Source organism: Rhinolophus ferrumequinum, unplaced genomic scaffold (assembly GCF_004115265.2).
Source record: "Rhinolophus ferrumequinum isolate MPI-CBG mRhiFer1 unplaced genomic scaffold, mRhiFer1_v1.p scaffold_87_arrow_ctg1_1, whole genome shotgun sequence".
In the NCBI taxonomy this organism is placed as follows: Eukaryota; Metazoa; Chordata; class Mammalia; order Chiroptera; family Rhinolophidae; genus Rhinolophus; species Rhinolophus ferrumequinum.
Window position 1 is genome coordinate 2,546,514 of NW_022680445.1, and position 72,089 is coordinate 2,618,602.

Here is a 72,089-nt window from a genome sequence, read left to right on the forward strand (position 1 = left end):
TGGAAAGTGGAGAGGGACAGGAAATTCGTTCAGTTGTCAATGACCAATGATTTAATCAATCATACCTATGTAATGAAGCCTCCACAAAAAAACAAAAGTACAGGGTTCAGAGAGCTTTCAGGTTGGTGAACATGCGATTTGGGGAGAGTGGGGAGCTCAGAGAGCATTGAAGCTCTATGTCCTTTCTCACATACATTGCTCTATGTATCTCTCCTGTCTGGCCATTCCTGAGTTATATCTTTTTATAATAAATGGGTAATCTAGTAACTAAAGTATTTCACTGGGTTCTGGGAGCCGCTCCAGCATAGTAATTGAACCCAATGAGGAAGTCATGAGAACCTCAGATGTATACCCAGCTGATAACCTAGATTTGCGATTGATATTTGAAGTGTGTGTGCGTGTGTGTGCATGTGTATGCGTGTGTGTGTGTATGTGTATGACAGTCTTGAGCTCTTAACCTGTGGGAGCTGGCACTATCTCTGGGTAGATAGTGTCAGAATTGAGTTGAACTGTGGGACACCTACCTGGCTAATGTCAGAGAATTGCTTCATGGTGTTAGAAGAAACATATGAAAAAATAAATAAAAAAGAAAAAGAAAAAACACATATGGGAATTGATGTCAGAATCATACCTATCTCATAAAATTTGAGAAATAAATGAGCTGGAGCGTATAAAAACCCTGGGACAATGTCCAGCTAGTAAACATGCAATATTCATTGTTTGGTTTGTTTCATTTTGCTATAAATAATATTATGAGTAAGTGGGTTCATGTTAGTATTAGCAACACAGAGAGTTAATTTGGTCAATGTCAGGTTTAAAAAAGGAATAAAACAGGTTGAGTCCTTGAACCCCATGACAAAGAGAAAAAGGTAGTAAAGGGACCCAGGCCTGAGCCCTAGGAACTTGTCAGAAGATTGAGTGTTAGTCTGAAGCAAAGGAGAACATTTTATTAAACTTGTGCAAACCAGGAAGAAGAGCATTAAAGTATTTCCTAAACCAAGTTGCTCCTTGAATTCTGCTAGAGGCCCTACAGCTTCCTGTGGGAGCATTTTTTCATTTGCAGACTAGTAATGATACAAAGAATCACATTTTCTTTCTATCACCCCGGTTCACCTACTAGTGCAGATAATCTGTGTGGCAAGGAATGGCAAGGACAATACAGTGTCCAACTAGTCCCACAGGATGACCCTTTATGTCCCTGCCATCCGCAGAACATGGGATAGGTACTTTGAAGCATCTGTGAATGGGGGATGGGGTGAGTGAATCCCACGGGGTCCTGTAAAGCCTTAGCCAATGTCTACTCTATAGTGGAAGGATAGGAGACAAGAATAATGCATCTCTGAACCACCTTCACCAAGCTGCGCCCCTTGAAACCTCGGCCCCAGTCTAGGGAGCCTTCGTATACCACCTTTTAGGCAAGTCAGCCCACTTTCCCATTTTCTTTCTTTCAGTGTGCATGGTTCCCCAGTATGACCATGTACAAGGATGATAGAAGGACAAAGACAAGCACGTATCAAATTCTCTACTTCTTCTACAAGGAAATGAAGGAGGGCAGGCAGCATGCCTCCTCATTCACTGCATACGTATTAGCAAAGTGATGAAACTTGTGGGGTGGGATATTCACATGCACTGCCTTGTGCCATGTGGCAGGAGCCAGACAAGAATTCCTAGACCCTTGAGGCTGACAGAGCTGGTTGAACTGTAATGGCTTTGGAAGTCGAAGGTATATAGTTTTCTCTCCCCATCTGAGAGGTTCTTGGAGACAAGAATTATGCAACAAGCTTCTACAGTCTCTCTGGCAATAAATTGCCTTCATTCTTACTTTGCTCTCAGAGATGATCTGTGTCTTGCTTTATCAGATCCACGTATTATCTCAAAGTACCCACCAATTACATAGAACAGTTTTGTCTCCAACTGCTGCTTTACTTGGCTCAAAAATCATTGGTTAATTTGTTCAGTTCCCTGGGAAAGTTCCTGTCAATATTTGGTACAAACAAATATTGCCTAACACTTCTCATACTTAGGTTATAAAAATAACTAGATGATTTCACTGCCTTATTTCCTCCACTTTCAAAAATTCAGAAACAGAAGTCATCTTCTTCTATGGCTTATATTATTCATAGAATGTACCCTTAGAAGCTAAAACAAATGTGCAAGGACATACCCATAAGCTAAAAGAATATTCCTCGTGGAGTTAGTCAAGTATCTTTCTGATAAAAGGGTGTCTAATACAAAATCAGGAATGAAGAAAATTTTGTAGGTAAGAGAAAAGGATGGGGATGGGGAAGGTCAGAGCAGGAGCTTGTCAGTGGAACCACCAGGAAAAGAATTAGGATCTGTGCCTGGGGCAAGAAATAGGGATGAAATAATAGTGCAGGGACACAGGCCTGACAGAGTAGGGGAGAAAGGGATTGGGTGAAAGCTCTAGACATGTTCAATCCTTTACTGGATGGCACCATATGTTTTGGAAAGGGAAGTTACAATAAAGACAGTTAACTGGTGAGGAAAGTAGGAGAAACAGAAAGAAAAATCAAGATCATGTAATACTTCTAAATTTAAATATAAAGAATGCCTCATGTTCTTTCAGTGAGCAAGAAAAACAATATCACAAATCCTGAGGTGGAACAAATTGAAAAAAATTTCTCCCAAACTTTGTTCCCTTGCTCTCCTTGATTCTCTCACCCAAATCTCCCAATGATTACTCGTTGCCCTCCCCACCTCATTGCCCCCACACAGAGCCCAGAACATGAAATTTGAAAGAGAATAGAATTTATGTGCAAGAAGCTAGATAAAGAGACTGTGAAAGGGCTATTCAGCATACTTTATTTGAAAGCATGAAGGAAAATCCAATGACCGGTTAAACAACGTTGCCTTCAGATGCAGTGGACCACTCCATCTCCCCATTTACGAGAAAAAGTACTTACCAACCATTTTGAACTTCCTGGCGAACAACACTGTTGCATAACTAGTGTTTTGGGAAATAATATTACCATGTTCATTTAATTTGTAACGATTACTATACTGCCAATAATTCTGAGGTTTTCCCAAAATATTATCTGTTGAAAGACAATAGATTTGTTATAAAAATCAGTGCTTGCTTTTTAGTTATTTCTAAAATTTTGCTTCAAGGAGAGAGCATTCAGAACAGAGTTCCCACCCAACCTCTCAAGTATGACTTCATTGTCTTCCAAGGACTGTGGGAAACTGGAAGAATTGCCTCAAAGTGCACAGAATGAGAGATTCAATGAAGACTGTAAGAGGAAAATGGCTGACCTTTCCCTGACCTTCCACAAAGAGCTCTAAAGAGAGGGAGGAAAAAAATCTAGGGGCAATTTTATTACCTTATCTCATGTGTTTTGTTTTTCTGTTTTTTTCATGTTCCTTATCACTGTTTTTCCTCTCAGAAATGACTTTCTGGACTTGCTCAAATTGTTCAGGCAAGAACTAGAAATTATGTACATTTTTCCTGTCTGCATGTACCTGGAAAATAAAGTCGTTTTGTTAACTAAAGGGCTAGTCTTGCAGGTCTTCAGACACAGATTGCATAGTTGTAACAGGAACTGTGTAACTTAGGAAACTGGTGGTTATATCTCTAAAACACAGTACAAAGTTCCTAAGGTCAAATGGCCAACTTTTCTGCCTCTTCACCTGACTCTGACCTTCCCACGAGGACTACTTTCTCTAATGGGTGACTTTGGCTCAACAATTGCCCCAACAGAAGGGGATGTCATTAACATTTTGTTAGTTAATATCATGAAATTATGTCTTTTTTCCCTTTTTTCCTATTCTGGAGATAGTGGAGGATAACAGACAGCAATGAATAGGAAAGTTTGGCAAAAAAAAAAAAAAAAAAAAAAAAAAAAAAAAAAAAAAAAAGGGTTCCCCCAACAGCTTTGCTGAAACTTCCTTAGAACTGAACCACAACCTAAGACTTTTCCTACCTAGTCTTTCTTCTCTCCCCCTCTCCTCCATAGGAGTTGATCCTGTGCCATGCTCTGATAGACCCTTCCCTATTTTTCCTTCACAAGCTTGTCCCCCAATAAATCTCTTATGTGCCAAGTGTCTGTTTCTCATCAACAAAGAGAACATTATTCTTCCTTTGTTAGAGTGACCATCATATTGTGATGTACTGTTAAATTCAGATGTGCAAGTATTAGGTTGAATCATTTGAAATTGGAGAGAGAGAGAAAGAGAGAGAGAGACAGAGAGAGAGAGAGAAGAAAGGAAGGAAGGAAAGAAGGAAGGAAGGACAGAGAGAGGAAGGAAGGAAGGGAGGGAGGAAGGAAGGAAAGGGAAGTAAGAAAGGAGAAAGAAAAAGCACTCAAATATCACCAAGACAGCAACTTCAGAATGACTGAAAAAATTACTAAAATTTAGGAGCTGGGAGACAGGACACCTAAATCGGAAACTCCAACCTCTGGCGGAGGGAGCACTGCTAAGCCTGGTTCCTGTCTCCAAGGAGGCCATCATGAGGCTGCCTATGCCCCTGGGAGAAAACAGCAAACTGGGTTCACCTGCTGCTACAAGAAGGAACTGCCACCGCTGGAGGGAGGGAATTTCTCTGGGGCCCCCACTCACATTAGGGAGCAAATCCATGTCCTTCCTCTTGTCACTCAGTCTTCCTGTTGGCAGAGACTCAGAGGAGTCTGCTGGCTGAGCAGAAATGTAAACTGCAGAGTTCCAACCCTTGCATCTGAAAGAAAAATCATAGTGTGGTTGGCTTGGACATGAGAGGCAATGTCTTAAAAACTGGGCAAGGAAATATCTGACCCTTTTTTTATCTCAAAAATGGCGATATATACCTCATGTAAAAAACAAACAAACAAAAAGCTGCAGAAAGATCTAGACTTACCTGTAAGAAATGAAGCAATCAACTATAATATTGTTAGCAAACTCTTCCCCTCTCTGCCCTCTGCTCTGGGATTCCAGGCAGCAGGTCTTCCCTGAGGAGAACCCTGCAGCACATGTGAGGGCTGCCAGAGGAAAGCAGTGCCGGGAAGGGAGGCTGAAGCGGAGAAAAGAGTGTTTCTCAGATCATCGTTAAAATGGTTTGTTTGAAACTAGTGATGAACCCCAATGACCAGCACACCAGTAAATATGCTAGAACAGTAGAGAACATTATGGGCTCTAAAATCACTTTACGGTGACAGGCCCAATCTCCTCGCTTGGGCTGAGTCTATCTTGAGGCTGAGAGAAATGCTGGCAGAGGTGACACCTCGAGAAGCCTGACCCAGAGTGACACAAGCCGGTGCAGGATCCACTCCAAAGTGAGTAAAACTTACCATCCTACTGAGCAGCGACTAAGAGAGATAAAGAAAAGGCTTCCACTCCTCCCACATTGTCAGAATCTCAGATTCAGAAAATGCTTTTGGAAGTCATTCAGACAAATGGTCAAGTGGTTCTTTTGACATCATTAAGCTGTGTCAACTATATATTAGCAAACTGGCAGTTTCTACTCATATGCACACATATCTATGACTGAGCAGTTCAGATTCTAAGCTAACATCTAAGAGAAATGAGTGCATATGTCCACACACAGAAAGAAAGTACAAAAATCTCATAGAAACCTTATTCATAATCATCCCAAACTAGAATCAGCCCATATATCCATCAAAAGAAGAGTAGTTGCAGTGTATTTATTCAGTGATATAGTGTACAGCAGTAGAATAAATAAACTACTGTCACTTGCAACTGTATCCATGAGTGTCAAAAACACTAGGTTGAAAAAAATGAAGCCAGACACAAAGGGGTACGTGATGGTATGAGGCCAATGTATGAAGTTCAAGAATAAGCAATCCTTATTTATGGTAATAAAAGTCAGAATACTGCTTGCCTTGGACAGGTGTTAGTGGTGAGGAATTGACTTTGAAGAGGCAAGAGGAAACTTTCTGAGGTAATGGACATGTTCTGTATCTTGATCTGGGTGCTAGTTACATGGGTGTGCATAGAAGTGAAAATTCATCAAGATGTAAACTTAAGGTTTGTGCATTTAACTGTATGTTAATTACACCTTGATTTAAAAAAGAACTCTTTCTGGTAATAGTCATCAAACATTACAATCTAACCTCACATTTATAGAAAAGAACAGAGCCCTGAGAATTAAGAAACTCTCTAATTCAGCCTTGGGAGTTGGAATGGCATTCCAAGCTGAACTGTCCCAGCTAGTGACATTAACATGTGCCTCTAACACATGACGTGTTAACAGAAGCTCAGTTCTGTTCACTCTGGGGATGGTGTTCCTCCAAATAGCCATGGATGACAGACCTCAGAGCATAGAATCACTAACTCCAGACAAAGAGAGGGAGGACAGAAGGGGGTTCCTGAAAACTTGCTCCAGATATTCCTGCAGTGATGCCTCTCAATTCCCCATCTTTGTGGGTAACCACAGGACCAGGAAATGACCCTCAGAATTGGGGCAGGCCCCTTGGCTGAGCCACCTTCCCACTGTTGTTCCTTCTGGCAGCACCAAGGTGGGGCCGTGCCAAAGCTCTGCCATCAGGAAGTTCTCTTCTGGTACAATGTTAGGATTTTGTGCCAGTTTCACTCAGGTGTATACAGAGCCATGCAAATGACCTCACTTAGTTTGCCTGGGCATATATACCTATAATAAGTGATATAAAATCTGTGTGAACCTAACTTCCATTTACTTTTCACTTTCCCCTGCTGGTGACCAAGACCGAGATGGAGGGAATGGCTAAGGATAAGGTGGAGGAGACAAAGGAGTTGGAATGGGCGTTGATACCCCCAAGAGAAGTTTCCCAAGTAGATGGGGTTTTTCTAGAGAAGAATATGTGTAACAACTGGGATAAAATCTGGAACTTTCAAGCCAAGCCTGATGACCTGCTGATTGCTTCCTATCCCAAAGCAGGTATGTACTCATACATAGACATGAAAAGGAGGAAATGGAAGTCAGAGCATACACCAGCTCCTTTTAGGACAATGCAGGTAAGTTAAAGGGTGGAGGAAAGTAATTTCCTTGTCTGTACATCAAATAGAAAGGCAAAGGATCTGAAATTTTTTTCTATAAAATTAGAAGGTTTTCTTTGGAGGTAGAATAGTTGACTTATTTAAAATACATGACTAGCCAAAATGGATTTTACAGGTCAAAACATCCAGGCTAATCATTTTCTTCTTTCATTCAGTATTAATTTATCAAGAATCTTCTAAACACCAGAGACTCACACCAGGCATAGTAACAGACAAAATGTTCATTATGTTTGCCCTGCTGGCATTTACAGTCCAGTCTGGAGAGAAACACTAAAACCATTAAACAGATCATTACACAGATCTTGGATTACAACTTGTGCTAAAGGCTAAGGAGGAAACATGGTGTGGGTAATAAAAGTATACTGGCAGGTCCTAATTTAGATTAAGGAAAGTATAGTGAAGAAACTCTGAACTACTGTGACTACTATACAAGGAGTGTGTTAGTTTGCTAGTGCTACTCCAACACAGTACCACAAACTGGGTGGCTTAAACAACAGAAATTTATTGTGTCCCAGTGCTGGAGGTTGGAAGCCAGAAATCAAGTCATCGGGGTCGGTTCTTTCTGAGGATTATGAGGAAGGGATCTGTTCCAGGCCTCTCTCCTTGGCTTGCAGACGGTCATCTTCATGTTCACATAGTGTTCCATGTGTATGTGTATCTGTCCCCAATTTCCCCTTTTTATAAGACTACCAGTCATATTGGATTAGGGCCCACACTAATGATGTCACTTTATTACTTCTATAAAGACCCTAATTCTACATAAGATCACATAAGATTCCAGGCTCCCATATGCTACTATCTAAGTCAGCCTGACATAATCCTAAATCATGATTCTCACTCCCAAATCAGCCTCTTTTGTGTCCATGTCAAAGGCTGCGCCCCTCAGGAAGACCCTGAGTGAGAAATAAGTATGTGGGATGTTTACCAGAGAGTGATCTTGGGATCACTTTTCTAGAAGGGAAGGGAGGAAGCAGGATTGAGCAGAGGAGGAGGTTGAGCTTCAACTCAGTCTCAGCAAAAGCCTCACCCAACCCCAATGGTAAGCTCTGAAGCTGAGATGGCCCTTTAGAAAGGGTGCCGTTCCAGTTGGGGTGAGAGGAGTGGGTGTCAGCCAGTCACTGAACACAGGCCGCTTCAGGAAAGGGACATGACTTTGGTCCTGGAGAGAGGTGAATAGCTAAGGGCTGTCTGCCAGCAGTACCCCCAGCAGCTGGGAGAATACACTCTTCCATTTAGAAGGGAAAATTGAGTGGCACATCCTACACCCTTTACAATCCTCCATATGTGGCTCTAGGGCATAACTTTAGCCACAATTTGCCTGAGCCAGGTCATAACTTGCTGAGATTCTGTTCAGGTCAGCATCCATATTGGAGAAGTTGCCAGCTAGCAGAGGGAGTCCACGAAAGGGCAGATATCAGCTTGCACTGGAAGTCAGGCAGTAGTGATGACTCTAGGAGCATGGACTAGTGGATTTCAGCTCTCCTGGGACTAGAGGGGTTAGTTACTGATGAATGTGAATCATGGTGTGAGGTCCCCTGACAACAAGCTACGTAGGTTGCAAGACAAGTCTTGAGTGTGAGCCAAGGAGGCCTGGCAGAAGCACTTGGATGGCCTGGACCAACCCTTGAGGGAGCATGAGTTTCCTGAGATGCTCACAGTATCTGCAACAGCAAAGCCAAATCCAGAGGTGGTGTATGCATGTAGAGGACACTTCCTTTGAGAGGCTTAGGCACCCTCAGAATGCAGGGAAGGAATCAGAGCCAGCCTATGTGAAGAAGGATCTCTCTGCTGCTCCAAAGCAGCCTGGATTGGGCAGAACCAAACATTAAGAAGTTAGGACAATAAATTGACAAGGAGGCAACAAAACTAATCAGGGACAAAGCTAATTCTTATTCTAGGAGGGCAGAAGGAGAAATTGGTTTTAATTCATAGCAGGAACCAACCAGGAACTGAGCAGATTTCATACCAGACTATAGTCTAGAAGACAAGCCATGGGACACCCAGGGACCATCATCAAGGTACTAAGGATAGGGGAACCAGGACCACAGGACACTGGCATGAGGGAACCATGACAAGAATGGCATCTTCCTCCCCAGGGGTTACCTGAGCAAGATGGTCTCACATGTACTGGCTTTGAACCTCCAAGTAAACTAGCACTAACACAGTCAAAAAATTAAAATGTTTCATTTAGCACCTACTGTAAGTAGGATTCTGCCTATTTTCTAATTCTCAGAACACAAGAGAATAATCAATGGTCAGTGGATTTAAATAATCTATCCAAAACCACCCAACTCAGGCTTCACAGACATAGGATTGGAGTCCATCTGATTCCACAATCCCACACACATCCAGCCACCATGCTTCCTTCCAGAGAAGCAAGACCAGGTCGGCCAACTGTTCCAGAAGCCAACAGGGAAAGACTTTCTGGGAGGCTAAACACTATAGAAGCCTAGGTCACTCAGGGCTGAGAAAGACTTCCCCTGCCCTGAGAATCACTAAGGAGATATTAGATGAAGCCATAGAGAGAATGTAGCAAATGTAGCAAAGATTATTTTTCCACTTAAAACCAATTCAGCTTTTTTGTAGACATCATTGTTTTATATTACATTGAGTCTTTCTTTGCCTTTTAAACAGAAATTCTATCTAGATTCTTCCACTTTGTGGATTATTTGCAATTCTTAGTTTTCCTTTTCACATTTTCTTCCTTTTTCATATTGGATTAATTTCTTGGTTCTACAAAAAGTTAACAGAGGAGGGAAACAAGAGTATTTATTAGCAGCAAGGGTTTAATGGTAAAAGTGAGTGATTAGGAATTTCTGTGATTTTTCTCAAATGGCAATATTTTTAACTAGCCCATATTGTTACATGTAATCGTTACATGTAATCATTATTTATATTATAATTATCTAGAAATACCAACGTATATTCATATTTTTAAAAGTACATCATTGGAAGATAAAAATGAATATCACATTTCTTCCCTTAAACTTTCTGGTGAGGAGAAGCTAATCTTAATAGTTGGTTTCAATTCAATTTAGTAAGTGACATAAGTGAAGTGTTGACAGACATGTTAATTCTTTCTGTAGCATGTTTCTGAATTGTAAGTTGCAGAAAATTAATAATCAGTTCCTTAGTTCTTTATTCTACTTTCTTTCAGGAACTACGTGGACACAAGAAATTGTAGATCTGATACAAAACAATGGAGACATTGAGAACAGCAGACGGGCTCCCATTCACCTTCGACACCCTTTCCTGGAGTGGGTAAGAGTGGTAAACTCTGGTAAGTCTCCAGTTTAAAACTCATAATCTTCACATAGAGATGGACAATTTGGGAGTGGAGAGTCTGAATATCTACCACAAACTGAAAAAAAAAAAAAAAAAAAAAAAAAAAACACCACCACCAAAACAAAAAAAATTTCTTTGGTTCCCAATTCTAAATACTGAATGAAAGTTATCTTTTCTTGTGAAAATCTAAGTAGGTTCCTTGACTTAAAAACATAGTTAGCCCTAATTCTTAACAATAGGGATACTATCTCTATATTTAATGAAGTGGCAATGAGTTACAAGTGCCAAGAAATACCTACCTAGTCCTCCCCCAATGAGTTACAAGTGCGAACATCAAAGAAGGCTGGCCCCAAGGACACCAGTGTTCAAAGTTAGAATTCACAATGTACTTTCTATGGAAAAATAATAAATGGTATAGCCACAGCTAAGATTTTTATAGCTCTTATCATATGGCAGGCATTAGTCTAAACACATTCCATGTATTAATGCATTTAGTCTTCACAACACGCTTGTGAGGTAGCTGCTGTTTTATACCCATGTAACAAATGAAGAAGCAGAGACACAGACGGGTTACGATTTGCTCAAGGTCCACAACTAATAGGTAACTGAGTCAGATTTGAACTTGAAAATTCTGTTTCTAAAGTTCATGCTCTTAACAACTAAGATGTGTGTGTGTGTGTGTGTGTGTGTGTGTGTGTGTGTGTGTGTATCCTGTAGGGACGACTCCAGATATAAGGATCTGAGGTATAGGATGGAGTTAAACAGACTGTGGTGGACCAGCATGGGAACCTGGTCCTGTCTAATGACACTATTTCTATAGAAACCCATTCGAATCCAACCAAAAACAACTGTCTTATGAACTCATCTTCGGAAAGTGAATTAACAAATTAATACTCACTGTTTTTTTCTTTCTTTTTTTTTAACTAGTCTAACAGGCACCAGGTTTTCAAAACTGCTCAGTGTCAAACCAGAGAAAAGTGGCAAAAATGAGGGTTAAAAATAACTGGGACCAATATTGAAAAGTGTTCTAGGCTACACACAGTAATTTGGGTTTGATCTGAGAGGCCATCTGTGAACATATCTTTGGGAATCCTCAAGACTTCTACAACAATTTCTTAATTATTATTTTATTTGAATGGCAATTTAGCAATAAAATGTAGGCAGGCTGTGGATCACCTGGGTGATCAATGCATAACCTTTCACGTGGTCTCAGGGTCCTCATTTGTATCTGTGTCGACAACCCCTTATGCTGAGTGGTAGTGCTGTAATTACTGAAGGCTAATGGCATGAGAAGTGGAAAAGGAGACTCAATAGTAAAAAAGACACCAAGTGAAAGCCAGTGTGTCAAAGATTTTAACATACAAAATGAAACATAAAGTACTAAGTACTTAAAGAAAACAAGGAAGAATGTTTTAATCAATCTAAGAGTGAAGAAAAGCTAAACATGACACAAAATCCAAAAGTTTAAGTGAAAAAAAACAACGAAAACAACTGACAAGATCTATTGCATAAAAAATAAAATCTTGGGGCAGCCGGTTAGCTCAGTTGGTTTGAGCTCTTAACAACAAGGTTGCCAGTTCAATCCCCACATGGGCCACTGTGAGCTGCACCCCCTGCAACTAGATTGAAAAATTACTTGACTTGGAGCTGATGGGTCCTGGAAAAACACAAATGAATACAAGTTAAAAATATATATATTCTTTAAAAAAAAATAAAAATAAAAACTTTTAAAGACTGAAGAATAAGCCAGAACAGTTTTTCAGGAATTGATGAGGCTAATGCAATGCCTTCACCGAGGACGCTGAAAACTCATCTTCCCATTCAACTACTGCCTCCATCCTTCTGGGAAAAAAAATGTAAGGTAAGTTGGAAGCAGAAAATATTCAGAAAGGAATTTTTTTCATAAGAATATTGTGTTAGAACCATTGTCCAGTCACCCCCGTGTTGCACCAAGGAATAGAGAGGTCATGGGACCTGAGATCATCTTCCACGTCCCTCATCTCTCATTGATCAGGATGGGCTCAGTACACACCTACACTGAGAAGAGGGAGAGGACCGACGTCTATTAGTCTTGGTTCTGATCATCCTCAGTCCCTCAGTGATGCTACGAGGGGTGCGGTGCAGATAAGCACGTGGTAGCTCACAGATGTTACACGACTTGTCCAGTGATAAACACTGGAAGGTGGAAGAGATGGGCTGCAAATCCAAGTCTTCCTGACCTGAGGGCCCATGATCTTTCCGCTACCCTACGCTGCCCACTCTAAGCCTCCTACAATGATAGCAGCCTTCCTAAGCTTATACAGAGCTGGCCTGCTGCTAGCCTTGAGGTAATGAGTATTTATGGGAGTGATCAGATGATTTCATCTTAGAAACCACGTGCTCCACTATCCTCTCACTTTATTTCCCTTGTAGCTAAACTGCCTCTTTCAAGCATCTAAGTGTGCCTATAAGTTCTAATCCGTCTGAGACCTGATAAAAAACAAATTATTTTGTCCAAACCTTGTAAACATAAAATATTATTTTCCATTTTGAAGCCTATAGGGGTGCAGATGGGTGTTCACACACATCTTGAGTTTGTCACTAAAGAATTCATTTCAACTCGTTCAGAGCCCCAAGAGACCATTTATTGCCTTGTAGTCTAAAGAGGTGCTAACCTACCGGGAGATACTGCAGAGGGGCCCTTGGCACTTAGTTAAAGAAGAGCCTGGCCTTCTATTTCCATGATACAATTTTGTACCTTTTGACAGTCCTGTCAAGATCCACACCTTGTACCATTCCTAGTTCTCTAGAGTGTATCCAAAGCCTTAATCACTCTACCTTGCAGACCTAGCATATCTTCCTTTGTGGATCTTGGTCCAGAGTGAGAAAAATAATGACTAAAGACAAATGTCAATATATTTCTTTTTTTTTTAATTAAAGTTTATTGGGGTGGCAATGCTTAGTACAGTTACATAGGTTTCAAGTGTACAATTCTATTATACATCATGTTGTGTATTCACCATCCAGAGTCAGTTCTCCATCCATCACCATACGTTTGATCCCTTTTACCCTCATCTACCACTCACCTCCCCCTTTACCCTCTGGCAGCCACTAAACTATTGTTTGTGTCTATGAGTTTTTGTTTCTTTATTTGTTTGTCTTGTTCCTTTGTTGCTTTCAGTTTTATATCCCACATATCAGTGAAATCATATGGTTCTCTACTTTTTCTGTCTGACTTATTTCACTTAGCATAATAATCGCAAGATCCATTCATGTTGTCGCAAATAGTACTATTTCATCTTTTCTTATGGCAGAATAGTATTGCATTGTGTATATATACCATTTCTTCTTTATCCAATCATTTATCAAAGGACACTTTGGTTGTTTCCATGTCTTGGCCACCATAAATAAAGCTGTAATAAACATTGGAGCACATATGTCTTTTCGGATAAATGTTTTCTGATTTTTTGGGTAGATGCCCAGGAGAGGGATTGCTGTGTCATATAGTAATTCTATTCTTAATTTTTTGAGGAACCTCCACACTGCCTTCCATAGCAGCTGCACCAATCTGCATTCCCACCAACAATGTATGAGGGTTCATTTTTCTCCACAGCCTCGCCAACACTTGTTATTACTGTGTTTCCCTGAAAATAAGATCTAGCCAGACAATAAACTCTAATGCGTCTTTTGAAGCAAAAATTAATATAAGACCGGGTCTTATATTGTATTATATAAGACCCGGTCTTATATTATAGTAAAATAAGACTGAGTCTTATATTAATTTTTGCTCCAAAAGACGCATTAGAGCTAATTGTCTGGCTAGGTCTTATTTTTGGGGAAACACGGTAACTGTCTTGTTGATGATAGCCATTCTAACTGGTGTGTGAGTTGATATCTCACTGTGGTTTTTATTTGCATTTCTCTGATGATTAGTGATGTTGAGCATCTTTTCATATGTGTATTGGCCATCTGTATGTCCTCTTTGGAGAATTGTCCCTTCAGGTCCTCTGCCCATTTTTTGATTGGATTGTTTTGTTGTTGTTGAGTTGTATACATACCTTATATATATTTTGGGTATTAGCCCCTTATCACAGGCATTTGTAGATAGAGCCAGGCCTGGGTGGGGGGTAACAGTAAAGCACCATAATGCAGAGCTGGGTAAGGTGTTCTCAGAGCAGAGAGGAGAAGTACAAGGAGGGTTACTGGGTGATAGAGGAGTGGGGTCATGAGGAGTAAATAGGAAATTGCTGTTTACCAGAAGAGCAGAAGGCGTGACTCTTATGGTTAAGAAAATACTTGCAAGGCTAGAAATGAAGCCTGGAATATAGGCAGGAGCCAGAAGTGAAGGACCTCATCATCACGCCAAATGTTTGGACTTTATCTTACAGGCTACTTGGGTCCCATAGAGAAATTTAGACAAGGAAGTGAAATGATCCCATTTACATTTTAGAAAAGGTTCCCTGGGGACATGGTGGTGCGGAGGGATGAACAGAACTGGGGCAAGACTGAAAGCAAGATATTAATGAGGAAATGTTGGCAATAGTCCAGCAAAAGAATTAGGAAGACTCAAATTAGGACACAGAGGGCAAAGGGCATCAAATATATGGTGATAGAAGGAGATTAGACTTTGGGTAGTGAGCATACAATAAATTATACAGATGTTGTATTATAAAGTTGTACACCTGAAATTTATATAATGTTATTAACCAATGTTACCCCAAAAAATTTAATTTTAAACGTAAGTTAAAATACTAAAAAAGCAGCAGTGAGGAGATGAATTCCAAATGTACAGAACAGACAGAATCTATAGGACTTGGCCCAGGATTGGTTTGGACGAGGTGGAAAAAGAAGCATCTAGTATGATTTTGTGATTTTAATTGTTTGATGGTGGTACCATTAATGGAAAAAAAGGAATGAAGGAGGAAGAGTAAGTTTATCTGAAGATGAATTGAATTTTGAGCCCGTTGAACGTGAACTGCCTGTAGGTCATTCAGGTAGAGATATATGAGTATACAGCTTAGGACAATAGCATGTATTAGGAACAAATTTGTCACAGATATATAAAATATACAGCAGTGGAAGAAGCTGGCAAAAAACAAAACAGGAAAAGTGAACAAAATGAGAATAAATGTAGGCCCCAGGCAGAGCTCTAAAAAGAGCCAACACTGAAATGAAAGGTTTTAAACTTTTAGTGATCACAAACCCTGTGAGAATCTAAAGGAACTCATGTCTCCAATTCTGGCAAAGTGCACATCTACACACACCTTTGCATATTATTTTATGTAGAGGCACAGTCCTCTTGATGTTCATCAGTTTAAGACCTCCTGATTTATGTGAAGAATGGCAGAACAGGACACACTGAAAAAGGATGGCCAGAAAGGTTAGAGAACCTCAAAATAAAGTGCTACTGCAGAAGGAGGGACAAGTGTGACCTGTAGGCAGGAGCAAGAGGAAACTGAAGAGCTAGTTGAGGGCCAGATCATGCAGGGCCTTGTACACAGGTCGAGAATTTTTAACTTAATCCTGAGAGCAATGTACAGATATTGAAAAGTGTTATACAAGGGAGCCAGCTGATCAGATCTGCATGTTTACAGGATTATACTGGCTGCTGGATGATGACTAGAAGAGAACAAAGACATATCCGTGACCGTTAGGAATCGGTTACTATGGACATAGACAGATGCTGGGTACATTAAATGCCCAATTTCTAAATCCTTTTACCATTTACATTCTGTTTTTTCCATTTCTTCTGACCACTTTAGATAATATATGTGGCAAGGAATGCCAAGGATAACATGGTGTCCTACTACTATTTTCAAACGATGAACAAAGGACTTCCTGACCCAGGAAGCTGGGATGAGTACTTTGAAACATTCATGTCAGGAAAAGGTAAGCCTAATGGAAGGAACCAGTCTTCACCTATGTCTGCAGAGGATAATATTGCCCATAAAATGTTCTTTTCTTTTTATAAATGGAAAAAAATTATTTTTTTTATTTATTTAGTTTTATTATTAATTTCAGGTATACAAAACAACATGATTAGACATTTACACCCCTCACAAAGTGATAACCCCAACAAGTCTACTACCCACCTGACATCATACATAGCTATTACTATACCATTGATTGGTATTCCTATGCTGTACTTCACATCCCATGAATATATATATATATATACATATGTGTTTATATATATATATATATATATATATATATATATATATATATCTCAACAGATAGGGTGAATGCTTAAATTTAAAAAAATAATTACAGTAAAAGACACATTGCCATTAACCCCCCTCAAAATACTCCCTCTCACTTCAAACGCACTTATCCCATCGTTCTTGCCACTTTCTTAAGCAGTTCTGGAAGTCCTCTTTTGTGAGTGTCTTTAGTTGCACTGTCGTGGCTGCCTCGATGTCTTGAATCGATTCAAAACATTTACCTTTCATGGTCATTTTGACTTTGAGGAAGAGCCAGAAGTTGCACGGTGCCAGATCCGGTGAATAAGGTGGATGAGGACACACTGTGATATTTTTATTTGACAGAAATTGCCGTACCAGAAGTGATGTGTGGCATGGAGTGTTGACATTCAATATTATTTTATATTAGTTTCAGGAGTACAGCACAGTGGCCAGGCATCCATACAACTTATTCAGTGATCCCCCATCAAATCCAGCACCCATCTGACACCATATGCAGTTTTACAAAATTTTCACTATGTTCCCCATACTGCACTTCACATCCCTATGACTATTTTGTAACTACCAATTTGTGCTTCCTAATCCTTTTACCTTTCTCACCCATCCTCCAACACCCCTGCCATCTGGCAACCATCAGTTTGTTCTCCGTGTCTATGAATCTATTTCTGATTTGTTTGTTCATTTATTCTGTTCTTTAGATAAAATTTTCCTTTCTAGAAAATTCCCCCCATAAAATTCACCCACAGAATGAGCTCTGATTTTTTTTTGGGGGGGTGGGGCCGGGAGGGGGAGGATAAAAGGTAACATCCCTGAGAGATGTGGCATAGCCCTGGCTACCTGTCATCAGTGCTCAGTGCATCTGCTTCCAATGGCCATATATCTTCTGAAAAAAGTCAACAGAGGGAAACCAGCTATAATACGAGAAGATTCCAACTCTGAGCTTATGCTGTTTTACATGCCTTCACTTGTTAAATCTTTAAAGCATGGTAATAATATCCATAATTGACAAGTGAGGAAATTGAAACTCAGTGCGTTTGAGTAACTTATGGTTACCCTGTTTATAAGAGTAGGGCCTAGATTTTGAATAGCGACAAGTCTAGTTAAGCTCAAATCCCGTGTGCTTGGCTGCCATCCCAAAGTCTTCCCAATTGCCTACATGTTTAACTGGAAAGAAAGGATTTGTGCATGAGAAAGGTTTCCAACCATGACCATCATAAGTTGGTGATATGGTAACCCGTGGTGCTTTGTGATCACAAATTGTCATATGCAGAAATGTATGGCCTTGCAATCATGCTTCCAGTGTCAAAATCAAGTTACCGCAGTTCCTTGAAGTTTTTCCAAATCTCAAATACTACTAGAGCTTTTAATGCACTAACCCTTCTCCTAAAAAGGCCTGAAGAATATTAAAAAGTGACTAAATTGTTCAAGCTGGGTATTGGGTTCATGGAAGTTCATTATACTATCCCCTTTACTTCTGTGTATATCTGAATACTTTCATAAGAAAAAGATTTTTCAAAAGTTAATAAAAGTAATTTAAGCAAACCTTTTCAATGTTACACCTTTTGAGAGGTACAATATAAATATAATCTCACATCGGTTTGCCCTATAAAATTGACTTGGCAGTTTTGCATGATTAAAACCTAAACATTTACACTAAATGATTTGATTATTTAAGTTCACATTTTATCACTGAATCCCTTTTTGCTAATTATTCATATTGTCCTATGGAGAAATACTTGTCCTCTACAGTTCTCCTTTATTTAAGTCCTATTCTTCTAAAATAATTACGAATAAATTTGATAAAGTATTCCTTTCAATTAGTAACAGTCTACCAGTAAAGTATGGAAATATTAGGCTTTTAGTTGCCATTTGATTTTCATAATCCTAAATGACAAAAATTATTATTGCAATTTGCTCCTTATAACATACATTTTGAGAATGATCCATTTGTACACTGGGGTATTTTTACTGCTTTAATGTCTTCAATAAATTTCATTGTGGATATTCTAAAAATGATGTCAGATGGCCTTAGACAAAGAGTAAGCCACAAGGAAGTGACCTAGTTGAACAAATTGAGAGCATGGGGCTTGTGATGGGCTGAAGCATAGATAGATTTTTCTAGAGCTGAGTTTAGTTTCAACTCCTTGTCCTGTGTGAGGTAAGTTGTACCCCCATGAAGAAAGCTTAGAAGTCAAACCCTTCTCTACCCACACCACACACACACACACACACACACACACACACACACACACACAGAGGAAATCTTGACAAAGCAGATTTGGGGCTATCTCAATCATCTTGTGGCTTCAAATGTCATCTACCTGCTGATGACCCCCAGATTTACATTTCTATTCCTGGCCTTGGGCCTGTGCTCTGGGTGCATGGACTTAGCTGCCTCGCTGGCATCTCCACTTGGATGTCTATGCAGCATCTTAGACCTCACATGTCCAAATCCAAGTTCCTGTCTCTCCTTGAAAACCTTCTCCTCCTGGAGGTTTCCACACTTGGGTTAACTGTGGCTCAGTCATTTAAGTTGCTCAGGCCTAAAATCTTAAATCTACCTTGAGCGTCTTTCTCATACACTCCATCCAACCCATCAGCAAATCTGTCTAACTTCAGAATATATCCAGAATCCTACCAATCATCAACACTTTTTCGACCACCCTGGTCCAAGCTACCACCATATCTTCCCTGAATAAATGAATAGTCCCTGCCCTGTCACCCAACTTCTGACCTTGTCAAGCTACAATCTATTCTCAACACAGAAACCAGGGCGATTCTGTTAAAAGGGAAGTCAGACCACCTCGGTCCTCTGCTCGGAGCCCACCAATGGCACCCCATTTCACTCAGAGTGAAAGCCAGAGCCTTCCTGTAACCCAGAAGGCCTGCAGGGTTGGGCCTCCTTACCCCTCACATTTTTGTCCCTGACCTCGGCCCCTCTCCCTCTGTCCTAGTCCCACTGGCCTCCTTGCTATACCTCAAACACCAGACCCTCTTGTACCAGTACGTTACCTTTTGGCTTCCTCTGCCCAGGAATGCACTTTCCTTTTCTTTCTTCAGGGTTTTACTCAACGTTGCCATCTCAAAGACCCCTTCTCTGGCCAGCCTATGAACATTTTAACCTCCAACATAAACCCAACACTTGCCCTCTCCTTCTCTGATTTATTTTTTTCTCCTAAGTAGGTGTTATGATCTAGTATACTACATATTTCATATTTATCTAATTTGTCTCCCCTACCTTATGTACTTCCAGAGTAGGTTTTCTACCTGTTTTGTCCAGTGCTCTATCCCCAGTGCTTGGAACGATGCGGAGCACACAGTAGGCTCTGCGAAATAAAGTAATATATCCTAATATTACCATATGAGGTAGGTACTATTATTGACCCTTTTTCAGAGGTGAGGATTAAGAAAACAAAAACGGAGGCTAAGAGAGGATAACTAAGTGGTCCAGGGTCACACAGCTGTGTCAGAGCTCGGTTTCAAAGCCAGGAGGCTCTAGAGCATGAGAATAGTCTTGCCAGCTTCCAAAAGGAAGAAAAGTCATGCAGAAAGTGGCTATGGAAGGTGTGAAAAGTAAGTCCTCCTTCTCTAGAGTGGCCCTGACCACACCTTCCATTTGTATTCTGAAGAAACCACTCATTTTCTTCTCTGGCTTTTCCTACTCTCATTTCTCATGGCCCAAATCCCTATGTGTCTTCCTTCCAGTGATGTGGGGGTCCTGGTTTGACCATGTGAAAGGCTGGTGGAAGAAGAAAGACAGTCACCCCATTCTCTATCTTTTCTATGAAGAAATGATGAAAGTAAGAAATATACTTGAATCTTGACTTCACAGTATTTTTTTCTCTGAGTTACAGATCCATGATAGAAATGAAAGAAAGTAATATGTAACAGTTTATCTATGCAAAGTATTTTGCATGCCAACTTCAACTTCTCCAACCACCTTACCATGTAGCATACGGAACTCCAAATGTGGTACCAGTACAGTATCTACCTTACTCCACAGGAGGCAGCCTGTCTCTTCCTGCAGGCCTCACTGCACTCTCCAGCCAATGCCCACCTCATCCAGAGACATGGAAGAGGTCTCCTGTTTGAGCTACAAATTTGCTCCATCTTTAGCTCTCCAGGTTCCTCCTTTTAGGATCTCTACCTGTCCCCATCATTTGCTCTGACTTTCAAGGAAAATAATTAGGTCTCTTAACAGGAAAGAACTAGTAAGGAAGAATAGAGCTGCTTTGATTTGTTTGCTTACTTAAAATATTAAAGTCTGTCATTCAAAATAAAAGTTTCCCATTGGTAACATATTTTGCATATTTTGCATGCGTAATCTCTGGTTCAAAGTCTGTCTCATAAATTTATGTGTAAAATAAGTTGATGGCACAGTATACCCCTGGCTGGTCCATGGTTCTCCAAGTCTTGGTTTATGACACGGATCATCAGCTCATATCCTTCATTAACCATGGCCACTCTTTCCTCTTCCCCAGCTGGGTAGACAGAATGCATTGCTTCTGTCCCTCCATCTATTTGGCTGGGGTCCATCCTTGCTCTCTGAAGCTTTCCTAAGCGTCAACAGCCCTCTGCTTCCCACAGCCCTGTGCCTGTTTGAGACAGCCACAGGGAATGGCAGCTGGCTGTGAAGGACATGAAAACTTGATGCAGAGCTGCCAAGGAAAAGAGGGGAGACCTACAAGCAGGGCCCTGGAGACCTTCAAACAGGGCAACTCCCACACCACGTTTAGATGAAGCAGGAACCTATTTCAGGGTGTAAGAGGCTCTCACGAGGTCCACCTGTAAACACGTGTATCCAATATGCCCAGAGTCAAGAAGACGTAAGCCCTTATCCAGAGTCACCAGACATCAAAGCTGAAGCCTGGGGGACGGGGGGGGGGGGGCGGGGGGGGCACACCAGTTCCTCTGTATCATGCCATAGCAAGGTGAACTCCAAATGTTTGTTTCTCCAATCACAAGGAGGAAACATGTCTTGTTTACTTTGAAAGACTGCCACCTGTTCTCCCAAATTGCTTTAGCACAGGATAAAACACAATTGTTTTAAAACAATTGACTTTAAATTGCCATGTTTATTGATTTGACATTCATAAATTTACATATAATAATAATCATAACTGAACAGGTTTTTAAAATGATTTAACCACGCTTAATTCTCTAAGGTTTAACTGTTACATTTTTTCCTTAGATAGAAAATATCTTCTATGTTTCTTCTACTCTTTCCCACAGGACCCAAAACGTGAAATTAGAAAAGTAATGGAATTCCTGGGGAAGAACCTAAAAGAAGAGGTTTTAGACAAAATTGTCAATAACACTTCATTTGCTGTAATGAAAAACAACCCCATGACCAACTACATAAATGACATTGAAATGAATCATAGTCTTTCTCCGTTCATGAGAAAAGGTGATGTATAATGCTCTTTGTCTTTCTTCTGATAATAGAAAAAGAAGCTATTAATTCATAATAGTTTTCTAACATTGCAGCTCAGTGAAGCACTATTTACAGTGTTTCCTGAAGTGAGCTCCTTAAAGCCTCATTCCAAGAGATAGCCCATGTAACACACATTTCACAGAGAAATGTGGGAGCTCTACACACTGTGTCTAGCCCCTTTGAAGATCATGAGCATATTACAGTTTCTGAGAAGAAACTTGTTTAACTTAGAGCTTAACTCAGAGCTCCAAAAATGTACTTGACCAAAATCTCTTTCTCAAATAAAGCCTTTAATCTTCAGGAAGCTAGTATGCAAGCTAGTATTCCTTTCAATACATTCTGGAAGACAGTGGAGAAGGTCACTGGCCTTAAGAGCTGGAAGGGTGGGGCCTTACAGGTCACTTAGTCAATATCCTTCATGTAGGAAAAAAACCAAGGTGGCACAGTAAGCCGTTGGAGCCCGGCCAGAACTGGGACATTCAGCCAACAAAGCAGAGTACATCCTATGCTACCACACTGCTAACTCCTTAATGGAGACAAAATTTGTGAAGTTGTAATTATTCTAGGAAAATGGAAAACAATATTCTAGTACCTTTTGTTTGAAGAAATAAGCAAAAACATATGGCTCAAAGAAGAAATTTTCAAATTTGATCATTGATTAACCTAATTTTCATTTTTTTATTGGAAAAAGTTTGTCTGTTTGACCAGGTGCATATATATTTATATTCACAACAATAAACTATACATGCTCACTTTTCTGAGGTTTTGGGGGTTATTTTTTCCAGCTTTTTTTAAGTGTGATCAACAAATAAAAATTGTATATATTTAAGGTGTACATGATGTTTAGATATGTATATATATTGTGAAATGATTACCAAAATCAAGCTAATTAACTTATTCATCACCCGTATACTGTGTTTCCCTGAAAATAAGACCTAGCGGGACCATCAGCTCTAATGCATCTTTTGGAGCAAAAATTAATATAAGACCCAGTCTTATATTATATTATGTTAGGTAAAATCAGGTTTAATAGTAAAATAAGACGGTCTTACATTAATTTTTGCTCCAAAAGACGCATTAGAGCTGATGGTCTGGCTAGGTCTTATTTTCGGGGAAACACAATAGTTACCCTTTTTGGTGGGGGAGTAAGAACACTTGAGATACACTCTCTTAGCAAATTTCAAATATATAATAAATTATTAATTAAAATCATCATGATATGCATTCAGTCTCCAGAATGCATTCATCTTATAACAAAATCTGTATCCTTTGACAAACATCTCCCCCTGGTAACCACCATTCTTTGTTACTATGAGTTTGACTTTTTTAGATTCAACATATAAGTGAGATCACACAGTATTTGTCTTTTTGTGTCTGGCTTGTTTCACTTAGCATAATGCCTTCCAGTTTCCTCCATGTTGTCACAAATCACAAATGTCAGGATTTCATTCTTTCTTAAGGCTGAATAATATTCTACTATACATACTACATTTTCTTTGTCCATTCATCTGTCAATAGACATTTAGGTTGTTGCCATATTTTGGCTATTGTGAATAATATATTACTGGATATGGGAATGCAAATATCTCTCTGAGACAATGATTTTGTTTCCTTTCGATATAACCCAAAAGTGGGATTGTGGGATCAAGTGGTAGCTCTAGTTTTAATTTTTTGAAGAAACTTTATAATGTTTTCCATAATGAGTGTACCAATTTACACTCCCACCAATAGCAATCAAGGGTTCCTTTTTCTCCACATCATCACTTGTTATCTTTTAACTTTTTAATTAAAATATAGTTGACATACAATATTATGTTAGTTTCAGGTGTACAACATAGTGATTCAACCATTTATATACTTTACAATGTGATCATCATGATAAGTCTAGTAATCATCTGTCAGCATACACGACCATACATCTGTCACCATACACAATACATGATATTATTGACTACATTACATCCGCTTGACTTTATTATAATTGGAAGCTCGTGCCTCCTGTTTCCCCTAAGCTTTTCACCCATTCCTACCACCCGACTCTTACTCCTGTCAAACATTAGCTTCATTCTGTATCAATGAGTCTGTTTCTTGTTTTGTTTTTCTAATTCCACATATTTGTGGAGCTTTTTTTCCAGTTTTCTTCTTGTAATTGATTTCTAGTTTCAAACTGCTGAGGTTGGAAAAGATACTTGATATGATTTCAATTTTCTTGAATTTATTGAGGCTGATTTCATGGCTTAACATGTGATCTACACTGGAAAATGTTCCCTGTGCTCTTAAAAAGAGTATGCATTCTGCAGTTTTTAAATGAAATGTTTTGCATATTTTTATTAAGTTCATCTGGCCTAATTTCTCTCTCATGTAAGGCCAATGTTTCTTTATTGATTTTCTGTCTGGATGAGCTATACATTGATGTAAGTGGGGTATTAAAGTCCCCGACTTTTACTGTATTGCTACCCATTTCTCCCTTTTTGTCTGTTAATGTGTGCTTTATATATTAGGTGCTCCTATGTTGGGTACATAAATATTTATGAATGTTATATCCTTCTCTTAAGTTGATACCTTCATCATTATGTAATGCCCTTCTTTGTCTCTTATTATAGTTTTGTTTGAAAGTCCGTTATGTCAGATATGAGTATTGCTACATCAGATTTTTTTTGTTTCTATTTGCATGGAATATCTTTTTCCATTTCTTCACTTTCAGTCTTTTGATCTGAAATGAGTCTCTTATAGACAGCATATAGATGGGACTTCTTTTTTTATTCAGCCACTCTATGTCTTTTAATTGGAGCATTTAGTCTATTTACATTTAAAGTTAATTATTGATAAGTATGTAATTGTTGCCATTTTATTAATTGCTTTTTGGTTGTTTTTGCAGTTTTTCTTATCCTTTCTTCTTATCACAGTCTCTTCCCTTGTTTGCTAGGTTTTTTAGTGTTATGTTTGGCCTCCGTCTCTTTATTGTTTGTGAATATGTTGTAGGTTTTTAGCTTATAGTATGATTACAATGAAGTTTGCATATATGAATATATATATATCAGTTTATTTTAATCTGATAGGCATTTACATTTAAGCACATTCTAAACGCAGTATATTTTTACTCCCCACTCCTATGCTTTATGTTTTTCATGTCAATTTAAATCTTTTTGTTTTCTGTATCCCCTATTTATTGTAGTTATAGTTGATTTTGCTATTTTTGTCCTTTAACATTCGTGATAGATTTTTAAGTAGCTAACCTACTTCATTTACTGTATATTTGCCTTTACCTATGAGATTTTTTTCTTTCATGTATTTTATTATTTCTGATTATGGCCTAATCTTTTCTGCTTAAAAAAGACTCTTTAACACTTCTTGTAAAACATTTAGTGGTGATAAACTCCTTTAGTTTTTGCTTGTCTAGGAAATTATCTCTCCTTCAATGCTGAATGATAACCTTGTGGAATAGAGTATTGTAGGCCCTTTTCTTTCAGGACTCTAAATATATCCTTCTATTACCTTCTGGCCTGCAAAGTATCTGCTGAGAAATCATCTGATAGCATTATGGGATTGCCTTTGTTTGTGACTAGTTGTTTTCCTCTTGCTGCCTTCAAATTTCTCATTTGTCTTTAGTTTTTGTCATTTTAATTATAATATGTCTTGGTGTGCATCTCTTTGGGTTCATCTTGTATGAGACTCTCTGTGCTTCCTAGACCTGGATGTCTCTTTCCTTCACCACGCTAGGAAAATTTTCAAATAAATTTTCTGCCCCTTTCTCTCTCTTCTTTGAGGGCCCCTATAATGAGAATTGTCACTTAAACTATCTTCATTTAAAAAAAATTTCTTTTTCTTTTTACCATTCTGATTGGGTGATTTCCACTATTTTGTCTTCTAGGTCACCAACCCATTCTTCTGAATTATCTAATCTGCTGTTGATTGTCTCTAGTTTCTTTTTTCCATTTCAGTTACTGTATTCTTCAGCTCAGTTTGTTGTTGGTTTTTCTATATTTTCAAGTTCTTTGTTAAAGTTCTCACTGTGTTCATCTGTTTTTCTAAGTTCAATTAGCATCCTTATGACCACTACTTTATTTCTTTATCACACAAATTACTTATTTCCATTTCATTAAGATTATTTATGTTTTTTCTTATGTGTGTGTGTGCGTGTGTGTGTGTGTACGCACGTGTGTGCTTTCATTTGGAACATATTCCATTGCTCCTGATTTTGTTTGAATTTCTGTATTTGTTTCTATGATTTAGACGAAACAGCTACTTCTCTCCTGATCTGAAAGTAGTGACTATGTGTAGAAGCAAATACTGTGTAGAATGCATGTGACAGATGACTTTGGCAAGCAGGTGGTGCCAGGAGTTACCTGGCAAGCCAGCTGGCTGGAGCTCAAGTGGGCTTGGGCCAACGTGTCTTGGAGTGCATCTCAAGGGTGCCCAAGCATGCTGGCTGGCCAGGTCTAGAACAGGTGTGGGGCAAACTGGCCTGGAGTATGCTGTTGTGGCTTTGCAGGCCAATTAGAGCACTTGATAGAGCTCCTGATCATGCTACCTAGGTAGAGGAGGAACATAAATAATGGCACTGGCTGACTTCCAATCCCAGAGAATTCCCACAGTTCTCCACCTATTTGGCAGGTGCTTTGGGGTTAGTAAATTGATTTTTTTTCACATGTAGTCTAGATGCCCTTTAAATCACTGTTTTATCACTGTGCCCCAAGGCAGGCAAATCTGTGCATAGGCCCCTCAATGATATCTTTCTCTAGTGCTGGTTGCCCTGTTAGAGTGGAATTCCCATGATTACTCTGTCTCCATCTCTCCTGCCCTTCTCTATGTGGTCCCTCTCTCATTTGTTACACAGAAACTGTTCAATCTACCCTCAGTTGTTATTCAGGTGGAATTATTTTATATATATACACACATATATATATTATATTCAGTATATATGTATATTCAATGTGTCCAAAGGAGGAGGTTGTTTCAGGGTCTTCCTACATTACCATTTTGGACCCCAAGTTTATCTTTCAACTTTTTTTATAATAACCATGCCTTTACTTTCTTTTTCTTGCCTAATTGCTCTGTCTATGACTTTAAGAACTATGTTGAGTAGAAGTCAAGTGCAACCTTGACTTCTTCCTGATAGATGAAAAGCTTTCATCTTTTTACCATTGAATATGATGCTAGCTGTGGGCTTGTCTTATGTGGCCTTTTCTATGTCGAAGTACATTCCTTCTATGTCTAAATTGTTGAGAGTTTTTTTTTATCACAAATGAATGCTGAGTTTTGTCAGATGCTTTTTCCGAACCTATTGAGAGACTCATATGATTTTTTCCCCTTTGTTTTGTTAATATGGTGTGTCATATAGATTGATTTGCATATGTTGAACCATCGTTGCATTCCAGGAATAAATCACAGTTGGTTATAATTTATAATATTTTTAATATGCTGTCGAATTTGGTTTGTTAATATTTTGCTGAAAATTTTTGCATCTACGAGGTCTGACAATTAAGTTCATGAACTGGTTGCAACGATGTTGCTGACTTTTTTTGATATCAGAAGGATTATTCATTATGAATTTGTACCAACTGGACAAACAGTTCGCCAAGTTTACCATTTGGAAGTGCTGAAATGGCTGCATGAAAAAGTTAGACGACCTGAACTTTTCACCAACAATTCATGCTTTTGCATCACAACAATGCATCAGCTCACAAGGCACTGTCTATGAGGGAGTTTTTAGTCAGTAAACAAGTAACCCTCCCTACTTGCCTGATCATGCCACCAATGACTTATTTCTTTACCCAAAGATAAAGGAAATATTGAAAGGAAGATTTTTTGATGGCATTCAGGACATCAAGAGTAATATAATACAATGACAGCTCTGATGGCCATTCCAGCAAAAGAGTTCCAAAATTGCTTTGAAGGGTGGACTAGGCACTGGCATTGGTGCATAGCTTCCCAAGGGGAGTACTTAGAAGGTAACCATAGTGATATTCAGCAATGAGGTATGTAGCACTTTTTATAGGATGAGTTCGCAAACTTAATTGTCAGACCTCATATATTTTCATATTACTAATTAGCACCTTTTTGTTTCAGCTTAACAAACTCCCTTTAGCATTTCTTATATGGCATGTCTAGTGGTGAATGGCTCCCTCAGCTTTTGTTTGCCTGGGAAAGTATTTTCTCTCCTTTATTTCTGAAGGACATCTTTGTCAAATAAAGTATTCTTGATTGACAGGTATTTTTTTCAGCACTCTGAATATATTACTTCACTCTTTTCACCTGCAAGGTTTGTGCTGAGAAATCTGTTCATAGCCTTATGGGGATTCCCTTGTATGTGAATAGTCTCTTTTCTGTTATTGTTTTCAAATTTATTTGTCTTTGAGTTTTGACAGTATGATTACAATCTGTCACAGTGAGGACCTCTTTGGGTTGAACCTGTTTGGGAACTTTTGAGCTTCATGGCCCTGGATGTCTGTATTTCTCCCTAGATTTGGGGATTTTCAGCCACTGTACCTTTAAATAAGCTTTCTGCCCTTTTATCCCTCTCTCTCTCTTCTCCTCTTGATATAGGACCCATATATAAAATTCCTACAATTTATATATGGGTCCTCTTGATGTCCCATAAATCCCATAGACTTTCTTTACTCCTTTTAATTGTTTTTCTTTTTGTTCTTCTAACTGGGTAACTTCAAATAGCATGTCTTTGAGTTCTCAGATTCTTTCTTCTGCTTGATCAGATCTGCTATTAACACTCTTTATTGCATTATTTTGTTTCATTCATGTATTCTTCAGCTCCATAATTTCTGTTTGGTTCTTTTTATGATTTCTATCCATGTGTTGAAATTCTCAGATTTTTCATGTATTCTTTTCCTGACTTGAGTTGTCTGTGTTCTCTTGTAGCTTGCTGAGTTTTCTTGAAATAATTATTTTGAATTCTTGATTCAGAAATTTATAGATCTCCATTTCTTTGGAGTCCGTTATTGCCAAAAAAAAAAAAAAAAAAAAAAAAAAAACTATTGTGTTCCTTTGGCAGTGTCATTTTCCCTTGCTTTTTCATGTTTTTTGCAACCTTGTGTTAATGTCTATACATTTGATGGCATAATAGCCTCTTCCAGACTTTGTGATTTGGTTTCAGTGAGGAAAGACCTTCGCCGATGGGTGGGTGTGGGGTCACTGGCTGGGTGGCCTGCAACAATTCTGCCTCCCGGGAAGGCACAGCAGTGTGCAGTTTCATCAGCTAAGGTCAGCATCAGTGAAGACTGCAGAGGTCTGCAGAGGACACAGCTCTAACTGCAAGTGTCCAGAGCAGCAACATGTGCTGTTGGAACTTCAGGGGTGAAGGTTGCTGGGGTCCTCCTGATCTCTTTTTCTCCCATGGGTAAAGCAGCCATGGAACCAGGGTCCAGAGTGTGGGACCTCAAAGAGCTACAATGGCTCCAGGGTCTGGTGCTACTGTAGTGGTGGCTCTAATTTCATAGATGTGGGCACTGACAGAGCAGTTGTAAAGCCAGTGTCCAGAATGCAAGCACATGTGGAGCGACTGTAGCTCTGGGACCTGGGGTGCAGATGCAGTTACTGCACTGGTGATTTCTGGTCTTTGTGCTCACAGAGGGGCCAGGGAGCCAGAGTCCTGAGTGTAGGCACATGTGAAGTGGTCATGAGGCATAGGTATGACGAGTGGGCATGTATGGCTTGGCTGAGGCTCTGGGATCCAGTGCATGCATGGAGTGACATGAGTGGAGCTGACAGTGTCAGTGTAGTACAATAGCAGCTCCTTCTTAGAAAGGAGGGCACATAGCAGTGTCTCCCTCTCTAGTGGGTCTGTGGTGACTGTGGTTGTCGGTTATCTCAGTGGGGAGAGCTGCGAGAGTCCTAACAAAGCAAGCCACTGGAGTCCATGCTGACAAACAGCATGAAGCCCTTCACTCTGAAAGCTACAGGGAGTCCATGGTGGTCACAGGGTTGTTGAGGTCCTCAATGGCAAAGGCTACCAGGTATTCTGCAGAGCAGGCCACTGGGGACTACAATGGCACCCACTGTGTATCTGACACTTTTAACCCCCACCCTTCTTTATTCCTAAACATCTCCAGACATCTCAGCTATGCCAATCTCTTTAGTAATCTTTTCTGTATGGAGTGTTTTTACTCCCCTGTGTAGCTTCAGGTTCTTAATTAGACTCTTGAAGCCTTCCCAGGGCTGTTTGTGTCCATGGATAGCTGTCTAGTTTTTGGTTTTTGTGGGGGGATGAAGGCTGGTATGTCCTCCACCATTTTGCTGGTGTCACTCAGTCACCTAGTTTTCTTGTAAGCCAATTGATAAATTATATAATCGTATAATTTATTACCCCTAGAAAATTAAGCAAATTTATACTTCACACATGAAAATAACATTACACAGCTTGAAGAGCCTAAGTGAATCAGACAGCATTGGGCAATCAGAAGATAAATAGCTTTCTGTAGGTTCTCTGATCATTTTTAGTTATGGAAGCTAAAAACAAAAACTTTTGAACACTCTATTGCATAAGCATGAAACAAAGTTACCCCACCCTACCATTGCTTTATAGTCTATTGCTTTAATTTAATTATAGGTTAACAGCAATGATAATTTAGATTGGAAATTAGAATTTTCAGTGTGTTCAACTATGAATTTTGCCTGAATTAGACACACAAACAGCTAATGTCCCGAGAATGCAGCTACTCACATAAGCCCTTCAGTGATCTGTAAACAGAAGATAAGAAAATTAGGTCCAGGTAACTTAAATGGAATGTTAGATGTACTGAGGGTGCAGAAAGTACTGAGAGATCAGAGAGCTCAAGAGTGTAATGCAGAGAATTGAGAACCATGACCTGGATTTCCAGCTCTCTCCAAGTGTTTCAGAAGAAAGCTTTCTATTTACAAATACCTCACTTGTGAAATGGAGTAATCTTACTTGTAGCTTCATTTATCACTCAGTGTCAGGAAGACAATGAGCTAATGTCTATGCAAGGAATTTAAGTACTTAGAGGAAAGGGAGTATCTAAATGCAGAATTGTCAAAGTTCATGAACATATCATTGAATGTGCTTTACATCAATGTAAACTCTTTTTAGGAGTCGTAGGAGATTGGAAAAATCAGTTCACTGAAGATCAGAACAAGCGATTTAATGAAGACTATGAGAAACATATGGCTGATACCTCTCTGTCATTCTTCGAGGAACTCTAAAAATCAGAGCAAAGGAGTAAGACCTCTTGTGTCGCCAGCCTCTGTGAAGCACAACAAAACTGTTTCCAAACACCAATAATGGTTTGTGTGGCCTAATGTGAGGGCTTTTAAACAATGATCTGGACGTTCTTAGTCTTGAATTTATGATTAACTTTTTGGATTAACCACAATATGACTTCATTTAACTATAGTATCAATATTCAGCATTTTTCGTCTCTCTCTGAAGATTTTTAGGGTCTAGGTTAATTTCAATATACCAACATATAATATATAATACACATTTAGTCATTGCTGTTCCTTTTATATATCCTCTTACTATGGTCTGTTATAATTTTCTTTGAATTAAAACATTTCTTTCAAAAGGTCTACACATCTTTTTTCTTTTTTCTTTTCTTTTAAATTAAATTTATTAGGGTGACAATGGTTAGTAAAATTACATAGGTCTCAAGAGTACAATTCTATAATACTATATAATCTATATATCACATCATGTGCTCACCACCCAGAGTCAGTTCTCCTTCCATCACCATATATTTGACCACCTTTATCCTCTTCTACCATCCTCTCAATACAAACTTACACAGCAAAAATGCCAGCTCCATTCATTTGATGACAAACATATTGAGAGCCTTATTCATGCTGGCAGGTGGAGAGCATCAAAAGATGATAAAAACTAGATTCCTTTCCCCAGGAAGGGTGCAGCCTAGTAGAAGACTGCAGCATGGACACAGGTGAACAGTATTATTAAAGAATAAAACAAAACAGAAACAAAAACAAACAAAAAAAACAAAAAAATTGTGATAGACTGAAAGGTACAGCAGGGTAATAGAGAAGAAAAACAAAACCAAATGGTATGGAACCCCAGAAAAACTGAAGAAAGTAGGGCTACGAGGCCTTGTGTATTTCACAATAACGCCACTCCCTGGCCACAAAGCACATGTGCCACATTCAGTACAGTCAGTATTCCTATCTCCCATTCACCCAGAAGTCCAATTGTCCTACTTATTAATTTACTGTTGACCTTTAAACAAACCGGGTTTGAACTGTGCTGGTTCACTGATACCCAGATTTTTTTCAGTTAAATACTTTATCTTCCTTATATTTTCTTAACATTTTCTTTTTGCTAGCTTACTTTATTGTAAGAATACAGTCTATAATACATATAACATACAAAATACATGTTAATCAACTATTTATGTTATCAATAAGGCTTCCAGTTAACAGTAGGCTATTACTAGTTAAGTTTAGGGGGAATCAAAAGTTATATGCCCGTTTTTGACTGTGCAGGGTATAGCGCCCCTAACCCCTGCATTGTTCAAGGGTCAACTGTATTTCTAAAACCTCGGGGACACATATTTCAGAGGTTTCCTGAGACCCAGAAATCCTTCAAGACCTAGTGGAATAACTCTTCAAGGAGGAAGCCAAATGCAGGAGGAAGTGGATCGATATTCAGGAGAGAGGGGAGCATATCTCTATCATACCCCCACCCCCGTCTTCTCTATGGCCAAAATGCTAGGGGTCTCTTTCTATTAACAGATACCAGTTGATTCTAAACGGATAAAACTCAGACATTAGTCACTTATGCTCTTAAAATCTGAAGCTCAAAATCTGTGGCTAATACCTTGAATTAGAGGGAAAGACAGAAATGGAAGAAACAATGTATTGTACTTTGAAGTATTAATTTTTTCCTACATGAGGTAGGTTGTACTACTGTCTTAGGCAGGTTTCTTAGAAGCAGAAACAAGAATTCATGGGTACTATGATTACAAGGGAGGAGGCAAGTAAGTTGGAGAAGGGAAAGGAGCCACACACGAATATGATTTCAGGGGGAAAAAAAATCCAGCATGGGGAGATGGAGGAGAGGAGGGGAGCTTTCAGAAGGTGTTCCGCTTTAAGGCAAGAGGGTAAGGCTCTGTACTCCCAGCACGGGGAGCAATGGTGTTATAGTTTAATGCCCAGGCACCTTGAGGCAAAGCAGTAGGAGAGTTCAAGCTGAGTCATGAGCTGAAGCCCCTGCGGCAGCTGGAAGAGGGCATACACCATCCTAACCAGGAAGCACCTCCCCAGGGCGTTTGGGCAGGACACCAACACTTGCTAGGAGCAGATGTTTCCAAAGAAAATGACGTGTAAGGAAGAATTGTGGACAGAGAAGGAAAAGTACATTACTAAATAGGAAAAGAAATTGGACTCTCCACGGTGCCTGAATCTAAAATTATGTATACAATAAACTGTGTGCAGGAAAAAGGAACAATATTTGAATGAGACTTGCGTGTGAGTATATAAGTTTGGTGGCTCAAGTGGTATCAGTCTTTTAGAACGTTTAGGTTCTAAAAGTAAGCCATTCTATCGTGATTAGCATCTTTCGTCTATGTACTTGGTGCAATCTTGGCTGACCTAAATAACCATGGATTGCAGGAAGGATGCTCCCTAGTGTCTCCAGGAAACTTTCTGTTACCATTGTTATATCTTCTCATATCTCCCACTAAAGCCTTCCCTTTGTTTGGCAAGAGGCACTGCCGATTTCCTGTAGGTACACTTCCCCATTAGCGCTCTCACCTGCACTCACTATCTCACAATGCAATTCCCCTGTTCAACTTCCGCACACGAGTAGTTGTTTGTACAATATTATTATGTTTCAATAAAAGTTCAAAAGGCATATTGTGCAGCAACAGATATAGTAACAACCCAGATAAAGGCTAATAAATGTTCCTGTGGTTGGTCATAATCTAGTTCAGCGCTTTCTGGTTCATTTTGTCTTGTTTTTCGCATTGTTGTCTTGGCATAGAACACTACGAGGTCACACATAGGGTACTAAGAGAATCTTCTGCTTCCCCCTATTTTCTGCTTTCTCATTACTTATCTTTATGGGCCATTATCATGACAAACTGACTAGTTCTCTCTGTATTTTTGCTCTACTGCCCAGGAGGGACAATCTGACCAGCCCACTCCCAGATAACCATCCTGTCAGGTGTGTGGCGGAGGAGTAGGCGAAGCACAGACCAAATCCGGCACCCAGAAATTCAACTACAAAAGGAGTGCGGAGGAGAAAGCAGCAGGATGATATAGCTGACATATATATAGTACAAAGAGGGGGTTGGACAGAGTTGGACATGTGAATGGGCTCAATACTTCTATCGAATGTAAGAAGTCACCATATTATCACAGGGCCTGCAACAGCCTTAGCCATGTTCAAGATGTAATCAAATTAATCCTAGTAAACTCCTACCTTGAGGGCGTAGATTGGCACTCTACATTGGGTATAATGAGTTACTATCATGTTAGAGAAATTAGTTCCTCCTCTTAAGGACAAAATTTATTTCAAGAGAAATAAGAAAAGGCCAGCCTGACCATCGACCAACACTTCCGTTGCAGGCTTTACAAAAGATAAATGGGACCTGAAAAATTAGGTCTGAGACGTCATCATGCCATCGTCCTACCTCAGATTTCTTGGTTTTTTGGATACTGATCTTGAAGCCTGATCCCCTATCTGATTTTGTATAGATCTGGGGGTGCTACACTCTGTGGGTTGGACTGACGCTGTACTCCAGAGAAAGGAGTCTGCCAATGGTACGTTGACCTCTGAGACTTGGTCAAAGACTGCTCTCATTTCACAGTGAGTGAATATAATTATAGTTTTCCTCTTGCTGTGAGGAACACCCAAGTTCTTTGAAAAATCTAATCACAAATCTGAATAGACGATAAAATTTGTTCTTACTCCTATCTATAAAATTGCAAACTTTAACTAAGAAATGGACATTATAAGCTGCTCTCAGAGAGTCCAAACTATTAGGTTGGCACTAAAAGATCCTGAGTGAGTCATGTTCCACTCCTGTCTCCCTTGTGGGTCACACAAACCAGGAAAGTAGGACCAGAGCCCTTCCAGGGAACAAAACGCAGACTAATCAGTAATATGTAAAACTTCTCCGAACTTGGCAGGTAGGGATATTGGCGGTCATACCCACATTTTGTTCCTCATTTCTGAGCTAAACTTGGGAAAGTACTGTGGTACTTCTCATGCCAGGACTCCCCTGGTAGTGGTGCCTGAAGCTGGTATAATCAGAGGCTTCCCTGACCATGGATGCTGTGAGGCAGGTCCAAGAGAGCTTGGGGACACTAGCCTAAGATAAATATTTGTAATAACAAGGCACATCTGGCACTGTAGATGCAGTGCTGGAGAGGCAAGGAGGAACTGGACACAGTAGTTCCTGCTTTGGGGGGAGGGGGCATGAAACAAATAAATTGTAAGTCTTGTTCTTATTTTTTTGCTTTTTCTCTGACCACTGAGCTTTAAAGAAGCATAAGGCCTTCTGCATAGTTTTATATAACCCAAAATGAGTACTAAAGTTTTGGGCACGAAGTCCTGTGTTACTAAGGACTATTTCAATACAGAGATCTTAGAGTTTCAACATACTATCACATGATCTGTTGTGTGTTAAAAACATTAGGAGAGGGATGTATCAAGCAATGTTCTGATCTCTGTCTCCCCACAGAGAAATGAATATAAGTCTTCTCAGTGGTTTTGGGGTCTGTTTCCTAATGCATACTTTCATGATTTCTATCAGTAGTCTACCACAGGAGCTGAAGAGGATACACAGGTGAAAAATTTCTAGACTATGCCCTTAAGGAACCCAAAGTCTAAGGCAAAGCTAGAACCAGGAAAAGCAAGTGACGTAACATCATGGTTATGGGAACCAGGGTAAACCCTGCCTTAGGGAAAAGTTCAAAAATATTCCTCATCAGGTCTCGGACTTGAAGACAAAATTCTACCTTGCTGTCTGCTTAGAACAGAGGTTTCCAGCTAGTGGCCTTTGGGTTGCAATAGTGGCCATACTGGTTTGCAGACATGCTGTTGTTTTTTTAAATTTTGAATTAGTTGTCAACATTTAAAAATCAGGAAATGTTCCCTAAACTCCCAATTTCTGGCAGCATAGAGCCAGGATTTCAACTTGACAACAATCTTCAGAGCTCTGTGGCCTTTCACTCGAAATGGGGTAATACTCACCAGATGCCAACTAGGCCACTTCATCCACTGATTGCCCTGGCCCTGCGCACACTGAAGTTGTGACTTCTAACAGACTGTATGGCTCCTACCTCAGGGACTGTGATTGGGACACATAAGTCCCATCTAAAAGGATACAAATTGCAAAAGGATCAGTGCAAGAAAGAGGAGGCAAGGCTTTGGGCCCAGTGAGTTGTGCCAGCCAGTGGGTGCTAATTCCTTTCAATTAATAAGAATCAACAATTTCATAGCTATTTTATTTCAGATTTTTTTAAAATTAAAGTTTATTGGGGTGAAAATGGTTAGTAAAGTCACATAGGTTTCAAGTGTACAATTCTTTAATACATCATCAATATATCACATTGTGTGTTCACCATGCAGAATCAGTTCTTCTATTCCCATATTTATCCCCTTTACCCTCATCTACCATCCCCTACCCCTTACCCTCTGATAACCACTAAACTATTGTCTATACCTATGAGTTTTTGTTTCTTTGTTTGTCTTGTTCCTTTATTGTTTTCAGTTTTATTTTTCCCTTTAATGAAATTAGTTTTGAAAAGTTTCAAACATTGTCAGCTTAGGTTAAGGAAAGATGAATTTGGAATGCTGCTCACATTAAGGAGAAAATCCATCAGCTAAGGGAGTGATAAAAACTCATCAAGCCAAAGTGTTAAAGGATCACTGCTCTGCTGTCCAGGCAAAAGGAACTCACACACACAAGCTCTTCTGTCACTGTCCCTTGGACGCCTTTCTCAAAGTTTTTATTTTCTTACATATATATTGAGAGGGTTTCTAATTATTATAATTCAAACTTAAGAGCACAATTTTGTAAACAATTGGCTAGGGTTAGGATCTGTGGTCATGAAATAGTGGAGAATTAGCAAATCCAAACCAAATTAAGTCCATTTGAGTCATAATTTTGCAGCATTAGCATTAAGCGTGGATTAATTAGGTATCTGAAAAAAACTGGTATTTTATCCATTTATTTTACTAAATAGAAATAAATACCTAACTTTATAATGCTTTTTATATCACTAAATAGCTACTTTCTCTATTTTTTTTTGCAATTTTTTTATTTGAGATACAATTCATACAACACAAAGTTCACCATTTTAACCATTTTAAAGTGTACAATATACTCCATTCCAACTGATGCTGCATCCATAGGGGAACACAATTGCAAAGTAGGAGAGGAGAGGATATGAAAAAATATAAATCATCACAAAAATAAGCATAACATTGAAAGACCTAATTATATCTAATTAGGCACAGTTTGATCTGTGCTGAGATGATCTGCTTTGTACCTAACAGGGAAAGAATGACTAAGCCAAGTAACTTGGTTTTTGTTTTTTTCTTTTAAAGAAGTATCCGGCTTAACTATGCTAATTTTTAAAATTCTTACCCCAGAATGCCAGATTATCTCTCTAATTTACGTATGTAGATGATATTATCACTCAGATAAAGGCAGAAGAATATCATCCAGCTTCAAAGTAGAATATAAGTGGCTAGTAAGATTCAAATAATACACCTTAAATGGCCACATAAACTAGAGCTTAGATTATCTGAGCTGCATTCATTATAGAGATTTAAATAATTCTATCATGGTTCCTGCACTTTTTGTTTTAATTAATTTTTTTTTAATTGGGGAATATTGGGGAACAGTGTGTTTCTCCAGAGCCCATCAGCTTCAAGTCACTGTCCTTCAATCAATTGTGGAGGACGCAGTTCAGCCAGTCGTCGTTTTCAATCTAGTTGCAGGGGGAACAGCCCACCATCCCTTGTGGGAATTGAACCCGCAACCTTGTTGTTAAGAGCTCGCACTCTAACCAACTGAGTCATCTGGCCGCCCCTCTGGCAGCTCAGCAGCAGCTCGTTGTCTTCAATCTAGTTGTAGAGGGTGCAGCTCATTGGCCCATGTGGGAATCAAACCAACAACCCTGTTGTTCAGAGCTCGCACTCTAACCAACTGAGCCATCCAACAGCCCTGATATTATTTGCTTTTTAAAGTCTGAAAAGGATGGTAATAGTGTTCCTCATGAGACTGTGGAAAATAAGGGCTCACTTGGTATTTCAGAATAAGAGACTTTTGACTAGCTTGGGTATGTCAAGAGGAGCATAACTAGAGTGGCAGAGGATCCTGAAATCCTGCGAAACTTTTAAAGAACCTTGAAAAACAAGTAAACTTGGGGAAAACATGTTGGCTCTCTTCAGCTCTCTAAAGAGCTTTCATGGAAAGAAGACTGAACTTATTTTGTGTGGCTCCAGTGGACAAGACTGGGACAATGGATGGATGCTGCAATGAGGATTTCAGTTCAGCATAAGGAAGATCAAAACTGAATAGACAGCCTTGTTTAGGTGGTGATCTACTAGGCCTGGAAAAGTATAACAGAAGCTGTAAAGAGTGTGGTAGAGTCTTATATCATGTGGGAAGTAGGATTAGGATTAGAATATCTTTAATGTCCTTTCTAACCTTAAGGTTTCAGATTCTTGGAAGTTCAAGATGGCTCCAAACTTAAATGTTATCATTAACAGTAACACATATTTTTCATCTATTATGTGCAGAGCATGGTGTGTAGCGTAGAATTAGTGATTCTACCTCTTCAATATCTCTTCATACCATCTGCTTTGTGACTGCTACCATCTTCTCTCACCTGAGTCACTACAGAAGTGACTGGACCCTGCCTCCCATCTTTTCTCATTCCAGTTTATTTTTCTCACTATAGTCAGGATGATCTTTCTAAGTCACAAATCCGATGTTCTCATTTTCCCACTTAAAGCCCTTCAGGAGCTTCCCATTTTCTTTAGGATAAAGTTGAAATGCCTCACTATGGCCCTAGTTACCTCTTCAGTCTATTCTTCTGCCCTCCCCACCCACCACCACCACTGGCAAATCACTTCTGTGTCATCATGATCCTTGCCTCCAGGCCTCTGCAACTGTTCCTGAGTCTGCCCTGCAACCTATTATTCCTTTCTCCACACTCCTCCTTAATCTGGCTAAGCTCTACATCATCAAGACTCATTTTCCTTCAGTAAAGCCACGCACATCCTTTCAGAACTGGGCTAGGGAGTCCTAGTTGCTACTTACTCTCATGAAAGGGAGGAAGGGAGGGAGAAAAAAAGGAAGGGAAAGAGGGAGGGAGAGAAAAAAAGAGACAGACTTGACAGAAGTCAAGTATATTCACAAAGTTAATGTTCCTTGCAGCCATATTTGTTCTGCCTGGGAGTTGACGGTTATCTGGGTGTCCATTGCTAGGAAAGCAAATAGATGAAATGTGTAGATGAACATCTTGGAATATCAGAAAGCAATTAATTAGAAGCAACAGATTTACACATCTTTAAAATATTGTGCTTATAGAAAAAAAGTGAGTCACCAAATGAGATATATAACCCAATTATATAAATTAAAAACTACACTTACACCAAAAATATTCATTTTTTTTTAAACACATACAAACCAAAAGATACATGCTAAATGTCCTGATTTCTATGGTAGGAGGGGAATGGGAATGGAGTATAAGGATAAAAACAAGAGAGGGCTTGTTGTCATGCAGTAGCCTACCGGTCTGTCTCCTCGTACCTGCCCCTAAAGAAAGGAGAGTCTGTGAGAAGGATCCTTTCAGGGACTTTGCTTCACCTTTGTGCTTACAATTTATGTCTCCCAGTTTGGCCCCAGAAAGATGGTATGACTCCCCATGGGGGGGGGGGGCAACCCAAGCCAGACACAGCCATGTGGGGACCATCTGGGGAACTTGCGGAGTCGATAGAGGTGGGCACAGCCCCCCCACCTTCCCCCGGCTAAGGAGAGCCTCTGCCTCTGTGGCTGCATTCCTTCCCAAAACCTGCAGGGGAAGTGATTCAATGATGTGCTCTCCATCTATTCATATGCATAAAGGTTTTATCCCTTGGTAAAGTACTTATTCTGGGATGTATGGTTCCGCTGCCTGCAGGCAAGGGTGATTGGCTGGAAACAGTTTCCTATTGTAATGTATGGGATTCACAGATCTTGAGATTGACAAGCTTTACTTCTTTTACTTCCACACCTAACTAATAAAAGCCATGCGTTGGCTGGATTTGGGGCTCAGTCCTTGAGGCTGCAGCCCCTTGGCCCCGCTTGCACTCTATTCTTGTCTACTGTCTTTCTTAACCTTGTGCCGCCCTCCTCGCTCCCCACAACTCTTGTTGTGCTGGACGTGACAAGGCCTTGCATGGATCAGTGGTGAGAGTGTACCACGAAGCATTACCTCAATGCTTTCTACCCTCTGTGTAGATAATTCCACCTCTGCCACTTGCTGAAAAGAGTCTTATTAGAGAAAATGCATGGCGGGCAACCATTAAATCAGTAGGCATGGGCACTGAGAAGCTCACCAGGAATCTGAATCATTATCTGTCCACCAGTCTCATTCATATCCTGTGGAAAGTAGCAATGAGGAGAAACAAGAAATTTTCCTTGCCTGGATCCCCCATCAAGGACATCTGCCATGAATACTGCTTCTGAATTTGGGTGTCCATTTCATTTATAATTCCCCTTAGCATGTCACGCTCTGCCCCACCCTGAACCCATGCTGGCGTATCCTCAGGTGGATATGTGGGAACATACAGGTTATGAAAGCACACGGATGTAAGGCATTATTACTAGGTCTCTGCCACATCACTACTTGATTTGTCATCATTTATTGCTCTCCCAATTCCTTACATATTCTCTCAAGTAATAAGATGGGGCTGGAGAGATAATAAAATACACCTGGAAATTGAACAGTACCTAAACACATCCTATTAATTTTTACCTCTCCTTGTTGCTGTGAGACCAGCAACAAACAGGAGACACCCAGACAGGAAAACATCCCAGCGTAGTCAATTCAGTATATGTTCAAGTCGTCCATTTCAGAGAAATAAGAAGTGTTGAAAGAAGAGAGATAATGAGGAGAGAAGAGACGCGAGGAGAAAAGAAGAGGGGAGGGAAGGGAAAAGGAGGGCAGGGGAGGGGAGGGGAGGGTAACGAGGGAAGGGGAGGGGAGGAGAGAAGAGAGGAGAGGAGACTCAAGTCCTTGCTTTGTTGTTTGAGTAAATATTGAAACATCTTAAATTAATTGTGTTCAATGCTTGTTGATAGAAATGTGTCATGATAAGTTAAGTACTTGTAACTGTTGGGGAAAAAAACAAAAAATAATAGAATAAACTGTCATTGATTCTGTTTTTCTGTTCTGATAAAAAACTAGGGACACTATCTTTTCAGCATGGAGATTCATATTTTCACGAGTCAGAGTAGTGATATTAGCAACTTTTTGGCATTCCTTTCCTATCAAGAACATAGATGGCTTGCTAGACTGGTCCACCAGTGTAAAAACTGTCCATATATTTTGCATTCAGTCAATATTTTTCCCCTTTTCTTCCGCCTCTACCCCACCCCCCCACTTCGCTTCAAGCTATTGTTTCTCAGTCTAGTTGTGTAGGACACAGCTCCCTGGCCCATGCTGGTAGTATTATGAGCCTTGCCAGCAGATCCTACATCAGTGCCATCTCCACAACACAAGATGAGCAAATCTCCAGGCCCAGAGGAGGAACCTGCAAAGATGCTAATAACTAGAAAGTGCAAACAGAAGACGTTTCCCCCACAAGTCAGTGGAAAAGAAACTGGAGGTCAATCAGCTCACATGAGATCCTAAAGGTTTTTCTGGTTCATTCTGTTACAGATACCAGGACCAGAAAGAACCCAAGTGGCACTCAGAGAGTTAGGAAGGTCAGCTTTATTATGCCGGCGGGCTCAGCGGGATCCTTCCCAAAGACTGAGCCCCTAGCAAGGTTTTGAGCAGGTTTTTATGGGTTGGGGACTTCCTTGAGTCGGGGAAGGGGTAGGTGTTGTCTGGTGATTGGCTCGGGGTGTGGCTTGGAGGGGGTTATGCGGAAGTGGGCTGGGGCTTAGGCTAGGGACTTCTCTCTCCACTCGGGCCACTATTTTAGGTCAGTTTCACGTGGCAGAGAACCATTTTAGGTCAGTTTCTCCACCAAATCACATTTCCAATCCCACTCATTAAGTTTCCAGAGTTTTTCTGTTCTGAAGTTAGATTTAACTAGTAACTTTCCACCCATTTAGAGTTTCCAGATAACATATTGAAGGAGGAATATTTTTCTGTGAGTCCCCAAATGATGTTGGATCTGCTAGCAGTTTCTGGGTGTGGGCCAGGATCATGTCTTGTGAAGCCGAAGAATGGAGAGGCAAAAAGTTGTAAAGGAAGATAGTTTATTAGAGGCAGGAGAAGAGCTTGCAGCTCCCAAGCAGGAGAGGGTACAGAATGGGGGTGCCCAGTGACTGAGGCAAAAGCTCTTACTTTTATACCTTCCCCTGCCTGTTTGGGGAAGGGGCCTGGAGACTTCTAATGGAATTCATCTATCAGGTTTGTCCTGTTTGCCCATCCTGAAGGGATTAACAACTAACCCATTCCTATCTATCAGATCTGCTCCTTTGTCCAGCCAGAAGGGATTTGAGATTATTTATTAACCTCAAGGCATATTCTCGTGTCCCTATCCTGGAGTGAAGGAGACATTCCAGGACCTGGAGTTTCAGGATATGGCTGTTTTTCTGTTTATTCCACCAGGGACCCCTTTGTCTACCTAGCAACATGCTAACTAACTTGTCTCAATATAAAACCCGTTATGTTTGCATTTCAAATAAACAAATGATTTATTAAGTATAAGTATGTCCCAAATATTGCATGGGACTTTATACTAAAAATTCATCTGTTGTTTATCTGGAATTCAAATTTAACTGGGTGTTCTGTATTTTGACACAGCTTTTTATTTTTCCAATAATGTAAAGGATTTTCTTGGGTTTATGTTTTGAGGAATTAGCTAAGATTAAAGATTTCCTACATCTTTATTTCACTTCACCAAGAATTCATAATTAATCTCAACCTTTGAAGTTGATTAAAGTAGCAAGTATTGAAACAATTCATTTGAGTTTCATCCCCCTCACACACATACATTCAACTTCTGGAAAAAAGTACTGCAAATAGAATGGCTATGAGGCAATCTAAATAGGAGAAGGCGAGATGGAAATAAATTATAGATTAACCATGGGTGTTTCCCAATCCTTGCACAATCTGGGTAGGGTTCCATTCTTACTGATTATGGTCAGACCTTCATCCTGATTTGGTTAAAGGATTGGATAACAAATGAGGTACTTATTATAGTGAGCCTAATCCAAATATTGATTAAAGGAATGAAAACAATTCCAGTTCAGTTTTATTCAGTATAAGCTTAGCTCACTTTCCAATAGTTGTCATTTAGAACAGTTTACTGAACCAAAATATATTTTAGACATATTCCTTTTGTAAAAACATACAAGCAAGAATCTGATTGAGGAAAGTAATCTACATTGACCTTTCCTATGAAAAACACATTAGAAAACCCAGTCATAATTTTTTCAAACAAATTACATTTGAAGCCTGAACAAGCAACGAGTTTTTACAACTGTGGACAGAAAAGGGGCCACATATTAAACCTGACAAGCCCAGGAGACTGAAAATTCCAACAAGGGATGGCGTGAGCATAGAAAATTTCGTAACTAACTGGGCCATGGCAGGAAGTCACATCTTCAGCTTCCTTCATAAAGTTAATCTGTGCCTTTAAGTGGGCCTATTTGTGTTTGTTTTTTTTTGCACCTAAGATAACATCTTTGGAATGTCAGTAATCCATCTGCAGAAGCAGAGCTGCAAACTGCAAAATTCCTCATTATTTTGCCTGTCTCCTGATTACCATCTCTGTGTGCTGTAAAAAGTGAACTGTTAACTATCCTGCACCCACCTATGTAAAAGAAGTATCTGTCTCTCCAACTTATTTTTATCCAGTCATAGAGATTTCCCCACTTTGCTTTGCCCCACCCCCTTAATCTATCACCAATGGATTTCATGTAACTTTCCTCCTTTGATTTTATGTACAAAATAAGCTGCAAACTGCCATTTTGCAGAGCATTTTCTCAATCCGTTAAAATTTTGCTTCCTGGCAATTGTCAGTTTGTCTCAAGTAAACTCTTACAAGCTTTCTTTCAGGTTGGATGTTTTTCATCGACACAACTCATACATCCAAAAAGTGCACATAGAGTTGGAATCTCCTCTCCACATCTGGAAGAAAACAGTGATAGAGTCCAAAAAAAAAAAAAAAAAAAAAAAAGAGGTTCAGGGAAGAATTAGAAGTTAAAAGTTAAAAATTCTCAGAAGAGATTAAATAACTACAAAGTTTACACAACTATTAAGGAGTAGTTTCAGTTCAAACCCAGATATTTAGAATTCCAAAGCAACGCTTGCCAAATGTAGACTGAGCACAAGTTTATTTTTATAATAACTAAGTACAAATTTTATTTAATTTTCCTGACCTGTGAGGAAGTGTTATTGAGTAAAAATATTAAATGAGAAGAGAAGAGGAACGATTGTGTGGTCACAACTTTTCAAACTATTTGGAACATTGAACTTTCCCCAGGCTTATTTTCAACCCCAAGTCCTCCTTTGGGATGGGAACGTATCCTCCCCGACTCCCAGTCCTCCATCTCTAACACACAATGTACTAAACAAAACTGCTAAGATATTGCTAAACTCTTCACCACTCTACTCCTTTGGCACACAGAAGTGTAAAGATTATCAAAAAAATTTACTGAAAAATTATAGTTAATCTTATAAGTCTTTTAAAATGCATATGAATGCCAAGAGTTGCACCTGGCAGTCTTTGTCCCAAGAGTGCCTCCATCTTAATACAGCCAACAGGGAGGGGCTGAGGGAGAGGGAAAGGCAAAGAATTTCAATTTTCTAATCACATCCAGAATGTGGGCCACAGAGAAATAGTGTACTATAGTTATTGATTATCGATGGCTAAAGTTTTGTCAACGAAAACACATCCAGCCTAAGAGAAAGCTTATAAGAGTTTATTTGAGCCAAACTGACAACAATTGCTGGGAAGCAAAGTCTCTATGGATTGAGAAAGTGCTCCGGAAAATGGTCATTTTGTAACTCATTTTACACATTAGAATCAAAGGAGGAAGATTACATGAAATCCATTGGTTGTAGATTAAGGGGGTGGGAGAAAGCAAAGTGGGGAAATCTCTGGGATTGGATGAAAAGCAAAATGGAGAGACATACACGTCTTTTACATTGATGGGGACAGGCTGGTTAACAGCATTTTATAGCACATAAAGATGGTATTTGGGGAACAAGATAATAATGAGGGATTTTGTAGTTTCTTGCTCTGGTGGGGTGGGTTGTGCCCCCTGGGGGGTCCGGAAAAAGTAATTAGTCTGACATTCCAAAGGTATGTTATCTTAGATGCAAAAAGATAACAGACAGGCTCATTTAATGTAAAGATTGACCTTTGTCAAGGAAGCTGCAGGCCAAAGAAGTGACTTCCCACCATGGCCCACCTTAGGAATTTTTACGCTCACGCCATCCTATGTGATGATTTTCAGTCTCCGGAGCTTGTCAGCTTTAACATGTGGCCCCTTTTCCATCCACATTTCTCCCTTTTGGTCATAAATCAATCTGAGGGATGCAATGATGACCAACATTTTGGTTAGATAGTGTGGTCCCACGGTGCTAGGAAGGCTCATTCCTAAGAAGTCTTAGTGTCAGCGTTTGCCCTGCTGAATGTTCGACCATTGGGGGTGGAGCAAGACCATAACCTTAGATGGAGTCAAGGCCGAATTATTTATTTATATTTAAGACAAGGGAAGCAAATGGGAGGCAGTAGATCCTACATGTCTTCATTAAATGTATTCTGGATCATTTCTAATCTTTGAGCTATTACGATCCAAGTTTTTTTCCTCTGTCTGTCTTACGTTGCTTTTTATATCTAGTGTAACGTATACAAACTAGGGCCAAGAGCAATAACATTAAACCAGTAACACCGATTAGGAGCAGAAAATGTCCAATATTAGACAAGTATGAGTCTGAGGGGAGCAAACATCGCAGCTCTCTAAAGAACCCTTTACATGTATTATTATAATTTTTTACTAAGCTAATAATATGTTTTCCTCCCTTATTTACTGCTCTTTGTATCTTATGATAAGTTTGGCCAGATAAATGAAGACTTGCTACTATTGAGACAGGTTAGTTGACATATTGTTAGGTAAACATGGAGGTGGTGGAATAAACAAAAGGCAGCCATATCCTGAAACTCCATGTTCTGGAATGTCTCCTTCACTCCAGCACAAAGATACCGTGTTTCCCCAAAAGTAAGACCTAGCCGGACCATCAGCTCTAATGCTTCTTTTGGAGCAAAAATTAATGTAAGACCTGGTCTTATTTTCAGGGAAACACGGTATGTGAACACACCTTGAGGTTAATAAATTATCTCATAAATCCCTTTTGGACGGACAAAGGAATAGACCTGATAGATATGAATGGGTTCATTAATCCCTTTGGGGTGGACAAACAGGACAAACCTGATAGACAAATTACATTAGAAGGCGTCAGCCCCCTTCCCCAAGCAGGCAAGGGAAGGTATAAAGGTAAGAACTTTTGCCTCAGTCACTGGGCAACCTGATCAGGATCCACTCTCATTTCAAGAGCTGTGACCCTTTACTCTTTATTTTTAATAAACTATCCTCTTTTACAACTCTTTGCCTCTCCTTGGTCCGTGCTTCCATTCTCCAGTTTCACAAGACACAGTCCCGGCACTCACTCACAAAAATTCCCACAGCATTTGGGTACTCACAAAGAAAATATTCTCCATCACTATTTCATGATCGAAAAGCTCTAATTCTTCTTTTGGCCAATTAGTTTCCATAGAAAGTACTTCATGGGGAGGAGTAAGTTCAATTTCCCAATACATTGGATTTTCAGTATCAATATTATCATGGGTTTTATTAACCTCAGGCAAAGTTAATTTGCCTATGATTTTAGTATTATACTATATTCTCATAGCATTTACTGTAAACCTGGTGTCATTACAATAGCGATCAGTTAGCATGACAGAAGACTATTCTAACCCTTCCCAATAAAAATGTCCCCTACCCATATACCATATCTTGTTGTTTGTCGAGATGGATATGATACACCAGGTGGATACGATTCAGAATTCCAGTTTGATCAGGGACATAACCATTTACCTTTTGGTTTAATGTGGCCTGTCTACTTTACATTGGAAGCAATCAAATGTCATTTATTAATCTGATTTCTGTTAGTTGTATAACTGGGAACTGTAACTTTAAGGTTTAATAGGGGCTAAGACTATAAGAATACAATGGTGTAAATTATAATTACTACCTAAAAATTTCTAGAGGCCAGGAAGACTGTAAGAGTTTCATAAATAAATTTTTTGTGCCTCAGCAGCCATTATAGAGGGCCTTTAAATATATATATATACACATCCACTTCAGCTTCTATCTGAATTAATATAGCTAGTAGCCTATGTTGAATTAGGGGGTAAGCATAACTGGGTTCTAATATAAAATTCCTTTCTCAGTATTTCTGTTCCACTAACCTACAACTTCAGTCGTCCTCAGTTTTGTCTCCTTTTCCTCATTCAGAAATAATCAACTTACTAGGACAAACTACTTCCTTTTAACTTCTCTCAAAAATACACACACCTCCATTTTCTTCCTTCTATAATAACATTCCTTCTAAATTTCAAAACCATAAAAATAATATTATTGATAATATAAAAGTTATATACCTTCAGCAATTATTAACAGTTGGGCTATATAAGTACAAGTTTTGAGAAAAGTCTAAACAACAAGTATAACTATCATTACTAATATTATTAGCAGACAGGTAAAGACATTTAAACAAATGATTATTTTTAGTTTAGTATCAATTATGTAGATATACAGGTCTTCTCGATGTCTTGGGTTAGCTGTCTAACCCTGATGTCAGCGGCTTCTCATCCTTGAGGAGTCTTTGATATCCACTGATAGGTCCCTCCTGACAAGATTGGAGAGTCTTTAACTGATGTCTTGTCCAGTGGACAAAATTTCCTGGTTGTGAGTCGTGGTCTTTGAAGCCTCCCGGGAGCACACTGAAGTGCATCAGTTACTAATTTATTTATTTCTGTAAGATAATTGATAAATCCTGGATGATAATGTAGAATGTCTCCTTTGAGTAAGGTTGGTTCACAAGGACCTTCACAGAGGGTGAACAATGACTAATGAGGAGAAAGCCCATGTTTACCAAAAGTGTATCTCAGGTTGAGAAGCACTATAAGGAGAGCTTTTAGCCAAGGAAGATTTAAAGCTTCTGAAAATTTACCTAGTTGAGTTTTAATTTACTATTTGTACATTCTACCAATCCAGAGGACTGGCGTGATTAGCACAATGAAAATGCTATAAAATAAGCCAAATATTACAAACAAATTATATTATTGGCCCAGTGAAATGAGTCTCAGTTACTACTATGTAACTCACAGGAAATTCTCCAATTAGGGATTATTATTATTATTATTGTTATTGTAAATAACTTTCCTACCATTAAGGCTGTTGCTGTCCTGCAAGGGAATGGCTCAACCCAGTGAGACAACATACAAATCAGGACTAATACATATTTGTATCCTTGAGATGGTGGCATTTGGATAAAATCCAATTACCATACCTCAAATGGACCTAAAGGAAATGGGAAATGTCCTTGGGACCCATGGAGTGATTTTCCAGGGTTATATTTTGGACAGATAGAACATCTGCTATATACTTTATGAGCCACAGTAGGAGGTAATAATATTCTTTACTCCATGAAACCATCTTTCCAAGACCCCAATGCGTTAGCTCGTGTACATGCTAAGCTATATCTATTTGGGTCAAAGTTTTCCCCTTTTTGTTGCCATGTTTTCTTTTTTTTTCCCCTTCTGCAGCTGTCCATTGGAACTGTAAAAGAGAGTCTTTTATTGATTTAATAAGGAGAAGAAATATTCTCAAGTCTGGATAATTTGGCTGTTTATTGTTGCCGGTCTAGCTGCAGTATCAGCTAAATTATTTTCTTTTGCTTCCATGGTGGCAGCCTTAGAATGTCCTAGAATTTTTGATGATTGCCAATTGTATCGGTTGCTGTATGATATCTAATTTAAATTCCACAACTTTTTTTTTAAATTTAAAAACATGTCATTTATTATCTTTTTCAGTTTGAGGAAGTTAAGAAGCCTTGCTGCGTCCACAACATTCCAAAGTGGTGAGCTACACCAAAGGTATAGCAACTGTCAGCGTAAATATTGGCTATTTGTTTGATCTTTGGCTCATTTACAAGCTCCTGTTAGATCACCTAATTTAGCTTGTTGGGCAGATCTTTTTCAGGTAGATAAGAAACTTAAATTTATGTTTACCATGGAAGTTACTGTATATCCAGCTTGGTAATGCCCTTTGGTAATGTTTCAGATAAAGAGTCAGCATTATCAGTAAGGGTTTCCTATAAACCATTCCTAGGAACAAGAAGGTGCTCAGTAAGCAAAACACAGTTGTGGATGTCTTCTTCCTGTAGAGGGTAATAAAGTTGCTGGTTCAGACTGTTACATTGACTTAAAGTAGTATTTGGCGCAGAAAGCAAGGGTACTTTGTAAGAAGCCAGTGGGCTGATAGAAGTGTTGAGTTCAGTAAGTATTTAACAGAATGAGTAACATAAATAAAGAAGCATCTATAACTATCTCTTTTGTTTGTATAACATGACTGTAGCAGAGACGCTGTCGTGCAGGAAGGGAGCCCTTTAACTACTGAGTTTAATTGTCTAGAGCTTCTTCAGCTTGTTTCCCTTCAAGGTTCCATTGAGTTGGATCAGATTGACCTGATTTTAATAAGTTATATAGAGGCTGAGCCTTAATAAAAAATTTGGAACCTAATTGAGACGTCATTCAGTCAGACCCAGGAATCCTTTAAACTGTTTGTGTTCTTTGAAGAGGAAAGGATATTATTCCTCTAAGCCTTTCAGGGTTAATTAATAGCCTATCTTTAGGTATTAGATAACCAAGGTATTTTACTTGCTGTAAACAGAATCAAAGCTTGCCCTTTGAGTCCCTACGTCTTTTATGACTAGCTATTGTAATAGGTACGTTGTATCCTCTTAAAAATCTAATATATCCTAGAGCATAAGAGTGAATCATCTACATATTGGATTAGGGTAGAATTTCTGGGAAATTCAACATTATTTAAATCATCAGCTTTTAGTATCTGAGAGAAATAGATGGGACTCTGTATACCCCTGGGACATTACTGTCCAAGTAAACTCTGATCTTCCCAGGTGGAAAAGCAAAGAGGTTCACTCGCCCCCCCCCCCCTTTTTTTACAGGAATGCTGAAAAAGGCACTACGTAAATCTATCACTGAAAAATATTGGCAATACACACAGGAAAGCTGATAATAAGGTATATGGGTTTGAAACCACAGCATATCTTTATAGCTCTGAGATCCTGTGCAAATCTCCATCCTTTCCAATTGGGTTTCTTTACTGGAAGGATGGGAGAATTACAGGCGCTCATACATGGAATTATAAGCCCCCCTTTTTAAAGGTAATTTTGTATAATGAGCTAATTTCAGCTAGTGTATCAGGTCTAAAGGGATATTGGCAAATATAAGGTAGAGGCAAAGTATTATCAATAGTTATTTAAATAGGAGTGGCTGACTTAACCTTGCCAATATCTGTACTGGAAAAAGCCTAAAGTTGCACTGGGACATCCTGCAACAAACATTTAGTCAGTCTCAAGATTAGTTTTCTCTCCTGTACTTTCTTTCAAAATCATTTTCCCAATCTGATTCATTTAGTTCTAACTAAGTAGATTTCACCCTCTGGGGAGAAGGATATGTGAGTATCATTGATTAGAAAGTCTCACTCTATCAGGTGACCTGGGGCAGATTTGAGTAGTAAAAATATATGTCGCCCCTTAACATTTCCTAGTTGGAAGGGAATAGGTCCTGATTTAAAAAACAGACATTGGTTGATTAGATATCCCTACCGTTTGTACACAGGCTTTACTCCAAAGGAGACGGTAACTTAGTCGGATGGTGCTAACAGATAAAGTAACCCCAGTGGTGCTAACAGATAAAATAACCCAGTAAGGAGAATTGCCCGCAGAATCCTTGAAGTAGCCCTCTGCTTGCTTCTATTTCTTTTCTTTTTCTAAATCCCATTTCAGTTTTCTACAATCCTTAATGTGACCTGACTTTTTATAATAGAAGCAGACTCCTCTAACAGGAGTTTCCTTAGCAAAACTTATTCAGTAATTCTGTTGCTTTTCTCTCAGAAACCAGTAAGTGCATTAATTGGGATAAATCAGAAAAGCCAAAATCATAAGTTTGTTCTAACATTTAATTCAAATTCCTTTGCGAAGTCATCAGGTTCCTAGAGAGGTTTGGGGGAATCTTTAGTAGATTCCTTAGTTCTGCCTGCATACAACCTAATGCCCCTCCTCCACCCAAGACCAGCTCCTCTCCAAAGGGAGCTGCAACAGAGGTGCAGAAAGGAGAGACGGAAGAAAAGGAGAGCAAGTCCGGGCAAAGTAAAGTGTACAGTGGGACAGTTGGAGAAGAGGGAAAAGTGGGATGTTGGCATTGAGCAGCTTCAGAAACCTTCTTTAGTTCAAAGACAGTCTCTAAATTTTCTTACTAACTTCCTGGAGAGAAGGACATTTCTCTGCATACCATTTCAGAGGCTTCTTTCTATTTGCCAATTGAGGTAAGCTTACCGTTTCATTTAGTTTGATTTTTACGCCAGCTTTTCCTAATTGTGCACACAAATATTAATTTAAATATTATAAGAGCTCTATTTTGGCCATCTTAAGTTGATATCACTTCTAGTTAAATCTTTCCATTTCTATAAGTACTTGCAAGACTGACTCCTAGGAACTGTACATCTGCAGGAGAATTAGCCTTTGAGGCACGACTTCCCATGTTAATTTTTAGTTTTCTTTGGAGATCTGCAGAGTCTGAACAAATATCTAGTGATATTATGTAGTGGGTTGAAGTGTGCTTCTTATGGGCTGAGCTCCAAGGGGCTGTCACCTCCCGAGTTGCTTCAATCTTCTTACGTGCCTCAGTTTCTCTCCCCGGCTATCTAGTACAACGGCGAGGACTCGGAGCGCTAGGTAACCAGCCTTTATGTGCGCGTCCCTGGACGAGTCAAATATTTAATTGCAGTTGTGTTGGAATTCCCTATGGGGCCACTGCACATTTTGAGGAGTACCCTCAAGCACCTCCACATAGGTTCTTAGTCACCTAAGAATACCCGAAATTCGAGCTGGAGGGAGCAAATGTCCCTTATCTTCAGAGATGAACAAGTTCAGACTCTCATTTATCCAGCAAAAGGTTTTGCTCAGACTCTCAGTAAGCAATTCCAATTTGAAAAAGTCAAAATTAAAACCAGCCACCCATTTTCTTCCTCCTGTCCCTGAGTTATCTTAACTCTTGTCCTTATCCTGGGTTATTTCAACCCTTAATCTTTAATGCCACCTTGAGGAATTTTTTTTAAAAAAACAGCTGAAATAAAGTCATGGCCTCCTACCTTAAAACAGGGAGGTCCGGAATTCCAAGAAAAACTCACCCAAGATTACCCAGTGCGAAGCACGGATCTCCTGGGGCACAATGGCCCTGCTAGTACCGAGCATCAAATCCGGGTCCTGGGTGGGCTTCTTGGGATCCTGCCCAACTACGTCAAGTAATGTCAACGAAAAAGCAACCAACCTAAGAGAAAGCTTATAAGAGTTTATTCAAGCCAAACTGATGACAATTGCTGGGAAGCAAAGTCAATGGATTGAGAAAATGCTCCGGAAATTGGCCATTTTGCAACTTATTTTATAAATTAGAATCAAAGGAGGAAGGTTACATGAAATCCATTAGTTATAGATTAAGGGGGTGGGAGAAAGCAAAGCAGGGAAATCTCTGGGATTGGATAAAAAGCAAAATGGAGAGATACACACTTCTTTGACATTGGTAGATACAAGATAGTGAATAGCATTTTACAGCACATAGAGATAGTATTTGAAGAACAAGGTAACAATGAGAGATTTTGTAGTTTCCTGCTCTGGTGTGGTGGGTTGTGCCCCTTGGGGGGTCTGGAAAAAGGGATTACTTTGGCATTCCAAGGGTATGTTATCTTAGATGCAAAAAGATGACAGACAGGCTCACTTAAGGTAAAGATAGACCTTTGTCAAGGAAGCTACAGGCCAAAGATGTGACTTCCTGCCATGGCCCACCTTACTTAGGAATTTTTATGTTCACGCCATCCTATGTGGTGATTTTCAGTCTCCTGAGCTTGTCAGTTTTAACATGTGGTGTCTTTTCTATCCATAGTTTATTGAACATTTTCCTATTGCCAAGCACTATACTGAGCACTAAACACACTTTGACTCCCCACAACACTATGAGGTAAATGCTCTTATGATCCCCATTTACACATGAAGAAAGTATGAAGTGCAAGGTCAGAGAGGTTCAGTAACATGTCCGTGGCCCACAGCTACTAGGAGCTGGTGCAGGATTCAGATTCAGTCTGACTCCTGACTTTTGTCTGCAGACTACCAACCATAGCCACTAGCCTCGCCTAATCCCCACCATGATGGTGGCTCAAAGAACTCACTTGCCAATTTTTTGCTTAGTTTTACTCATTCTTTCTCTCAAGAAATAACAGAATGTCAAGTAATATGCATAGAAGTGGTGTACAGTGAGAAAAGAAGACACAGCCCAGGTCATGTTTCATACACCTTAGAGTATAGTGAAGGAGACAGAAAATGTTAACAAGTAAACAAGTAAAATTAAATTTTGAGGGAGTGATGTCAGCATCATGGCAGCATGAGTCCTTCCCTTTGTCTCTCCCCTTTAAGTAACAACCAGTAGGACATCTGTAGCCCAATAAGGATCCTCTACACACCACGCTGGGACATCTGAGACATCCATACATCTTTACATCTGAAGCTGGGTATATTGGACCTCCTGGAGGTGGTAGAACCAGAAGGGCAGTAGTGGCAGAGCCCGTGACTGAAGGCTCCAGAAATCAAGGTGGCACTGGTGACCAGAGGGTCCAGGAGCCATGCTGGTACCAGAGACCAGAAGCGCCAGGAATGAGGCAGTGCCTAAGACCAAAGGCTCCAGAAACCACAGCAGTGCCTGAGACTAGAGGCTCCAGGAACCAAGGCAATCCCCAAGACCTAGCCCCACCTCATCTCCAGCAGCAGTGGTGATTGCAAATTCAGCCCTCCCAGCAGTGGGGCCTGCACCCAAGTCCCTGGTGTAGATGATAGTGGCAGTGGGACCTGCAACCTGTGGCTCCAGAAATGGTGGTAGCACCCAAGACCAGAGACTCCAGGAACCACTGCAGCATATGAGACCAGAGACTCCAGGAACAGCAGTAGTACCCATGACATGGCAGCACTGACAGCAGCAAGGCACCAGAGGTACAAGTAGTGACAGCAAGTGCACCAGCTATGCCACTGGCAAATGCAGTGGAGTGTGGAAAGCACTCGCTGTCAAAGCACTAGCTCTGAGATATAACTGGAGGCAAGTTAGAAAGGTATTCGCTACTTCAAATGGGTTGACAGAAGAAGAATTAATCAAGCACCATGAAAAGTTACAGTAACACAGTATCACAACAAGAAAATGAGAATTCTCCAGAAACTAAACAAAGTCCTGGAAGATTGCTATCTACCAGATAAAGAATTCAAAGTAGCTGTCCTGAAGAAACTCAATAAGCTAAAAGAAAATTCAGAACATTCAATGAGCTCAGGAATAAAATTAATGAACAGGAATACTTTATTAAAAAAATAAAACTCTAAGGGTTGCCAGCTGGCTCAGTTGGTTATAGTGCAGTATTCATAACACCAAGGTCACTGGTTCAATACCCACATGGGCCAGTAGGCTGCGCCCTACACAACTAGATTGAAAACAACAACTTGACTTGGAGCTGATAGGTCCTGGAAAAATACACTGTTCCCCAATAAAATTTAAAAAAAAAAGAAAAAGAAAAAGAAACTCCATAAAGGAACCAAGTAGAAATTATAAAGCTGACAAACCCAATAAATGACATAAAGAATTCATTTAAAAGCACTGTAAAGAGAGCAGACCATATGGAAGAGAGAATTAGTGAGCTCAAAGATAGATATCTAGAAATCACTCAGGTGAAGAGGAATGATAACTAAGACCTAAAAAACAATGAAGAAAATCTATGAGAACTATCCAACTATATTAGAAAAAAGTAACATAAAAATGAGTATTCCAGAAGGAGAAGAGAAGGAAAAGGAGCAGTAAGCTTATTTAAAGAAGTAATAGCTGGATGGATCTTGAGAGTGTAATGCTAAGCGAAACAAGTCAGACAGAAAAAGCAGAGAACCATATGATTTCACTGATATGTGGTATATAAACCAAAAACAACAAAAGAACAAGACAAACAAATGAGAAACAAGAACTCATAGACACAGACAATAGTTTAGTGGTTACCAGAGGCTAAGGGGGTTGGGGGTGGGAGATGAGGGTAAGGGGGATCAAATATATGGTGATGGAAGGAGAACTGACTCCGGGTGGTGAACACACAATGGGATTTATAGATGATGTAATACAGAATTGTACACCTGAAATCTATGTAACTTTACTAACAATTGTCACCCCAATAAATTAAAAAAAAAAAGGAAGTAATAGCTGACAACTTCCTATACATGGGAAAAGAACTAGATATGCAAATCCATGAGCCTATTAGAATACCTAATTATTATCTCAGTGCAAAAGGACCTTCTCTAAGACATATTAAAACTGTCAAAAGTCAACGATAAAAAAATTTAAAGGTATCCAGGAGGAAAAAGACAGTAACGTACAAAGATACCCACATTAGGCTATCAGCAGATTTCTCAGCAGAAACTCTACAAGCCAAGAGAGAGTGGAAGGGCATATTCAAAATATTGAAAGATAAAAACTACCAGCCCAAAATATTCTACCCAGCAGTTATCTTTCAGATATAAAGGAGAAATAAAGGGTTTCCCTGACAAACAAAAGCTGAGGGAGTTTACCAGCCCAAGATCTGCCTTACAAGAAATGTTTAAAGGAGTTCTTCTACTAAAAACAAAAAAGTAAAATTACATGAATCTTTGAGTAATGTATTAAATAGACATAATCAGAAAACTGCAAAGCTATTTAATAATATGGCGTTAATCACTAAAGTTTAGCATAAAGATTAAAGAAAAACAAAAACACTAAAAATAACTATAGCTAGTTCAATTTGGTAATGAATTAACAGCATAAAAAGGCGTAATTTATGACAACAAAAACATAAAAGGGGAAGAAGAAAGGGACAGAACTTATATAGGCAAATAAAGATAAGACACTATTACAGAAAAAAGGACTTAATTTATGAGACATTTTATACAAACCACATGGTTACCACAAAACGAAAAATGAGAACCGAGACACAAAACATAAAATAAGAGGAAACTGAGAAATACATCCTAGAAAACCACTAAGCTAAAATGGCAGAGAGAAACACAAGAGAAAAAAAAAGTGGAGATAAAGACAAAACAGAAAACAAAAGATAAAATTGCAGCAGTAGGCCCTCAGATATCAATAATTACCCTAAATGTAAGTGGAATGAACTCACCAAAACACACAGAGTGGCTGGACAGATTATAAAACAAGACACAACTATATGCTGCCTGCAGGAGATTCATCTCAGCTCTAAAGACAAACATACGTTTAAAGTAAAATGGAAGATGATACTCTGAGTAAACAGTAGCCAAAAGAAAGTGGGTGTAGCCATACTTATATCAGACAAAACAGACTTAAAGACAAAAACTGTAAAAAGAGACAAAGATGGACATTATGTAATGATAAAGGGGACAATCCATCAATATGACATAAATATTTATCAATATATATGCACCCATCATAGGAGCACCAAAATACATAAAGCAAATATTAGCAGACTTAAAAGAAAAAAATTGACAGCAACTCAATATTAGTAGGGGACTTTAACACCCCACTTGTATCAATGCATAGATTATCCAGACAGAAAAACAAGAAAAGTTGGCCTTAAATGACATTATTAGAGCAGAAGACTTTATGTATGTATATACACACACACATACACACACACACACGTATATATACACGTGTATATATGTATATATATACATGTGTATATGTACATATATACACACATATATACGTGTGTGTGTGTGTGTGTGTGTGTATATATATATATATATATATATATATATATATATATATATATATAAAATATTCTATCCAAAAGAAACAGAATACACATTTTTCTCAAGTGCACATGAAACATTCTCAAGGACTGGGCCATATGTTGAGGCATAAAACAAGTTTCAATAAGTTTAAGATTGAAATCATAGCAAGCATCTTTTCTTACCACAAAGGTTTGAAACTAAAAATCAAGAAACAAGAAAACTGGGAAAATCACAAATATGTGGAGTATAAACAACATGCTACCAAACAGCTATTGGGTCAATGAGAAAATCAAATGAAAAAAAGATACATAGATACATACATAAATGAAAATACAACATACCACATACTATGAGATTCAGGAAAAGTAGTATTTAGAAGAAAGCTTAGAACAATATAGGCTTATTTCAAGAAACAAGAAAAAAATTCAAATAATCTAGTCTTGCACCTAAAGGAATTAGAAAAGAACAAACTAAGCCCTAAGTCAGCAGAAGGAAGAAAATAATAAAAATCAGAGCAGAAATAAATGAAATAGAGACTAAAAAGACAAGAGAGAAAAAATCAATGAAACTAAGAGCTCGTTCTTTGAAACAATAACAAAAATTATAAACCTTTAGCTAGACTCACTAAGAAATAAAGAGAAAAGGCTCAAATAACTAAAATCAGAAATGAAAGAGAAGTTATAATGAATACCACAGAAATACAAAGGATTATAAGAGACTACTATAAATAGCTATGTGCCAAAAAATTCGAAAATATAGAGAAAATGAGTAAATTCTTAGAATCATACTACCTTCCAAGACTGAATTATGAAAAAAAATTAGAAAATCTTAATAGATAGTTCACTAGTAAGGAGATCGAAACAGAACCAAAAACCTCCCAAATAACAAAAGTCTAGGACAAGACAGCTTCACTGGTGGATTCTAACAAATATTCAAAGGAGATTTAACACCTATACTAAAACTCTTCCAAAAATTTGAAGAGGACAGATGCTTCCTAATTCATTTTATAAGCCCAACATTACTCTAATAACAAAACCACACAAGAAAAACATAAAAAAGAAAATTATAGGCCAAAATCTCTGATGAACACAGATGTAAAAATCCTCACAAAATACTAGTAAATCGAATACAATACATTAAAAGTAGCATACCACAAGATCAACTGGGATTTATTCCAGGGATGCAAGGATGATTCAATAGCCATAAATCAATCAAGATAATACACCACATTAACAAAATGAAGTTTAAAAATCATATAATCTTCTCAATATATGCAGAAAAAAAGTGTTTTACAAGATTGAACATGCATTTATGATTTAAAAACTCAATAAAATGGGTATAGAAGAAACGTACCTCAAGATAATAAAGGCCACACATGACAAACCCCTAGCTAGTATCATACTCAATGGTGAAAAACTGAAAGCTTTTCCTCTAAGATCAGGAACAAGACAAGAATGCCTACCCACATCACTATTATTCAAGATACTATTCAAAGACCTAGCTAAAGCAATCTGGCAAGAAAAGAAACAAAAGGCATCCAAATTGGAAAGCAAGATGTAAAGCTGTCATTATTTGTGAATGACATAATTTTATATGTAGAAAACCCTAAAGACCACAAAATCATTCAAACAAAAAACTATTAGAAATAATAAATACATGGAAATTTTCAGTGCATAAAATCAATACACAAAAACCTGTTGTGTTTCTATACACTAACAGCAAAAAAACAGATAAAAAATTTAAAAAGCAATCCCATTATAATTGCAACAAAAAGAATAAAATATCTGGGAATAAATTTAACCAAGGAGGTAAAAAATCTGTACACTGAAAATTGTAAGACATTGTTGAAAGTAATTGAAGAAGGCACAAAGAAATGGAAAGGCATTCCACGCCCATGGAAAGGAAGAATTAAGTGTTAAAATGCCGATGTTATCTAAAGCAATCTACAGAGTCAGTGCAATCCCTATCAAAATCCCACCAGCATTTTTCACAGAAATAGAACAATAACAACAACAAATCTGGAAATTTGCATAGAACTAAAAAACACCCTGAATAGCCAAAGCAATCCTGAGAAAAAAAGAACAAAGCCAGAGTTACCAGACTCCCTGATTTCAAACTATACTACGAAGCTACAGTAACTAAACAGTACGCTATTGACAGAAAACAGACACCTGTGGAACAGAATCAATTAATGGAACAGAATCAGGAGTCCAGAAATAAACACGTACATATAGGGACTACTAATTTATGACAAAGGAGCCAAGAACATACAATGGTGAAAGGAAAGTCTCTTCAATAAATGGTGTTAGGAAGACTGGAAAGCCACATCCAAAAGAGTGAAACTAGACCACTGTCTTACACTATACATAAAAATTAACTAAAAATGGATTAAAGACTTGAACATAAGGCCCAAAACCATGAAAAGCATAGAAGAAAATAGAGGCAGCAAGCTCCTTAACATTTGTCTTAGTGATGTTTTTGTGGATTTGACTCCAACAGCAAGGAAAACAAAGCAAAAAAAACAAAAACAAAAACAAAAGAGACTACATCAAACTAAAAAGCTTCTGCACAGCAAAGGAAACCATCAACAAAACAAAGAGGTAACCTACTGAATGGGAGGAGATATTTGCAAATCATGCATCTGATAAGGGGTTAATATCTAAAATATATGAAGAAAGCATACATCTCAACAACAAAAAAACACACAACTTGGTTTAAAAATGGGCAAAGGATCTGAATAGACAGTTTTTCAAAGAAGACATGTAGATGGCCAACAGACACATGAAAAGATGTTTAACATCGCTGATTATTAGGGATATGCAAATCAAAGCCATAAAGAGATATCACCTCATACCCATTAGAAAAGCTATTATCAAAAAAAAAAAAAAAAAAAACAAACCAAAAAACAAGAAACAAGCACTAGAGAGGATATGGAGAAAAGGAACTCTTGTACCTTGTTGGTGAGGATGTAAGTTAGTACAGTAAGTCCTCACTAAACATCATTGATAGGTTCTTCAACTTTAAGGGAAACAACGTATAATGAAACCCATTTTACCATATGCTAATTGATATAACTAAGAGTTAAGTTCCTATGGCATCTCATCAATTCTATAATGAAATGACCTGCTGTACAGCCACCAGGGAAACCAGTATGGAGATTCCTCAAAAAATTAATAATAGAACGACCACATGGCCCAGCTATTCCACTTCTGAACATTTATCCAAAGAATACAAAAACAGTAATTTGAAAAGATATATGTGTGCACTTATGTGCATTGCAGCACTATTTACAATAGCCAAGATATGGAAACAACCTAAGTGTCCATAGACGGATGACCGAGTAAGAAAGAGGTATATACACAATGGAATACTACGCAGCCATAAAAAAGATGAAATCCTGCCATTTGCAACAACATGGATGGACCCTGAGGGTATTATGCTACATGAAGTAAGTCCGATGGAAAAAAGACAAATACTGTATGATTTCACTCATACATGGCACATTTTTAAAAAAGTAAAACAAGTGAACAAACAAACTCATAGAGGACACATCAGAGGGGAAGGGAGATGGAGGGAGGGCAAAACAGGTAAGGGGGTCAACTGTATGATGACAGAAACTAGACTTTTGGTGGTGAGCACAATGTAGCATATACAGATGTTGAATTATAATGTTGGACACCTGAAATGCTATAAACCAATGTTTATATAATGCTATAAACCAATGTTACCTCAATTAGACAAAACAAAAGAAAATTTTGATATCATGTTTCCCCAAAACTAAGACCTAGCTGGACAATCAGCTCTATGCGTCTTTTGGAGCAAAAAGTAATATAAGACCAGGTCTATAAAATATATAATATAATATAATATGATATAATATAATACTGGGTATGATATAATATAAGACCGGGTTTTATATGAATTTTTGCTCCAAAAGACGCATTAGAGCTGATTGTCCAGCTAGGTCTTATTTTCGGGGAAACACAGTAGCTACTCTAAAGAAAGGGAAAGTGCCATAAGCAAGGACATTGGAATCTACTTCAGATGACACTGAAGTTAAGAGAAGCCCCCTCCGGAAAGGGGATGTTTAAGGAACACATTAAAGACGACTTGAAGGATGCTAAAGAACCAGACATGCAAGATCCAAAGAGAACACCGGGAAAAAGAAAGGCAGTATCAACAGTGCAGGAGGGAGCCTGGTCCTTGCCCGATAGACAAAGGCCTTTTTGGTTGCTGCCCTGTGAGAGGCAGTAAGTGTGGCATAATTTGAGGTACAGGCAGAGGCCTCTATATGAGGTCCTCATGGGATTCTGTAAAGGTTTGGGTGGTAAGAGATTTAAGCAAGAAGTGAAATTCCTGACTGCTAGGAACAGAATGGATTCTGAGAAAGCCACTGAGGGTTGCTGAGGGCAACAGAAGTATTCCAACACCAATCTCACAACTCCATTCAATTCTGGCACTGACTACCTGGAGTTAGTGACTGACTACGTGCAAACACCACGGGTTAAGGGCAAAGTCTTTCACAAGACTGCCCCACGTCAGATGCCAGCCACAAGTTTTGGGAAAATCTGCACTTCTGACCCACCAGCTATAAATTTGAAGGTTCCCGTGACTCGTTTAGGTTTAAAACTTTACTAGAATAATCCACAGAACTCACTGAAAGCACTACACTTACAATCACAGTTTTATCGTCATGGATGAAGACCAGGAACAGTCAAATGGCAGAGGTACATAGGTCAAGATCTTGGAGGAGAGGGAGCACAGAGCTCCCAGGCCCTTTCCTCTTGGAATCTGGCCATATCATCTCCAAGAACGTCACTGTGTTCACAGACCAGGAAGCTCCCCTGAGCTTCAGTGTCCAGAGTTTTATTGGGGTCTTATCATATTGGTCACAGGATTGAACTCAGTCAGTCACTAGCCCCTCTCCTTTCCCTGGATGTCGGGGACGGCAACTAATCATGTGCTTGATCTTTCTGGTGTAGTCAGCCCCAACTCTGAAACTATCTAAGGGCCCACCAGGGGTCACTTCATTAGCATATGGTCAAAATGGACTCATAATGAATAAACAAAGCCACTCCAATCACTCAGGAACTTCCAAGGGTCTTTGAAACTGCACCAGGAATCAGAGACAAAGACCACATTTATTCTTTATTACATCACAAAAAGCGACAGAAAAACTGGAGGAGTGGTGACCTTGTAGTACTTAGCAGTTCAAAATTAGAAGGAATCTGGCCTTGTTTCAGCAGAGAAGAGGTTTTCTCCTTAACCAGGAGAAAAAGAAACTCAGGCAGGAGTCAGGAATGGTTCCAAGGAAAAGAGCAAGCAGGATAAACAAACTCCAAGGCTTTTAAGAAAACAGTGCTGACAGGGGATGGGTATATGTCTGTCGTGCAGTGTAACATGCCGGGTCTCGGGTCCCGCTCCCCACATAAGAACACAGGATATGGTGAGGCCAAAAAGGAACACCCACGGAGCCAAAGATAGGGGAGTCATACCACTATATTCTCGCTGGCTGCTGGGTTGGAGACACAGGAAGCAGGAGCCACACTATCCACAACCTGCCGTCCCCTTCTCTCTGCCAACCAACCATCCCCACTTGCTAGCTGCAATCCGCTGTGCTAACTGCAACCTGCTCTTGCTAGCTCAGCCACCGTCTTCTTGCTAGAACCCATTTTCTGCTAGTGTAGCCACGGCAGTTATATTAGTGGCCAATGGCTCACTGGTTACAGCGGACGGCCAACTAGCCACAGCTGATGGCCATCCAATCACAATTGATGGCCATTTACTACCTGAGCCAGCACCTTTCCACGTGAGGGCAAGAGCCTGGAAACTGCGTTCCTGGTTCTGTCTCCACACTCCACCCCTATAGGGTCTCGCCTCACAAGTTATGTGACAAGTGTCTTCCACAAGGGGACCAGTGTGAGGAGCCTGGAGGTGAATGCAATATCCTGGACACAGACAGGCTCTCTGGGCACAGCCAGGGTTTCTCAGGGCACCACCAGTACTTCTGGGCACAGCCAGACTTCCTGGGCTTCTTAGGGTACTACCAGTCTCCCAGGACACAACCAGGGTTTCTCAGGGCACTGCCACTCTAGCCAGACTTCCTGGACTCAGCCAGGGCTCTCAGGGCACTGCCAGTCTTCCTGGGCACAGCCAGTCTTCCTGGGCACAGCCAGTCTTCCTGGGCACAGCCAGGGTTCTCAGGGCACAGCCAGGGTTTCTCACATATTCTCGACGGCGGCCAGTTGGGACACAAAAGCAAACATCCACCAGTTCCACTACATGGTGGTACGTTCCCAAACAAACAGACGAGCGGTCCAGTAAATTAGGGATGGAGCCCATTTCCCATAGACTATAGTCATTCGCCAGGGCTGTCCTGGGGGTGAGGGACGACCTTGACCTCACCCTCATTTCCCACGGAGGACTCAGCAAGCGTTTCCTCCTGGGACTACAAGTCCTGCATCAGGGCTGCCTCAGCAAGCACTTCCCAGCTCACAGAGCCGCAACGACCTTCGCTTCCTCCGGCCTCTGCTGGTTGCGGAACCGTCCGACCGTCCATGTCTTTCCACCCCTCCACGGGGTCCAGCTGTCCAGCAGCTGCTCCTCCTGGTCTTCCTGAGACTGAGTGTTCATACGCACAAACTGCTCCACTGCCCTTCGGAGAGTTTCGGCTGACACCGTACCCTGCTCGCTGCGCCATGTGTCACGCAGGGCAGCCTGCAGGGCCTCCGGTCCCGCTCCCCACATAAGAACACAGGACATGGTGAGGCCAAGAAGGAACACCTACGGAGCCATAGGTAGGGGAGACTCCCTGGAGGCTGGATTCACACGACGTGCGACCTGCTGTCTGTTTTTCTACCAACCGACTAACTCTCCATTTGCTAGCTGCAATCCGCCTCTCTGCAATCCACAATCCACACTCCGCCGCTTGCAAGCTCAGCCACCATCTTCTTGCTAGGCCCCATTCTCTGTTAGCGTAGCCACAGCTGATGGCCATCCAATCACAGTTGATGGCCATTTACTACCTGAGTGAGCACCTTTCCACGTGAGGACGAGAGCCTGGAAACTGCATTCCTGGTTCTGTCCCCACAATGTCCTAACACAACCACCAAGTTCTGTAACTCCACAGTTTCGGCATGCATTTTGCTTTAGGGACACATGTTTTAATAGCTGTGAAGAGATTCCTATTTCTCCTGATGTTAAACAGAGTTTATTTTACTCCTAAAATATCACAAAGCTGACCCTCTCGGATATTTGTGCTGGGAGAGTCAAAACTAGGACCTCATTGTTAACAGCCCACAGATATTTCCCTTCAGCCTTTCTGAGAAGTTATTCTGTGTTGCAATTTGTAATTCCACCAACAAATTCTCTCCAATGTTTTACTTAGTTTAAATTTCCCAGAAGAAACAATCAGTAAAAGTGTGAATTGTTTTTTGAACACAAAAACGAAACCTGGCACTAACTCTTGTTAAACCAATACAGGAGAGCAGGACTGAGTATGAATGTGACACAGCTGCCTGGATTGGTGAGTGTCCTGGGGTATTATGTAACAGTCTGGCCAGAGAGGAGGGCTGGAGCTCTTTAGGGAAACGCCTGTGTACAAAGTACTAAACAATAATTCCTTGGTCCCTGGAACTTGACCCAGCAGGCCTATAGCTAGCTTTCCTTTGATTTCCAGCCATTAGCAGGCTGTCCTAGGAAGGGCTTGCAGTCTGAGTTTTGCATTGTCTGTATGATATAAGGAATACAACTTTGTGCTGACTGAAAGGTAACATTTTATCTGGAATAGTACTCTGATTTCTGACACTAATGGCCTTAAACAAAATGGAGGGTTTCAAATTTGATGGAACAGAGCGCCTAGCTGCAGACTATGTGAAGGGAATTCTTCAACCCATTACCACCTGTGCCATCTGGGATCAGATCTGGAACTTCCAAGCCAAGCCTGATGATCTGCTTGTTTCTACCTATCCTAAAGCAGGTAAGTGGAAGGGGAGAGGGCAAGGTGAAGAAAGGGGTAGGAAGATAAGTGAGAAAGAGGCGTTAATAATGAAATAAAGAAATTCATCTGGGTTTGAGTGGAAAATAGTTTACTGTGCAGAGTGATATGGCTAAGACAAATTACTTGTGAAAACTGAAACTACACAAAAAATATTAAAATGACCTACAAATTCTAAGAATTTAATTATTCCTGTGACGTACATTATGATTATTTTTTACTTCCCCAGAACAGAGTAACTCAAATAGCCAAGAATAAAAGGGCTAGATTTGTTGAGTTATTTGAAACCAATGCAGGTCCTCACTGCAGATCTTGTGAAAAGCTGCTTTGTGTGCATAAGCTAGAAAGGGGATCCTCAGCTGATTTGGGGAAGAATTCCTGAAGCTTTGGTTCTTCTATGCTGATCTCACATCAGCAGCCCTAAGAAGCCCTCAAAAGCCTCTCAGTAGTTCTTGAGAATTACTCTTTCTAAAGAACAATGCAGCTAAATCAATAGGATAACTATACAAATTAATGGTTGTGACATACACAAAATATACTGCATATGTATCAATATAATGTTCACTTCAAATTATAGTCTTTTAATAAAAAAATCCTGCTATGATAAAACAAGCTATAAAGAATGATGTTTTTGAAGTTCCATTATAAACCTAGCTTTAAAATTCACATAGATGGGGAGCATTTGAGATCTTGCTCTAGCATATGTGGTCAGTTTGGCTCAAATAAACTCATAAAAATAAAAAATAAAAATTTACATAGACGTTCTAGCAAGTATTTGATCATATTTTAAGGAATACAATATACTAAATATCTATGCATCTTCATCTTCCATGTGGAATAAGGAACAACATGGACTCAGGAGATAGTGGACTTGATACAAAATGAAGGTGATGTTGACAAAGGTCTCCGAGCACCTACTCATATACGATTTCCTTTCATTGAACTGATGATCCCATCTGTAGCAAGTGGTGAGTATGGAATAGCCATATCGACTATAGTCCTAAATACTATATACCGTATTTTTCTGTGTATAATGTACACTCACGTTTTTGGCCCAAACTTACAGGGGAAAAAAATCTTTCATTTTAATTTTTATTATTTTTTTTTTAATTGGGGAAGGGGAATAGGACTTTATTGGGGAACAGTGTGTACTTCCAGGACTTTTTTTCAAGTCAAATTGTTGTCCCTTCAGTCTTAGTTGTGGAGGGTGCCGTTCAGCTTCAAGTTGTTGTCCTTTCAGTCTTAGTTGTGGAGGGCGCAGCTCAGCTCCAGGTCCAGTTGCCGTTGTTAGTTGCAGGGGGCACAGCGCACCATCCTTATGGGAGTCAAACCGGCAACCTTGTGGTTGAGAGGATGCACTCCAAACAACTGAGCCATCCGGGAGCTCAGCAGCAGCTCAGCTCAAGGTGCCGTGTTCAATCTTAGTTGCAGGGGGCAGAGCCCACCATCCCTTGCGGGACTCGAGGAATTGAACTGGCAACCTTGTGGTTGAGAGCCCACTGGCCCATGTGGGAATCGAACCGGCAGCCTTTGGAGTTAGGAGCACGGAGCTCCAACCGCCTGAGCCACCGGGCCGGCCCCTCGTTTTAATTTTTAACTCAAATTTTTGTTTGTTTACATTTAGGTACTTGTTTTTTGTATTATAAAGGAATTTTGCATTTATTTTTTAGTATATTATGGTACAAGTAATTTTATGTAACAAATAATTGCAAAACACAAGAATAGATACAAGGTACAAGAAATTTTATGTACTGGTAACAAATTTACGATATTTATGCATCATTGAAGGCCAGAACTCTTTGTCGTTGCAAGTTCATCGTAAATTCAACAAAACTGATTATCCTATTCCAGAGTATTATTTTGCACACGGATATTGTTATTGATTTCTAGAGTTACACTTTTAAATCATACGCATAAATAAAAGAATTAAAAATATTCACATAGATACCGAATTAGTACTACCCATGTATAATGTACATCCTTATTTTTTCCCTCACAAATTTGGGCAAAAAAGTGGTATATACAAGGCAAAATAGGGTACGTAGAATTTTTACTATCCAATAGCCCTCTCAGAAGTCTAGGCATTCAAACAATTACTGATGGATGTTGTGACTTTGTCTTTTTAAAACTATGTCTAGTCATAGTCATTGCTGTACTCCAGACATTGCTTAATGGAGTTACTCTTTGTGTAAAAATAAGTTAAGTTTTGATTCTCCAATTAGAAATTTATTTTACTCCACAAAGACAAGCCTAAGTAATTTCAGGGTAAAAAGGCTTGAACTTGTGAGGTTCTTATTTATTTGGTTTGTAGTTTGTTACGGTTAAAAATTGTTCTAACCAAAAAATTAATTAATAGGTGAGACATATTCTCTCAGATCAGTTCCACAGATAGTTACGGTGCTCTTACAGCGCCTTGAATTGTTCAGTTGTTCCTAATGTAGAATAATGAAAGCAGACACATTTTAAAGCAAATAGAGAAAAATAGTGGAAAGTAATAAAAATCAATTTTACAGGTTTGGAACAAGCTAATGCAATGCCCTCACCCCGGAACCTGAAAACACATCTTCCCATCCAGTTGCTGCCACCATCCTTCCTAGAGAAAAACTGTAAGGTAAAGAGCAAAAGGAATTCAGAGTTGTACAACTTAGAATGACCTTAGAGTGGGCTTTAATCAATTTCCTCTTAAAACATTTCACTTATTGTTAAAGAAAAAAGAGTCCACCGCTTCACAATAATCAGTATGCAAATTGATATGAATCCTCCCACAAATGGCAAGATCACAAAAATGAAGTATCAGAAAAATTCATTGTAAAAAATGTACCCACCATAACATAATTTGTCTGGGCACTAACTATGGAGGTCTAATCTTGTGTGTACTTCTTCCCCTTCTCCCACCATTCCCAGATAATCTATGTAGCAAGAAATCCCAAGGACAATATGGTGTCTTATTACCATTTCCATAGGATGAATAAATCACTTCCCGCTCCAGGAACCTGGGAAGAGTATTTTGAGAGTTTTCTGGCTGGTAAAAGTAAGAGAATTCAGCTTTAATTCTGTCCTTTCTCAAAATACTCTATACTCTATACTCAAATACTCGAAAAAGAAAAAATAATTTCCTTAGAACAGCCAGAGCTCTGGCATCTTTAACGAGAATGAATCATTAATGTGGCATTCAGGAATTCTCTTTTCAGTGGAACATTTGTTGGTTGGACTTCTATGACTCATTGCCCTGTTTTTCATCCCATCTTGCAGTATGCTGGGGTTCCTGGTATGACCATGTGAAAGGATGGTGGGAAGCCAAAGACCAACACCGCATTCTCTACCTCTTCTATGAGGACCTGAAGATGGTGAGGGCAGTGATGTGTTTCCATTTGATCATAAAATACTCCAAGTCATAATGTACGGACCCCATCAGGGACTCACAGATTGAAATAAGGAACAGAAAATTGCTGCATTTCATTGGCTACAGCTGTCCATGCATCAAAATGTACATGGTGTATCATGAGTTTATATATGACACAGTCTCACCTTAAACTTCCTAGTGCCCCGGGGTATGGTACACCTTTTCCTTATAGGCAGAGTATGGCAAAATGTGAATGGTCTCCTTTTACCCCTTGCATATTTATTTTAAAATTCTGTTTAGAAGGGAAAAATTTTTGACACATTTTCATCTTTTTCATTAGTACTTGAGAACATCAGTTTCAAAAAACAGTTTAAGAAATTATGGTGTAATAAAAAATACTAATGATTTAGAGTCAGAATTCTTGAATTCAAATTCTGGCTTTATTGCCTACTGGCAATTATTCTTGGTCAAGACACTTAATATCTTAAAGACTTAATCAGTTTCCTCAAATTTAAAAAGGAAGTGGTAAAGAATACTCCTCCAAGATCTGTTGTCAGGTCTAAATGAAATGATGTTCACAGGAGTTTGTTGTAAATGATAACCTACTCAGTATTTGCTGTGACTCTACCAAATATAGAGATCTATGAAGAATTCCAGTCTCTGTTCTTAAATTTATAATTGAAAGCCATGGTACTCAAAAGTTGCTTCACAGACAAGCTGCATGGTCTCTCAGAGCCCATATTAGGCCTGCTAAACCAGAAGATTCAGTTTTACAAGATTTCTAGGGGGGTTGTGTGCACATTACTTTCAATGCACTTCTTTTAGGTTCAATCACAGCTGGGGATTTTCCAGTTGTTTCTATAAAATATCAAAGATTAATTGAGATATAATTGACATATACCATTATATTAGTTTCAGGTACAACATGATGATTTGATATTTGCATACATTGCAAAATGATCACCTCAGTAAGTCTAGTTAATATCCATCACCACATATAGTTAATTTTTTTTCCTTGAGATGAGAACTTCTAAGATCTAGTCTCTTAGCAATTTGCAAATATAAAATACAGCATTATTAACTATAGTCATTATGTTGTACATGACATCCCCAGGATTTACTTATTTTATAAACGAAAGTTTGTACCTTTTAACCCCATCACCCATTTCACACAACACCCCTCCATACACACACACCTCCTGCAACCACCAATCTGTTCCCTCTATCTATGAGTTCTTTTTTTAAAATTATTTTTTCAGTTACATTTGACATTCAATATTATTTTTTATTAGTCTCAAGTGTACAATGTAGTGGTTAGGTACTTATATAATTTATGCAGTGATTTCCCCAATTAGCCTAGTACCCAGCTGGCACTACACGTACATGTTGCACATTATTAACTATATCTCCCTATGCTGTACTTACATCCCCGTGATTATATTGTAACTACCAATTTTGGTTTCTCAATCCCTTCACCTAGCTCCCCAACCTCCTTCCCCTCTGGCAAGCATCAGTTTGTTCTCTGTATCTATGAGTCTATTTCTGTTTTGTTTGTTCATTTATTTTGTTCTTTAGATTCCACATATAAGTGAGATCATATAGTATTTGTCTTTCTCAGCCTGACTTATTTCACTTAACATAATACACCCTTTACATCCATCCATGTTGTTGCAAATGGTAAGAAGTCATTCTTTTTTATGGCCAAGTAATATTTCATTGTATACATGTACCATCTCTTCTTTATCCAATCGTCTATTGATGGGTGCTTAGGTTGCTTCCATATCTTGGTGATTGTAAACAGTGCTGCACTGAACATAGGGGTGCACGTATCTTTTTGAATTAGTGTTTTGGATTTCTTCAGATAAATACCCAGAAGTGGAATTGCTTGGTCACAAAGTAGTTCTATTTTTAATTTTTTGAGAAACTTCCATAATGTTTTCCATAGCAGCTGCACCAATTTGCAATTCTACCAACACTTCACAATAGTTCCCTTTTCTTCACATCCTTGCCAACACTTGTTTCTTGACTGTTGATAATAGCCATCCTGACAGGTGTGAGGTGATATCTCATTGTGATTTTAATTTGAATTTCTCTGATAGTTAGTGATGTTCAACATCTTTTCATATGTTTATTGGCCAGGTGTGTGTCCTCTTTGGAGAAATGTCTGTTCAGGTCCTCTGCCAATTTTTTAATCAGACTGATTATTATTTTGGTGTTGTGTTTTGTGATTTCTTTATAAATTTTGGATACAACCCCTTATCAGACAGTATCATTGGTGAGTATCTTCTTCCATTCAGTAGTCTGTCTTTTCATTTTCTTTTTTTTTTTAAGAAGGTCATATGTTGTTTATTTGAGAAGTTACTTTTGAACTATGTTGAAATCGACAATGTTCTCATGTTTACTTTTTAACCTTTCCCCCCCTTTTTCCACCTCTCCCCTTCCCCACTCCGGTTCAAGCCATTGTTTCTCAGTCTAGTTGTGTAGGACACAGCTCCCTGGTCCACGCTGGTGTTATGAGCTTTGCGTTTTCCCCCAGCTGAGGCAGTCGGTCGCTGGTTGTCGGTCGGCCGCTCACAGCAGTTTAGGGCAGCTCTCACCGACTGCCGGCCACTCACGATGGTTGCCGGCCACTCATGGCAGCACACGGTAGCCCATGGCCGCACACAGCAGTCAGCAGCAGCATGTAGCCCACAGCAGCTCATGCCAACCTCCAGCCGCTCACGGCAGCCCCGCTCCAGGGAGAGCCATTGTTCACAATCTTAGCTGTAGAGGACACAGCTCACTGGCCCATGTGGGAATCGAACCGGCGAACTCGGCATTAGGAGCACAGTAGTCCAACCACCTGAGCCACCGGGTCGGCCCTCTTTTCATTTTCTTGATGGTGTCCTTTGCTGTGCAAAACTTTTTAGTTTGATATAGTCCCATTTGTTTATTTTTTCTTTTGACTCCCTTGCCCAAGGAGATAGATTAGAAAAAAATTAACTAAGCCCTTTTGACATCCATACTTTTTAAGCAACAGTCCATTTCAAAGCAGAAGATAGCTGTGGGGAAAACTATTCCACTTTCCTTCCCCTACCATTTTTTCTAAAGCTACGGTACTTCCCACAACAGCTTCCCAGGCTTGTGTGTCCCTCTGATGAGAAAACAGTGGCTATATTGGAACTGAGTTCCTGTCAGAGACACCTACACACCTGGATATGCTGCGCACTAGAGTTCTTAGTCATGGGTACCTCTTAGGTGCCTCATGAGTACAAAAAAGTCTTTTCCCACTCTCCTGCCACCACAGCAATATCTGGGGGGCATTTCTAACAATGTCTAAAACAAGAGACAGCCTCCTTTTGGTCAAGTCTTAAATTTTCTGCCCCTATGCTTCTGCAATATCTTTGTTCTTATTATTAGTCTATGGACTCATCCTGTTAGATGTTTAGCTGACCAAGACCCCTTCCATACTGACTTGAGCAGGACATTTGGAAATAAGTCTTGACACTTTTCTTTAGTGAAACAGTCTCCAGGCACTGCATATCATGAGGTGAATGCTTCGCTGACACTAGTCAGTGCTTCCATCTTAAA

At 39.4% G+C, this 72,089-nt stretch overlaps 2 protein-coding genes across 3 annotated transcripts in view; both read left to right on the forward strand.

Moving 5' to 3' along the window:
- The first annotated feature begins 6,656 nt into the window (after positions 1-6,656).
- On the forward strand, positions 6,657-31,315 carry LOC117020123 (sulfotransferase 1C4-like). Its single transcript, XM_033102364.1, has 7 exons — positions 6,657-6,868; positions 10,145-10,267; positions 12,036-12,133; positions 16,014-16,140; positions 20,160-20,254; positions 21,687-21,861; positions 30,953-31,315. The coding sequence occupies exons 1-7, from the start codon at positions 6,682-6,684 to the stop codon at positions 31,063-31,065; spliced, it is 918 nt and encodes a 305-aa protein (XP_032958255.1). The 5' UTR covers positions 6,657-6,681; the 3' UTR covers positions 31,066-31,315.
- Positions 31,316-64,798: 33,483 nt separating this feature from the next.
- Positions 64,799-72,089, forward strand: part of LOC117020128 (sulfotransferase 1C4-like) — a 14,024-nt gene continuing 6,733 nt past the window's right edge. The window contains exons 1-5 of one of the 2 annotated variants that reach the window (XM_033102370.1): positions 64,799-65,158; positions 66,019-66,144; positions 67,690-67,787; positions 68,081-68,207; positions 68,429-68,523. In XM_033102370.1, the coding sequence (XP_032958261.1) occupies positions 64,990-65,158; positions 66,019-66,144; positions 67,690-67,787; positions 68,081-68,207; positions 68,429-68,523 (615 nt within the window). In that variant the 5' untranslated portion in view covers positions 64,799-64,989. The remainder of the gene's footprint in view (positions 65,159-66,018; positions 66,145-67,689; positions 67,788-68,080; positions 68,208-68,428; positions 68,524-72,089) is intronic. The other variant, XM_033102369.1, reaches the window with a different exon arrangement.

Excerpts from the sequence above, each read along its gene's own strand:
- LOC117020123 (XM_033102364.1), top strand. The coding sequence starts at position 6,682 with ATGGAGGGAATGGCTAAGGATAAGGTGGAGGAGACAAAGGAGTTGGAA. Across the intron at positions 12,134-16,013 it reads TCTGGGAAAAAAAATGTAAG|ATAATATATGTGGCAAGGAA; the intron begins GTAAGTTGGAAG and ends TGACCACTTTAG. Across the intron at positions 21,862-30,952 it reads TTCTCCGTTCATGAGAAAAG|GAGTCGTAGGAGATTGGAAA; the intron begins GTGATGTATAAT and ends AACTCTTTTTAG.